Here is a 71,663-nt window from a genome sequence, read left to right as displayed (position 1 = left end):
TTAGCTGGCTGAAATCTGGGGGAATCAAACCTCCAGCAGCCTCTCCTCTGTGTGCGTGATTTCCTGTGTAACACAGTGCTACCAGATGAATGCAAAATGCCACATGAACATTTGTTCCAGCATTTGACAATCTGTGCAAACCTTTTCATGCGGCACACAAAGTGCATTGGTATAGCTTAGAGCAGGATTTGTGCTGACTTGTTTATGTCAAACAGGGTGGCGGTAAGTATTTAGCTTGAGTGAATTTTAATGACACCCTTATCTTTCACAGCGGTGCTACTTATTTATTTTTTAATAGAAAGACATTCATAAAGAAAAGACACCAAGGGAAGAGAGGTCTTCAATTTTCAGGATTTCTCTCTGGTTTTAGATTGATTGCCAATTAGATAGGCAGACTCTTGGTTCAAGTTTAGGGACAGGTATTGAAGATATTGACGCCCCAGGCCCTCTCCCTTTGCTTTTGTCTGGTATTTTTGATAGGGTGCATTTGTGTTACAACAGGGGCATAGAAATGAACCGATCTCTTATTTGCACTCCTCTGTTCTCTCGGAGGGAGCTGCTTTTTGAATGCTAAACAGTGTTGCTATATCTTCAAAAGGCGACAGTGGATTGATACCCCTGAGCTACAGAGGACTTTTCCATCAAATCTGGGATCAATTTACCTCTGTGCCCCACCCAGCATCCTCTATCTGAAAGTGAAAAAGCAGACCTAATTTCAGATCAGGATCCAGGCTTGAAATTTACTGAGAAATTTACTTTTGTTCAGTTCTTCGGAGGTCGTTGATTGCCTATTCAGAGCATACTATGCATGAAGAAAATAGGAAATTGCAAAATGTGTTTTCATTTAAAATGTATGTATTAAAATGAACACCAATTCAAACAAGCTAAATTCTTTCTCTGATGTATTTCACAGTCTGTAGAAAAAATGTAATGTAATAAATAACTGTGGCTTTTTAATTACAGTATTATACTAATAAGGACTATAATATTGTAAGTTTATGCAAATGATGATTAGTGAATATTTGAACATCAGCATTGAAGTATCCATAGAGGCCACTTATGCTGTGTGAAGTACCACCGCACACAAGATACAAATTGATAAGATTATTGCATTTTGATTAATTTGTCTATACATTTTGGTCATAATTCTTTCTTTCCAACTATCTCATACAGGACGTTAGGTACAGTAAAAACAAATACATGCAAATATATTCAAAATCTGTCAGAAACTTGTTGAAAGCTAAAAAATATATTGAGACAGAGAGAGGGAGAGAGAGAGAGAGAGAGAAAGAGAGAGAGAAAGAGAGAAAGAAAGAGAGAGATAGAATTGTACTGTTTTACAAAAAAGCAGAAGAAAGTAAAGAAATAAAGACATTACAGTCTCTGCTGTGTGATTAAATGTTGCTGAATATATGCTAGAGGTATTTCTGGTCTTTACATTCACATTTCTCCATATAATGAACTGAAACTCAATGTCTCATAGTTACTATTTAACAACATAAACCTAAAGGTTACAGCCCCACAAGTGCTCCATGTACAACACAAATCCCTATCCTAATGAGTACACATGTGATCTTTCTATTAGTATTTAGGTATGAACACTAAGTTGACAGCACGAATCAAAGGTGAAAACCAGCACAATAAAACTTTAAAGCGATTGTCACAGTGATTCTACTGTAGAAACATGAGCAGATAGAAACAGAGGCTGCACCCTGACTGCTCATAACTTTGTTACCTGTTGAAGTTCAGGGTCTGGCAGCTGGGCTGGCGTCGGTATTCACTCAGCTTTAACATTACTCTGGGTGCTTGGCTAGCTTAGCATTGGCATGCTGTCTGTGCAGATGCTTGCAAAGTGCCAAAGTTGTGTTAGCAGCATAATGCGATTGTTTCCATCCTGCATGCAGTTTGCAGTTTACCATCACACGCTTGCCTTAGGATTAGAATTGAACTTTATTGTCATTACACATGTATAAATACAGGAAAACAAAATGCAGTTTGCATCTAATCATAAGTACAATGTAAGTGCAATAGGAGCATAATATATACAGATAAAGGTAGCATAAAAGGTGGGAATAGTTATGAACAGAGCAATGAAAATAAAAACAATGTCATATCAACACGGTAGACTGTGTCACTATTTTCCTACATTGGCACATGAACTGATATCATCTGATTGTAACACAAGTGGAAGTGGAATGGATAAGTAGAATCGATGACAGGTCACTCTCGTCCATCATTTTCTCCACTCCACCCCTATAGCACACTGAACATCTATAGTAACACAATATCTGCTGTCATGTGTTTCCTGAAACCTTTCCTACAAAGTCGGGTGGCTAGGTGTATTTTCAGTGCCACACCTGCTACTAAACAATCATAGAAATATTAAAAAATAAAGCTATATGAATATCATGGGAATGTGAAGGCAGCGATCCTACGTCAGCACCATGGACAGCGTCACGGGTTCCAGACATCTAGCTAAGGCACTGATTGCCTTAGCACTGACTGCATCTTAGCCTAACAGCAGAGCGATGAGTGATAAATGCAGTTTATTTTATAGCTCGGTAATTTAGATTAGTGATAGTCATGGCTTAAGGGAGACTGCACCCTCATGCGCATTCATAGGCATGTTTGAGATGTGTGTGAGCGAGAGTGATAGACAGGGTCAGAAAGAAGGTGGAGTAGTAATTACAGCCTCGCTTTTTACAGGCATCTTGTGTTTTTAATTATCTGAACTCTGCTTTGTCAGTTTTTCTCCTCCTGGACCCATGGGCTATTGGTCCACCCACACATCACTAACATGTTTCACACTCAGACTGGAGGACAGCAAAAGACAGATGGTTTTGAATTCACCTTAGGAGTCTTGATCCAGGGAGTTCAAAACCATGAATATCTTTTAAATCAGTGCTTCAGGGAGTAAGGCTTGTCTGTTTGGCTGTCTTTATCCAGCAAAGCATGCCCACAAATCAACCCAAGCGCACTCACAAATTAATCAAACACGTTAAAAGATTGTATCTCACGCAAGTGCTCCGTGTACAAATTTGCCATAAAATATAGAGTGTTTTCTCCTCTGTGGCAACATCTGGGCTCTATACTGGACTTGAAATATTTTTTTAAAGAAGAATAAATCACATCTGTAACTCAACTAACGAATTAAGCAGGGTAGAATATTCAAGTATCTCTTGAATTTGCGTACCACTTTTAGGAGGTTGATGAACTTTAGAGGTTTTCTAAACCTCTTCTGAAGGAGTGGGTTCAAGTGGGTTTTGGAGAGGCCACTGAGTAAAATAGTTTTTAGAGTAAACATCAAACTTTTAGAGACAGGACAACAGCAGAAGGTGTGTTTTGCATAATCAAACACTTGAAGGAAGGAAGAGACAGAACAAAGAAAGAAGAGATGACTAAAAGAGATAATGACCAGAACAGGAAGTAAATCCAGGCTTTATTTCTCAGGGACAGCTTAGTGCACATCTTAAATATTTAGATGTATATGAATATAAGCTGAAAAGGCACAAAAATATGCATGGACAGGCTGGAGATCCTGGTTTTCTTACTTTATTATCACCAGATGGGTTTTATAAACACACTGAAAATGGTATTTCGTTTTTACAAATGCCAATGATGCTGATGTTTACAACCAATCATATTCAACTGTAACACAATGGTATCCTAGAACAACAGAAAGTATAACTAGACCTTCTCAATATTTCTTATTTTTTGCTATGAGAAGAAAGACGTGTGCTTTGTGGAAGGGAAATTCCTGCGTATCTTTCACAGGCTTTTCTTTTCATAGAGGTTGTTCAGTTTACTCATGAGAAGCCATTGTGACAGTCAGTATTGTAGCTCAGACAGTAACAATAAAACTCCTTTACCATTTTTGCACTCTTCTGCTCTTTTGATGTTCTCTGCATCGCTGTATTTATCTCATCTCACCCTCCTCAGTGACATTTGGAAAATGCTACTCACAGCAATGGTGCATTTCTTAGTTCAGAGACTCAAATCTGATCTGTTCTTTGAAGTTCAGTCTTTGGAAAGATTGAAAGGAGAAAAAAATTTAGGACTCATTTGACAGTCTGCAAAGTAATTATGTTTTTTTTTTCTCTCTTTTTATTTGGGTGTATCTCAAGCCACTTCTTTGTTTTTCCTTGCTGCTGTTTGGAAGCTGTTGATGCCTTGGTGGATATGCTGCACAAATAAATCATACTTTCATAGAGTAAACAAAAGCCGAGTCATGAGACAAAAAACAGGCTGGATGAAAGGAAACTTTACCCTGTTTATGCTTGAAATTCCTGAGAGCACTTGACGGAAAACATTTTCTAGACTTTGACTGTTTATTTATTTATGTTCAACAGGTAAGAGACAAGACAAGATGACAATGAATGTTCAGTGTTTCTTAGGGGAAATGAGACTATAGATATAGGCAATGGATGTATTACATTTGTCTGGTCTTCATTAAGAGCTGAATAAATGGATTGCATGAATTACTTTTCAAAGACAGAGGAAAGTTTGGAAGACATTGCTGAAAAGTATTCAGCGTTAGAGTCCAAGGAGGCTCTTAGGAGGAGACAGTTTCATATCTAGTGCTTTAAACAGACTTTGATCATAAATAATGATAAATCATAACCTTCATTGCCAAGAGTTGGAAAGTTCCATAGCCTACAGTAGGCTAATTAAATGGCTATAACAGGGAGTTAGCTTAGCCCACAGCAAGTGGATAACTAGATACCATCTGCCTCTCTCCCATGGTAACAAAATCCACTTTTTAAAAAAAGTACACATTAGTTTGCTATCGAGGTGCCATCAGACAAGTGTTGTTAGTTCACATTCAGACAGAGGGTGGCATGGTGGTACAGTGTTTAGTGCTGTCGCCTCACAGCAAGAAGAGCCTGTGTTCGAATCAGTGATAGAAAATTCTACATGGGAGGGCAAAGGAGGGGCAACAGGTCTGGGCAGGGTGGCACATACCTCTTCAGCGAAGCATGTGAGAATCCCCTATATGGAAATGGAGTCAAGAAAACATCCACAAAAACACTTTAAGAAAACAAATCTTTTGAACAAACAAGCAATTTTACAAGTATTTTAAGGACATGAAAGTTGGGGGGCCACGGCTCTCAGTTGCTCCCCTTTGCCCCCCTGCAGATCCGACCCTGGTTTGAATCCATTCTGGGACCTTTCTAAGTGGAATTTTTGTGTTCTTCCCATGTATATGTGGGGCTTTTCTAGGTACTCTGGCTTCCTCCCAGAGTCAAAAGACATGCATAGCATTAATTGGCAACTCCTCCCAGTCTCAAACCAGAAATCTTTTTCATGTTAGGAGAATCTGTAAACTACTATATATCTAAATGTCTAAATCTTGGCTAGAAAGCCAATGCTATTTGTTACAGTTTTACTGTTATTGGGGTCTTTGTTCAAAAGTGCATTACTCAGAACATTACCTCCTGGCCCATCGATGCTAAATGATTTCTTGCCTTAAATGTATATTACACTTGATTGGAGTGTTTATTATTTTTCTTACTCAGAGTCATCTTTATTTATATAGAATGAGAAATTGGTTTCTGAAGCGTCTGAAGTTGATGTCATCGTCTTGTTTTCCCTTCTCCCTCTAGAAGAACACGGATTGGTGATGAGAAGAGCTGATTAAAAAGCTATAAAGCTACAGAGGAAGAGGGAGAAAAAGCGACAGATTATTTATGACAACGAAATAGAGACGGTGAGGGATATTGCACTGGGATCATCTCCTTGTGGGCGGACTTCCTCTTGAGTATTGGTTTTGATAGCTGAGTGAGAGTTTACTTGGAGAGACACTCGTGGCTGATAATGAGTAATGCAGTCAATATTCTCGTGACAGATTAGACCTGGATACATAGCAATGCAGCACTGCTCCAGCTGCATGCTTCAAATGAAAGATCTGGCCCAGGGGATCAGTTGGTCATCTGTTGCACGGCTCCCAGAGTTTGTTTCCAAAGCTAATCAGTCAAGACAGATTGAAGTTCCAGCCGACAGGGAAAAATGCCATTAAATTCAGAGTTAATGAAAACAAAGCAACTCCCTCTCCTTACGTTCTGTCCTCTTTGCTTGCTGTATTTATAGAGAAAACACATAATTAATTTTTAACCAACTGACAGGCCAGCCAGATTGCTTTTGGATCATAAAAGCAGATACAAGTATATCAGGTGAAATATAATATCATCTGGATGAACGTCTTTCTCTTACAAAGAGTAAAGGGAAAAACTCAGCAAAAACTGGAAAACAAAATGTAACATAAGCCGACACTTGAAGAGAAATTTTGGGTGAGATTTTAATTGATTCAATTTCAATTACGGTCATGAGTGCCTTAGCCCATCCTGTGCTTTCAACCTTCTGATATCTTCTTAAACGTCACATGCCTAATATCTAGTAAGTTGGTACAGATGACCAGTCTAGAGCGTGTTCTGTGCATTTCCACCATAACAGACTGGCGGCAAAAAAATAGCATCATCGCAAGAGCATAAAATTGGAACAGTGGATGTTTGTGGGTGTGAGAGAGATTATTGCATTCCAACAATTAGCAGATGTAGCCCATGATTTTCTTCTCATTGAAATCACCATAAATCCTGCTATGTAATGCTAAACTACATGCAATTGTTTCTGAAATGACACCCAGACTAAACTGTGCATGCTTGTACAGGGTCTAAATTCTCCACATCATCTAGGCCAATTAAAGTTTTTATGTTTTCTGTCATTAACAAAGCAACTTCCCATCAAGGGTAAATGACCCGCAGTTACAATTTGAATAGTATCTGAATTGCAAAACTGTATCCTTCCCATTGTATCCCAACTGTGGCTCTTAAAAGCATCAATGAGCTGTTATTTAATTATAATTATTATATAAACAATCATGCAAAACTTATTATTACTTATTATTTATGCTAAGCCTTTCCAATCTCACATGGGTCATACACTATATTGCCAAAAGTATTTGCTCATCTGCCTTCAACTTGAGTGACATCCCATTCTTAATCCATAAGATTTAATGTGATGCTGGGCCTGCCTATGCTGCCATAACAGCTTCAGCACTCCTGAGAGGGCTTTCCACAGGGTTTAAGAGTGTTTATGGGAATTTTTGAGCATTCTTCCAGAAGTGCATTTGTGAGGTCAGACACTGATGTTCAATGAGAAGGTCTGGTTCGCAGTCTCCGCTCTAATTTGTCCCAACGATTGTTTATCGAGTTGAGTTCAGGACTCTTTGCAGCCAAGTCAAGATCTTCCACACCAAACTATCTCATCAATGTCTCATCGGTGGCACTTTTAAAGATTCAAGATTTAAAGTGTTTAGAGTACGGGGCTTAGAGTACGCTTGGGGAGTGTGATCGTGTGTACAGCGTCTCTTTATGTCTGTCTCCACGTTGGTTGAGTGTGGAGTAAGTGTATATGAGAGCATGAGGGTGGGAATGGATGTTTGTATATGTGTGTGCCTGTATTTCTGTGTCTATATGTCAGGTTGGGTGTCAGGCACCACCTCTCTGGGGACATCTTAGGCCCTCCAAGGTATGGAGGCCTATCTCCCCCTACCACCACTTCCCCTGCCAGTGGCGGACTCCCTCAGACATCGGTGCGTTGGTGGTTCTTTGTGTCCGGGGATGGGCGTCCAGGAGCACACCGGCTCACTCCTTGGCGGCCGCTTATCGGGGCCTGGAGCCTGGGGCTTGCTCGGGCCACTTCGGAGGTGGGGTGCCCCCGGCCTCTCGGCCTGGGGCTCGGTCACTCAGGCGCGTCACTGCAACTCCCCCTGGCTTCTGCTCCGCGGCTGCTGAGTGAGCCCTCATCTGGGACTCTCCTCAGCTCTTTCTGGGACAGTGGGGCGGCTGCCCCTCTGTTGGTCTTCCTTGGTCTCTTGTGTTCTGGGGGCCTCTGGATGTCTGGAGTTTTGATCTCCTCCATACCTGCTTCACGCCCTGGAGGACGGGGCTGTGGCCCCCCCCACACCCTCTAGCAGATTATTACATGAAGGAACCTTTTAAAAAACAAAAAACAAGCGCGTCCATGCTCACAGGTGTACACACGGGTGATCACACCCACAAACTACACCCTTTTTGGCTCCTACCTCAAAGCACACTGTGTTCTGTTGATCTTATGTGCTGCACAATAATGTTTAATATTTAGTATTTACTGTCATATTCCCATATATCATTGTGATGTTGTTTATTCTATTACTCTTGTTCTCTTCTGCTTGTTTTCTTTTTTCTTTCTCAGCAGGTGACCCAGGTGATTGATATATGCATTTTTTTTCTTTTTTTCTTCTTTTTTTTCTTTTTCTGCTCATTCTGTTGGTTTTTGGTTTTTGCCCTTCTCCCCCGTCCCTCTTCTCAGCTGTTTCTCTTTCCCTCTTTCTTTCTCCCCTTCTTTCCCCCAATCAAGTCTGTCCCATATTCAGTAAGTGAAAATAAAATAAACAATAAAAGGTGAATCAAATGGACCATTATGGCAAGGCTGGGATGGTCAATTTGGTAAAGTAAATCCGTTGGGCATCTTTCTTTGCCTTTAGACAACAATTCTGATGGCAAAAGAGCCAAACGGGACAGGCAAAAAGAAAAAAAAAAGATTTAAAGTGTTTATTGTCATGTGTCACAAGAGAAAAGGCATTTCTCTGTGCAATGAGAGTCTTTCTTTGCTGTCCACCCACAGATGCCGATGCCCAAAGCCGACCTTGCTTTGGGCACTGGTGCACAGTCATGTTGGAACAGAAAGGGACCATCCCCAAACTGTTCCCACAAAGTTTTGAGCATGAAATTGTCCAAAATGTATTGGTATTCTGACAGAGGAAAATTTAGCAGCATGGAAATTTCATAACTGGACATGTTGCACAGGTGACATTCTATCGTGGAATGCGCTGAGCTTCTGAAAGCAATCCAAATCTTTTACAAATAGTACAAATGGTGCTTGTTTACACCTGTAGCCATGGAAGTGCTTGAAAGACCTGAGTCCAATGATTTGGATGGGTGAGTGAACATTTTTGGCAATATGGTGTGCACACTTTACAAAGAAAACAAAGGGTCTTCAAATTTTAAGACACTGAATTGTGCACCAAGCCAATGAGAGTAATGCTGGCAGCTCTTAATTCTGAAATGGCTCAAATAACAACTGCTCAAGATTGTAACAAATCTTAATTTCACAAGTTGGCTGAATAAAAATGAACTTTTTGTTTAATTTAGTGAAAAATATTAAATTAGAGACAAAAGAGACAAACAAAAATGAACTGAACTGAGCAGAAAATTATCTGTATGACCACGTTTTCTGCTGCTTCAGACCAAACTTATATAAACACCAAGTAAAAAGCATCAAGAGCAAAATAAGCATTCCTTGAATCTTCAAAAGAAAAGGAGAGAGGGAGCTGTGTTTTAGTGCACAACAGGATTAAAGTCGGCATTAATGCTGAGCATATTTCAGGCTTTGATATGAGAGGTGAATTAAAACTTCAAGAGTACGAAAGTGGAAGCAAAACTCTCACCCTACTACTGTGGGTAGCTTTTCATGTTTGTTCCTGTATTTGAGGTTTTGCTGAGACTAAAAAGAAAAGTTTGCCAACCTTCCAAATCATTTTTCATAGCTGCCCTCTACAGACCTCTGAAAACAGCTTCAGCATCTGAAGATTACAGTAAACACACCCTCCCTTTGAACACCTCAAAATATTACCCAAAATATTTTCTAAAATATTTGCTGATGCAGCAAACCCAGAGCAGCTCCGCACTCCACCTTTTCTTACTCTTCGTCTTTGCCTCCCATTAAAGTAACATGATGAAATCACAATATCTTGATCTCTGTATAAATGAGAACATGGTGTGCTCAGCAAGCGTCCTTCCCAACATGAATCCAGACTTTTATCTTTAAAAAACTTTTGTGTTGTTCGCCCACACCCCTCCCAGCACCCACATCTTTTATACAAACCAGCAGAGTCCTCTATCCCAAAGCACATTTTTAATACATCAAAAACATCAGAAGCACTCCTGTGGGTGACATTATATCCATAACTACCTGTGCAACATAGGAAAAAGTTTTTAAAGTCTTCTTCCTCCTTAGTGGGTATAAGAAACAATGTGGTCCAATTCTCTAGATACAATCAAAGAGTTCTGCTTTTAGAGCAGGCAGATGAACAAATGCACTCAGACAGAGGATTTGGGACTCCTCTGCCTTTGTGTGAAATATTACAGACCTGATTGGAAGTGACACAGCTATAATTCAGCAGTGTGAGAGGAACCATAATTCAGTGAGAAGAACACACACACACACATGCATGCACGCACACACACACTCACAGAGACCATATGGGCACTTCTAAGGTACAGATAATTTTCTCCTGTTTTACTCAGTATATCTTTATACAGCAAAATCACTTAGAATTTTACAGCCTTCTGGCAGGATGATAAAGAATGGAAATAAGAAATAATAAACAGCAAATGTAAAAGGCAAACAAAAACATTAGATGATGGATGGATACTTACACAACATTTGGTGATGAATTAGACTAAAGCGAAACAGGACTAGTGTGTTTTACCCTTTAAGCTCATTTAGATTCTTTTTTCTTTTTTTTTTGCTTTGTTTTTTTTTTTGTTAGAGCTATGAAATACACAGTTGATCTTAAAGTACATTGTTATTAAGCTAGAATATATGGAAAAAAATCTTTTGTGGCTGATGCTAATGTCAGAATCCAAAATGCATACTGTTAAATCCCAAAGGCATCAAACCACAAGGGGTAGTGAAGACACACAAATGAACTACACATAAAGGAACCGACACAGGAAGATGAGGCAGGATACAGTGCAGGAACTTTCTATAACTAGAACTGAAAATGCTAGAAATAACTGAGAATTCAACACCAAACATCAGATACAGGAATGAAAGACTCACAATAATATCAATAACCTAAAACTTAAAAAGAATAACTCACAAAAGCAGAACAAAGCCCACAGCTATGCAGTCTGCCTTTATAAATGTTTGTGAAAGAATGGCTTGTTCTAAAGGGCTCACTGTGTCCAGGTTTGGTAGTGTAACAGGACACCACCATCTCACCAAGAAGTTCTGAAATTCTTTTCCTCAGTGATATTCTACGATCAGCTGTAAGTGGTATTATAGCAAAGTGGAAGCATTTGGGAACCATGGCAACTCAACCATGAATAGGAAGACCACATAATGATAAGGTGCATATTGGGTAAAAGTTGCCACTCTGCTGACACACTAATGCAGAGTCCCAAAAGTTCCTCTGACATCATGATCAGCACAAAAACCGTGTACCAGGAACTTCGTGGCAAGGGTTTCCATGACCCTTGCCACAAAGGCTCTAGTGTATGTTGTGATTCAGGACATTTTTACAACCTTTTAGATGGACTTGCTATTATGAAACAAAGGCACTTTATGTGCATTCAGGGATCTACTTTTTCTTCATTATAGTAATACAGAAAAAGACAGACACCATGCTAATGTTCTTCTAATCTCCTTGGATTAATTAGCTTGTGAAATAGGCCAGGCCGTACTGAGTTTCTGGATTATGTTGAAAGGAACATAAAATAATGATTTCCTGTGAGTATAAATAATACATAGCCCTGTGTTGAAATTCCTGAACACAAACACATGTATACTTGCAAGTGCAAACACACACACACACAGTGGACTAAAGCGCTCACGGAAGCCGCTCTGTAGAACATTTAGTTTGTGAGTGAAATGGATTTCCCCAGAGTGTACATTTTAGATGTAGTTGGGGGAAATTTCTTTAATTACTGCAACCCTGAAGCAGTCTAACCAAAGCTTGAGAGGTTGTATGACTAAAGCAGGAGCAATAATTCAACGTAATATACTCTGCAAAGGAGTTAAATTCACACAGGGGATGATTTGTTTCATCCAGCTTGAGCTAGATTTGCCTGTAATTTTATTAAACTTGAATCTTGCTTCCAAATTTCGGTAGTGTCAAGGTTTAATTTTGCTGCATTGTGATGTAATATCCTGATCCCAGAACAGCACATGTCACTATCAAGTTCCCGAAAACACCTGTAACCCTCTGTTCCGGGTTTGTTCTTTCCTCTAATCACTGTCTGAAGATGGAAACTTAAAAGCACAAGTTGCAAAGCTTGGTCATTTTAAATCACATATGGAGGCAGTTAAATCATATTATAATAATGAATCCTTTTATCTCGATATACCGTAGCTATTCGGTAGAGTAGGAAGTAAAGCGGTGATGATTGAGAACAATTAGACTCTCACTGAGCATGTTCTTCCTTGTCATAAAAGAGAATGACTTTATTATTCTGGGTTCTTTTTCATTCTCACTTAACATTTGAAATAAAACTCACAATTGTCACAAATGCTAAAGTTTTCACTTAAAGTGTTTGCCTCTACTTTGTAAACCATCCAGCCAGTTATTACTCAGACTCTAATTTCCTGCCCCTTCTTCATACTTATTCCCCTGTACGTCACTCTTCTTTTCTTGTGCTGAAACAAAATCTAGCTATTAGCTCTTATCGTCTCATTCTGCAGACAATAGCTGCACTGAAATGAGTTCATGGTTCATGGTCGCTGTGCTTTTAATCACAACCCTGGACATTAGCCATTAGAGGAACCAACAGCTGTGCTTACACCCACCAAGCTCACAATAAAACCCAGATGGCTATTATGGGAGGTTCATTTGGCGAGGCTGAGGTTACTAATAAGGCTCTCTTATTAACATGGGGGATCAAAACAGGGCATTAGCCAGGATATGGAAGATAGTTTCCCTATCATTTTGACAAGCAGGATTATCCGGCCTTCAGCAGACACCCAAGAAGACACACAGGCGCTGAGTGTTGTAATTATCTTAGGGCTTTTGCCTGTCACATGTTCTCCTTATAGCAAAGACAACAGTGAAAACATGGTATTACATACAGATGAGGACTGAATTATTAGGTGTCCTATGACAATTTCATTTTTGTAAGTATTTCTCAAGCAAACTTTTATTTTGGATGCTTACATTATTTTTACTTTGCACACATAAACAAAGTTATTTCATAAAACCTAAAAAAAAAACCAGGGTCAAAATTGTTAGCCCCTCTGATGCTAATAGTAAATTGTGTATCCTTTTTGCTGGATAACAGCCTGTAGTTGTTTGTTATAGTTCACAGTCATCTCCTGATCGATCCCAGCCCATTCTTCTTCTGTGAATCTATCAAGTTCCTCCAGATTTGATGGCCTTTTGGCATTGACCTTGGTCTTTAGTTCAACACACAGATTTTTAATTGGATATAATTCATCATTGGGGTTACTGTCGTACTGGAAGATGAACCGATGGCTGAGACCCAGTTTTGCTGCTGACTACTTGAGGTTTTCTTTCATAATCTTTATAAGATTCTCAGTTCCAGACACACTGATGCATCCCCACAGTGTAATCCTCCCACCACTGTGGGTGTGGGTTGTCACCTCTCCCTTCTTTCTTTAAACATAAACAGCAGCTCCAAAGAGCTCCAGTTTCATCTGATCTAACCAAAGGACATAGTTCCAGTACGCATAATCTCACTCCAGGTTGACCTTAGTTTACTTCAGTCTGGCTTGGATGTGTCCCTTCTCCAAAAAGTGTTTTTCTTGGTCTACAACCTTTTAGTTTGTTCCTGTTCAGCGTTCCAGTGATTGTCTGCTTTGAGACAACAATTCCCAACATGGCTAAGTCATTCACTGGTGTCCTGGCAGTTATTTTGGGAGTGTTTAAACACGTGTCTCAGGCTACGTCCACACTAATGCGTTTTCATTTGAAAACACATAATTTTCTCTCCGTTTTGGCCTCCCGTCCACATTGAGATGGCGTTTTCCTCTAAGGAAAATGCACTGTTTTTCAAAACGCTCTCGAAAACGAATACATTTAAAGACTGTGCTTATGCGTCGCAGTGTGGACAGTGAAAACTGAGACTTTGGAAAACGATGAGGCACGTTAGTCATATGATGCAGTCATGTGACCAATTAAACAAAGATAGCGGAGGGCAGTTGTTTGTTCTCAATTTTGACAGCCCTATTAAAGATTATTAATATCACTTTGTACATGCTTCAGATGGCTTTTCTTCGAATTCTTTAATTCGTCCGTTTCAATGTGGACGTGGAGTGTTTTCAGACGAAAACTCAGTTTTCAAATCTATCCAGGCTAGTGTGGACGTAGCCTCAGTAGTTTCTGTCCACTGTCTTTGCAGTCTTACACTTCCTATGTGTGCCAGGTTTGTCCTCATCTGGAATATTCCTACCTGGAATACTCCAGTACTTTAGGTCACGTCACATTCTGGATACCTTGAAAGTCATATGTCAGAATGAGTGAGGAAAAACGGGATTTGTTTTTTTGTTCTTAACAATGAATAGCCATTCAGGTATCCCTGGCAATACAGCATGATACTTATTTTGTTGCACTTAAAACAGCACTGCAGCACCTTCATGGATAGAGCCTGGTCAGTGCTCTGCATGTGGCTTATTTAATTAGTCACAAACACACAACAGTGACAGTACAGATTGAAAGTTTTACAGTTTTACTAGTGTTTATGTTCAGTGCCACCATCTTGGATTGTTAGCTTGGAGTTGTTGGCCTTTTTAAATGTGAAATTTGAGTTGAGGGAGTCTTCCAGATTCAAACTGACTGCAAACTCTGAAATTCCGACTTAGACTTTACAATTTTTCCCTAGTCAAAGGTGTGTAGACTCTTAAGCTGCATGTATTTCAACTGTTGACTCATGCCACTGCAGCAAAATAAGGTTTTTCACTTCACCTGCAAAAGGTTGTTGATTCCAGCTAGAGACACAAAGGAAGAGCATCTGTTGTGCAGCTCCAAATGAAAACATGCAAAGCTGACTCCCGTGGCAAAGGAATACCTGAAAGCAGCTTTCTTGTCTCGTTTTATTGTTGTGGCCAACTATCACCTGACCACCCGATTGTTACAAATTCCATCCAATGTTTTATAGAAATGAAATATATTTATCTTAAAACTATGCTAGAAAAGTGCTGTCTCAGTTTTGGTTTGGAATACAGTTATGCTAGTTGTTCTTTCTTTTCCAGTTTTTATGCTAACCTCAAGAGCTGCTGATATTGAACCAAGAGTGATATTGATCTCTCATTTTGCCAAGGGAGCAAAGCAACCTTTTTTCTCGCCGAAACTGACAGTTGTAGCCAGGAGAGGTTTTAGTCAAAACATATAAAAAAAAGTTTAAAGAAAAGTGTAGTATAGCTAATTATTGCTTTCCTTGCACTTTTAACTGAAAATTGATTTTCAAAACGGAACTAAGACTTGTGATGGAGGGCTGGATGCCCAAGAAGATAAAAAAGATTTTCCCTTTCACCTTCTTATCTCCAGATCCAACTTTATTGAACTTTGCAGTTCTGCTCTCTGGCTCTCAGGAGTTGCATTGCAGTATCAAGCCTCTCGCTTTTTATCAGCTTATGTTGAAACTGAACAAGTGTTAGAAGTTACAAGACCACAAAGCAAACATACACAAAGGATTACTTGAACACAAACAGGGATTACCCATCGAGGTCTTTATGTATCTGACCTTTGACCCTGATTATCATCTGTCAACATGTGGGAGAGTGCACTAGGAGAAATTGTGATGGAGTAGTTGTTGACTGCATTGCACTAACAATTCGTCGTTGCATGGACAGACTCACTGTCTCTCACTCTCCTTTCAGAGAGCCCCAAAAAAAGAATGATTATTGATTCAGTGCAAACAAACAATATAAAAATTGATGTGTGTGTGTGTGTGTGTGTGTGTGTGTGTGTGTGTGTGTGGAAATGAAACAGGAGGTGCTGGACAAACAACAACAACTAGAAGACTGCTGTAAATCACTAAAATAAATATGAGAGGAAATTGATCAAAGCCATGAGGCAGCAGTAAGTAAATACAATTCCTACTGTATTAACTGATGCTTTCCTCCTCAAGTTTGTATTTTTTTTTTTTTTTAAAGTCCTTCTTGCCATGCCCTCAAGATCTGAGAAATCTCAGACAGAGCACGATGCATAATTAAGCATAAAAATGGCACATTACTCATGGAAAATTCACAAAAAGCTTTTTTTCTTCTCGCCTGATGTGAGCGCTTCAAAACTTCATCTCACATCAGCCTCATTTTCAAGTCAAATGTAACGCCTCATTGTTCCTTTGTGAGCATCTTGGTTTAAACTCTGCAAACCCACTTTGGTTTTTCTGCCATCGAGTATTGAAAATTTAAAAAAAAAAAAAAAGCGTGTTCTAGTGCTCATTAAAAAAGTAAACTTCAGATATACTTTTTTTTTAGCACCTAACGTGACAAGGTGCTGATTCTAATTATGCTGGGCCAGCTCAAAATGACCAAAAATTGGATCTTTTTTCTGAGGAGTGAAGGACTTAAAATTGGGAGCCTTAGTTCACAAATAAGCCATCAAAGCTCAACAGGTAATTCTGCCATTAAAATAAAACAAAGACCAAATGTAAATGTCGCACATGAGGGTGAGGTGGCACAGATGTGCTATATGTACTTAAATTAAAAATACTGCAAAAAAATAAACTTAATGATGTTACCTCCATTCGGGTGGTCTTTCAAATCTTTATCTTTATTTCGGAGATTGGAAACAAAATGTACCGGGGTGATGTGAGCCATTGTGATTTAGTGAATCCCGGACCCATTAGCTGATCTAAAATCTTACCTTTAGCTCTCTTGGGGGGCCCTAACGTTTGAGGCAAAGTGTTTATTCAAATGTTATTTTATTTTGGGGGTTGAATTTCCATGCCGGAAATAGAAACAACCAATCAAGTGTTCATGCATAAAAATAATCCCTGACTGGGTCTCTTAGGTGTTCTTGTCTCTCCATGTTTTCCTTCTTTCTTCTTGCACTGTTTAATCTGGCATTAAACAATTTGTTTCCCAGATGTTATCTGGTTTCAGCATTAGTTGGCTGCACTGTAGGATTATGTTTATTAATGGAGATATCACAGGAGAAATCTGCACTGAGCACCCTGAGCGGTGCAGTAACATATTGATTTTTGTGTCCAAACCAAAATGTGTGTGCCTGAAACCTTTTCACAAAGGGAACCAAACCGAGGAAATTTTCTTATGAAGCAAACCACTGCCACCAAGTGGGCAAACGTTTTAAATGCATGCTTTGGTGGATGTAGATCAGAGCTGTTGTTAAATGAAGGTGGCAGAAAACACATGATTATCCTGTGTGGCACGGCTCAGTTTTGAGTAAGGAAATGAGATCATAATGACTATCTGGTAATTTCTAAAAGTCATCAGGGTTGCAACATTTTCAGTAATAACTCACTTTCTTTACTTCCTTTCTTGTAGGGTCAAATGTCAGATTGCGTCTGCATCACCATTCTTGTCAGAGAATAATTGGCAGAAAACTGAAAGCCTAAAGAGTCTCACAGGCCTGTTTTGTTTACTGATAAACCTGGCATCCTTGAGATGCCTCTCTGCTTTATCGCTCTGTCTTTCTGAGGCAACTGCAGTATGCTAATCCTTGAAGACTTCAGCTCCCACCTGCCAGACCTCATTATTTTCATGCTATTTTTGAGATAAACAATGCAGAGTAGCTTAGTGCCAGCGAGATTTCCCTCCATCATACAGTAATGAAGATAGAGATGGCAAACAGGCCCAAAGGCAAAGAAAGAGACTTCATCAAATATTTGCTTATATCAAGGTCAGTTACTTTGAGACTGCACGATGCCGATCACATTACTATTTAAAATGAAAAACTTTTCAAATTTTTATGTTTAAGCTGAATTGCACATGTATTATATTCACCAGCTTTTGATTAGTGCTACATTGCATTCCGAATCATTTATTACAGATGCAGAATATGGTTTGGAATCCACAGGCCCAGACGTCATCACCCACATCACTAAGGCTGTAAACAGCAACAATGGCAAGAACAGTTTTTTGTTTAGATTTCATGTAGGGGAGACCGGGGATAGTTGTAACGTGGGTCAGTTGTAACACTTCCAATTTCTCCAATCAGGGCTAAGTTTCAAATGATGTGATTCATCCTGTACGTGCCCAATTCAGTTCTGCTATCACATGTGAAAAATCAGCACATTTTGTCAAACACAGACAATTTAACATGAAAAAAATAGTAATTTGTATGCCAAAAAGTAAGTTTTTCTACTTTATTTCAAACAGCATTATCTGCTTTGCAGTTAAACTCATCAAACTTAAATTGTGTTATTTGTATGCCTATGGGGATATATTCTGTGTAGGTCTTTAGTGCTAATGTTAGCTAGTTCATGGCTATAGGAGTCTGGGTCAGTTGCAACAGCAACAGTCTGGGTTAGTTGTAACAATAATGCAGATGTTACAACTTACCACACTATTACTTTAACTTATATTAAACAAGTTGTGGATATGACATCAGCAGAGAGAGGTTCACTGGTCACCTTTGTATATGCGGTTAATGCCATGGCAACACAATTCCTCCACTGTTTGTGTTCCCATACATACATTATGCAGACCACTGTGTCAGAGATGGACCAGTAGGACTTACTGGTAGTGGAAATAAATCAGGATGGGTGCAAGAAACAGATTTCCTCATCTTTCTGAAGCACTTTGCAAACCACACCAAGGTAAGCCATGATAAAAAGTAATGGAATTGCGATGCTGGTGCACAACTACATTTTTTCAGCTTCATTGTTATGTTCAAAATTGGTGCAAGAGTTGTAGGTTATAATGCCCACTGAGCCAATGAGGCCAAACTCAAGGAAGACCAACCAAAATGAATGAAATATTCAGTTGCAGAAAATTCCATAATTTGTCTTTTTTGGGGGGGGTTGGAATATGTTCAAAGGCTAGATTTCTGCATTCTGTCACACACACACACAGCTACATAAATGGCTCTAAGTGCATTCGTGTGTTGAATAAAAAAAGATTACATGTTAATGTTTTGTTAGTACCCTTATTTCATTGTGTTACATTTCACCCCAGGATATGTTACAACTAACCCAGACTATGGGGTTAATTGTAACATTTCACTCTTTGTGTTTGAGACCATACCATGCAATGGGTAATTGCGCTGCAGAGAAAATAGCTGCACTATTTAATAGCAGAGACATGTAAATACTTTGCATTACATTTTGAATCCACTACCTTAAAAGAGCTCCAATTTACAGACAGAAATGTCAAAAATGTTACAACTATCCCCGGTTTTTATAAAGCCTTCTTAAGTTAACAAATTGTTTTGCTTCCAGACTTGATGTCCAACCACAGGGCAAGTAAAATCACTGAAGAGTATGTAAGAAACATTGCGCTGGAAACTACCTATTTATAATAACTTGTGAATTTCTACTTGTAGTAAAATTCCAGTGTGGCATCAGCTATTCATTACAAGGGGTTAAATGCTGATTTTTAAACACAAAAAGCTACACAGAGCCCTTCTTCCTTTTCATTACCTCCATCCCTCCCCCAAACTCTTGGATCTCTTGGTCTGATCTCCAACACTTTTATCCGCATGCATACAATTACCCCCTTCCCCCCTTTCGCCCTCACACTTATGACCATTAACATGAGCACAATAGCTAAAACAGAGAGGAGGCGGCAAGCAGAAACCACAAAACCAGTCTCAAAGCTCATTGTTATTCTTTAGCCACTGGCTCGGTTTGACCTGCTCGTCTGCGGTTATATAAAGGGATTTTGTTCTTTATTTTTGCCTTGCTTATGTTTTGCACAGCATGGAATTTGTTAATATGAATATACTGCCTATGCCTCACTTCCTCTGGGTCATGACGCACTGTGGAATGAACAATTTCACCTGTTAAGTAGTCCAATTCATTCTACCAGACAATCAAATCAGGATTCAGTTGATGGAGTACAAGATTAGATATGCTCAGAAAGGGGTTGTTGGTATCCATCCAAAAACTTGGAAGGATGACCAAGTTATTTAGAAAAAGTAGAGGTATTCAACTATTTCCCCAATCTTCCATATGTTTGCAGTAAACAAGGGGTGGTTTTAATGCTTTGCACCAGGTAACCCGTGTTCATGAGCTGACATAAAGCACTGCACTTCTTAGGTTCATATGCAGTTAAAAGAAGCAAAACCTGTGCTGAGAAGAAAAACAAAACATGCCAGCATTCTTAACTGTACACTTTTCAGACGTAACAAAAAACAAATGCTCAGGTCAAATTTAGACTAAATTTATTATGGGGAATCCATAGGGTGCACAATACAAAAGAGTAGCTTATGAAAAGAAATCTTCACAGATATTTTACTGATGTAGGTAGTTCTAAAATTGTGTGCACAACGGCACGTCTTCATACATTCAATTTTTAGCTTGTTTGGTTTTTTTTTCTTTTTTTTTTTTTCACAAAATTAGATTCAGTTAAAAACAAAAAAAACAACAACAATAAAATAATAAAATACTCTGAAGTACATACTCAGAGTGTGTATCACATTCTCATTGCTATGGATGTCAGATACTGCCACAAATCACTGGTGTGCCAAAAATATGCACAAGATGTCAAGAGAAAAGTGTCACCCTAAATGGAAACCTCCTCCGATTTGGTCTGTTAAACATGATTTTTTAGCATACAGGAACCTTTTTAAGGTGGCCATTTAATCCAAGAATGTCAAGATCATTTCCTCTAAATCTAACCCAGTAGTTAAATGGAGTGGAAAAGGAGTCAAGGTCTTCTGGTTGACAAACCAGTGCTGATTTACACCACTGTAACTCCTGCCTCCAATGATGCATGGAGGCACGAGGTGAAAAGGACACCATGTGGATGTTTCTGCAGTATCACTGGCCTATTGATAACATGGCAGTAACTGACATGCTGGGAGATGGAACTAGATGGTGTAATGACTCAAGTAATACATCCAACAGTGTACTGGTACTATTAACTACTAAGTTCCTAAACAAAAGTCAAGCCAGCATGTCAAAATCTTAAGATCATTTAAAAACTACCTAAATTGTCAGCTCACCAATTCGCTCGCTAATTTGTAGTACAAAAAAATAAAAATAAAAATACACAACAACAACAACAACCTGAAAGGAAAATGCAACCCTGTTTTTTTATAACGAAAAGTAATCTTATCTGAAAACTAACACTGTTGTTTACATTCAAAGAAATAAAAAAAAATTTAAATTTTTTTTAAAAAAAAAATCATTAAATCCCCAGGCCAATTACAACGAAAAACTTACACTTAAGCATTAAGAATTAAAGAAAATAAAAAAGTTAAAGAAAAATAAGGACACCCGAATTATATAGTGGGGATGGGGATTAAAGGAGAATGTAGGAGATGCAGGTTCAAACAAAATGACACAAAACAAAAGCTTTGAACTGCCTTTTGCCTGGAGGGTAACATGCATGGTTTGAATGGACCCACAGCTCAGTTTCTTTTCACACATGTGCATGTGCAAATGTCCAGGAGGGAGGAATGACCTACTGGGGTGGTACTGGGGGGAGGAAAGGACAGAATGCATTTAAATGCTAAGCCCATGTATACAATCTTTTAGAACATTAGAACATAAGGCAACAATGTGTAGGTAGTTTGTTTAGAACAAAACGCTGCGGTATGAACGTGACATAGACTAGCAGAGCTTTCATTTTGCTCCTGAATGCCAATTTTTAAGTGGCACAAAAGCTTTTAAGCGTGAATTAGTGACACCCCGTGATGCAAGGCTCGCTTCCACATGTAGTAGGTCGAGCGAGGGGTGAACGGGAAGTAGGACCTGAATTCTTTAAATGTGGGGAAGGATTTCTCCTCAAAGCGCTGCTGTAGGAAGAGCTTGGCCTTTGCCTTAAAGTTGGCCAGAGTCACAACATCCATCGGAAACATCGACTCACCTACAGGTGCCTTTCTGTGAAGGATGTGGGTGGGGACAAAGGGGGGCATGGTGGGCCTTTCTAGAAATTTAGGGGTCTCAACAAATGGGGCTACATGCTGACTCTCCACCCTGCTTTCAGTGGTCTGGTTTTCTGTACCTGTGCTCTCCAGCGTCTTGAGGACATTGGCCTCTGTGTTCTGGGTGACCATTTTCTTTTTGTGGTTCTGGCTACTACGCCACAGCCAGTAGAGGCAAGTTGACATGGAGGGGAATTTCATCTTAAACTTTGCCAGGGACCATTTGGCCTTCTGGACGTGCAACTTTGCAGCTTCTCTGAGCTGTTTTTTGCTCATATATGCAAGCCTGTAGCTTCTGTGTTTTTGTCTGTAGATCCTCATCCTTGCCAAAACAGGCTGGCTGACATTGCGCAGCTCTGGTGACAGACTTTTGGGGCTTTGACTCTTGTCTGAGCTATCCTCACTGCTGCCAGTGCTGCCTTTGTACCCTCTGTTGAACAGCATGGCTTCTCTTCTCCAGTTGTAGTAGGTTGATCTTGAGATTCCTGGAAAATTTCTTTTAAAGATTCTGAAGGGCAAGGATGCGTTCATGGCAATGCAATTTTGCAGGCAGCGCTTAGCTTCCTGCATATGTGCAACATTGTGAGCACGTTCTGCATCCAGCTTGCCAAGGTTGAGGCCAAACATACCGGCAACGCTATCATTAGGATCCAGCTCATCCTGCTTTGCATCAGGTGATGACCAGGCTTCCTGCTCTGTGCTATCTCCTGAACTCGTCTCCCCAGTGGAAGAGGTGGTGGAGAATTTTCCTCCAGATTTCATGAGCTCATGCTTCCAGTTGTAATAAGATGACCTAGAGATCTCAGGGAAGAACTGTTTAAACAGGTGCAAAGGGATGAGCTTGCCTGATAAGTAGCAAGCTTGCAAGAAATGTTTAGCCTCATACCTGGCGGCTGACTTTTTGCAGTGTTCCTGCGTCTGCCTCTTCCAACGATAGAAGGTTCTCTTGGTGATGTTGTACTTGTCTTTCAGACTGGGATAAGAAAGCTGGGGGTCCTGAATTTGCTCGTCACTCTTAATGGCTGACACACTCTGTGTGTTGTTAGGGCTTTCAAATGTAAGGTCATTTGTGCGGACTAATGCCACAAAATGATTGGGTCTGAATGATGATTCGGACTGCAACTCACCAGACCACATAATGTGGATGGTTTGGGGCTCAAAGTCTTTGGGGCAGGTCCTCGGGCGTATGATTCTGTTATAATAGGGCCTGATTTTCAGATTGAACATGGGGTAGATTGAGTAGATGTTGAACTGAAGAACTGATGACAGGGCGTACACATGCCACATGTTAGCATAGGTGCCAGGGAAGCAGGAAGCTTTAACATCTGCATCAAAGATGGCCTCCAATACTGTTCCAGGCAGTTTTACCATGTCCTCAGACTCTTCAGCACACAGACTGAAGCGAACAGCCTGCAACATCATTTTAGAATCTATCATCCCAGACAAGTAGTATCTCTTCCACAGCGCCATTTCCACTGTGGTTCGTACCTGTGAGGGACAACAACAGGGACAAAGAAAATTTTTGTTGTTGTGCTTCTGTTCACCAATTTTAAAATTCAAGTGTAGACTTTCAACTTTAATTCATGGGGCCATTTTGCATTAACTGCTGATGAATTGCAATTTTTATACGTAGTCCCCATTTTCACAGGCTCAAAACTATTTGGATAATGAACTGACAAGTACTTCGATGGCCATGTGAGTTTTTTTGCTTGTTATTTCATGACAAATGGCAGATATAATTTTGGAAGTATTTTTCATTTTGACTGTAATTTTAAATATGACACACAAAAGACATGTCAGTACAAGTGAGAGAGGCTAGTTTTGGGCTGAAGGAAAATAAAAGGAGTGACCAAATCAACAATCTGGTCTATTCTTTACAAGAATAAATGTACTGCTTGGCTCAGAAATACCAAAAGGCTTCTAAAGCCTGTATTATACACAGTTACGGACATTGTTAGCTGGCGACCCAGCAACCAACCAGTCATTCACGTTATACTTCTTTGAAGTCCTGGGTTCATGCATAGTTGGTAGACTGTTATGTAAATTCTCCACTGACGAGTCTGTGCAATCACAAAAAATAGGCAGGCACGCAGACATCCACATAGACCATTGCTCTAACTGTCTGATGACAAAATGAAAATGAATGTATGAATGAGAAGTATGATCCCCACCTAAAAGACCCTGCATAGCGTCAACTTGCTAACGGAGATTTGATTTGTTAATCCTGATATTAGAGAACTTCCCTTTTTTTGCATGAAGCAAGCCTTAAGGTTTGGTCACATATCTATGGGGCGCCGTTTGTAAAGTGAAATATGCTGAAATTAACGGCAACATTTTTCCACATTTAGCTCAAAACAAGTCATTTTTTACAACATTTAGTAAAATATTTGTAACTTTTCATATTTAAAACAGGATTTTAAATGTTAAATATTCAATCTAAATGTTAAATGTTAAATCTAAATGTTAAATGTTAAATGTAAATATTATATTTAAATCTAAATCTAAATGTTAAATCTAAATGCTAAATGTTAATAATAATAATAATAATAATAATGGATTGGATTTATATAGCGCTTTTCAAGGCACCCAAAGCGCTTTACAATGCCACTATTCATTCACTCTCACATTCACACACTGGTGGAGGCAAGCTATGGTTGTAGCCACAGCTGCCCTGGGGCAGACTGACAGAAGCGAGGCTGCCATATCGCGCCATCGGCCTAAATGTTTAGGCTAACATGCAAATTTATTGCACGGATCAGCGGAAATACCAAAATAAAAGCTTTCCGAAAACCACCGGTGCAAAAGTGTGCCGGTAGTGGTCAGACACGTTCTCACTCCCAAAGCATAATAATTTTCGCTAGGTGACAAATTGTCAACATTTTATGCTTTCGGGTACCCAACACGTTCCTAAATTACGGCATCGGAAAAAGGAGAGCACATGAGAACCGTTTGGACTCAATCTACACGTTTGTTCATTTTCTAAAAATCGCTTTGGGAAACACTATTTTACGTCATTTAACTGCTAGTAAAGGTTAAGAATAAGGTTATAGTTAGGGATAAGGTTATGTTTAGGGCTGGAACGTCTATTATGGCGAGACCGTCATTCCACTGGAATTCAGCCATAACCCGGCACGGATCAATGACTGTATAAAAGTCATTTATACATTTATACAGTCATTGGCACGGACCATGAGAAAGCACGTCCGGCGATTTAGCTGAAAACATCGGAAGATCCGTTTCGTCGGCCATCCAAAGGTTCAGCAGTAGTGCACTCTTAGCAGCTGCAGTCTCCACTTCACAATCGCTGCAGCACATGTCCAGCAAAATCGCTGGACATGCTCGTAGGCAAGAAGTGAAGCAGCACATGGCGGGGAGAAGTGAGGAGGAGAACAGACACAATTTTGCACCGGAGGTTTTCGGGAAGCTTTTATTTTGGTATTTCCGTTGATTCGTACAATAAATTTGCATATTAGCCTAAACATTTAGGTTTAACATTTAACATTTAGATTTAATATTTAACATTTGATGAAAGGTTACAAATATTTTACTAAATGTTGTAAAAAATTACTCGAAAAAACATGTTTTTGTAAGGTTTTGAGCTAAATGTGGAAAAATGTTGCCGTTAATTTCAGCATGTTTCACTTTACAAACGGCGCCCCATACATATCCTGGTCACTCACTCTGAACCTTAACCGAAACCCCAAACTGCTTAGCTTATATCCTTTAAAAAAAAATGACAAGACATTTAAGGACCACTCGTTTCTTATGAAGCTTCTGATATGATCCATGCCACATGAACTCATCCTCAGTTTGGAATAAAAGCTATACTTCTTTAGAGTTCTCTCACTGCGTGGACATTAGGACTGCTAGCAGTCAATACCCTTACACTGAAGCACAAGAGACACTGATTAACAGTCATTCCTCCTGCTGCACAGATTAAATATTCTTTTCACAGTTGGCATCATATGATTGAGATGATTGAGAGCATTTCTGAGTGAGGATGATTGTGGTTCTTACTCCAGGATGTTTAAGAATTTAAGAAGTGGTCTTTTAAATACAGACTGCATTCACAGTCGATTTGTTCTGACAGCATCATATATTGAAATGATTTCACAATGAAAATTAGTTGCTAAATGCAGACGAGACTAAAGTTTGAGAGTACAAAAGATCTGAAAATGTTGTGCTGACATTGATGCAATGCTGACACCTTTGCAGGTGCAACATCCAAAGACATGTCAGGGCAAGTGAACAAGCACACCAGTCAGCTCTGCAACACACACACAAAAAAAATATCCCAAAGATCACAGAAGGCAACTAAAAGTACAAAATGAGAGAATTATTTGAGTGTTAAGAAAAACCAGGTTGAGCATTTCTAATGAAATCAAGAACACTCTTAAGGAGCTTGCCACATCATTTTAAAAGTATATAAAAGAGATACATTAATGTCAATATGAAAGGTTTACAGTGAGGTGCAAAGCACTGGTTACACTGAAGAACAAAGGGTCCATATTAGACTAAAACAATCTATCAAACCCTGCACCTAGTTGAGATGAACGTGTATCAATATGATGGGAAAAAAAAAACAACCTCCCATTATATGTCAGACACAGCGTTATGGCCTGGGAGTGTACAGCTGCTAGTGTAACAGAGTCCCTACAGGATCACCTCTGAAGTGAAGCTGATCAGAGTGCTTCAAAGTGCAAAAAAATGATGACCCCCCCCAAAAAATTCCAAAAGTAACACAAAAGTGTATCAAGGAAAGGAAGAAATTAGATATTTTTCCACCGGTCAAGTCAGTCACCAGGTCACAGAACATGTGTTTCAGTGATGGAAGATAAAACAAAAGACAGATAAACCCACAAAAAAGGCCTAGCAGCACATCTCAAGGGAGGAACTCCAGCACTTGGTGGTCCATGTGTTCTAGACTTCAGGAAGTCACAGCAAATTATTTTTATCCAGTGATTAAAGACAATCCTTATATTTAACATTACATAGCTTTGCTAATTAAATTAAATGAATGAAATGAGGCTGTGTATAGAAATGACTGTAGTTCTTAAATGTTTTCCCTTCCACGAAAACCAGGGGTAACCTTTTTGAACCAAGGCAGTAGATTTAGACCATTAGCGCACACGATCCTGCTTACCTGTAGCTCCAAGCTCAGTCCAGTGTTGCCCACTAACAGCAAGCTGATTGCATCAAACAGTAAGTTGCCTTCTCCATCACAGTTTAGAGGCAGGAGGCCCCTGGGTGCATCAGCTGGGTACAAACCATGAGCGGCATCGTCAACTCCTGCCCACTCAGGGAAATCCTGACAGGTGGTCTTGGGCAGCTGAAAGGCAGCGAGGACTTGCTCCACCTTCTGGGCCACTTTGGTCACTGCATCTAGGCCAGGGCTCTCTGTGGCCTCCTGGAGCTCTCCCAGAGCAGACAGCATGACCTCGTCCCTCTGAACCATACCTGTGGATCACACCAGAGATGCAAGGAAGGAGGAGGAGATAAGACCTAAAGGAAGAACAGTGGGGGGAGAGAACAATTCCAGATCCCAGGAAAACTGAAGATTATTTGAGATTTAATTATTTAAACTGTTAAATAAAATATGACCGGTAAATCTTATCCCAATGCCTTTATCACAAGTAAACTACATTACTGAGATTACTGTGGCTGAAACATGTAAAAGCAACAACTACAACAACTTTAATCCTGAATTACCAAATGCTGTTAGTAACAAATAACTCCACACCACCTCCTCCTTAATTAAGGAAAGGCTAACCTGGAAATTAAAGCATGTCTCTACTACTCATCTGAGCGAGTGTTATTTAAATGTAAAATTATTGTGTTTTCAGCAGAAGCGCAGCGTATTCACGTGATAAAATGTTGATTATCAATTATAAAATTAAAGCGAGCCCAAAACATTGCTAGAAGCTCTCACCTGCAGCTAACAGGCCTGACCCCTCCTACACTGAAGCGAGGGGGTCAGCACAGGTACGATACAGTTACATTACAAACACTAAAATCTCCTAATGCGTCAAAGCTAAACCAAAATAAAACTGGATTAAACTAAGCAGGTCCTATGCATCTGTGAAATAACACCTTTTAATTATTGAAAGTTTCATAAAACGTTATGTTTAAAATTTAGATATAGTCCCGTTAATTGAAAGAAGAACAACAAAAAAAACCCCACTTTGTTTTAACTCAAATGAGTGCATCACACTTCCGTAAATTTACAGGTCGCCTAATAAAAATGCAATTACAAAAAGTCTGTAAAATTGGCCTGGGTCATAGTGGCCCGTGATGAATATTATTTTTGTTTTTATTAAAATAGAGAAATTGTTAGCTACATTATTTAAAGGACAAAAAGAAAGAAAGAAAAGAAATCTGAACAATTTCAAAGTCATTACCTAGTATATGGCTCAATTTGCGCTGCGTCATGGCCTGTTTGTTTTGGGGGTTTTATTTACCCGTGTTTTTGTTTTCTGCCAACGCTTATTGATTACTTAAAAAAAAAAAAACACATACCACTGACGCCTTCTTAGTCACCAAAAAAAACCCCAAAACCCCCCCCCCCCCCAAAAAAAAAAAAAAACCCTGAACGAACGCCCGAACAGTAACTCCACATCACAACCCAAAACAATGATGGAAGCCATTATCTTTCTTACCTGGGCGCCTAGTGACCTAAGATGAGTATCAATGAAAACCACGTACTCTTACTGGTATCTTACTGGAGGGTTTCACAGATCATAGATTGCTTTCACGCTGCGAGTGTTTTAGTCCATTGCGTCCGTTTAACCTCTGGGAGTCCTGTTCTCCGGTGTGCAGTTGAGATGTGGACATCGATTAACGACACCTCCCTTCAGGAAACAGTCCACGGACGACCCTGGACGCCTCTCGCCGTCCCTCCCCGCGAAACACCTCCTCCTTTTCTCGTCTTCCCCGCCTGCTCCTCCTTACGTCGTGCCAGGGTCAATTTCAAAGTGAAGTGTTAACAGGAGCAAATGTGTTAGGGGCCATAAGAAGAAGGTACTTGTAGTTTTTTTTTCCTCAACGCGTTTTGGCTTGTTTTTGTTCACACTGAAAAGTTCATTTTCAAGGTTATTTGTCAAGTGCTTTCGGGTTAAGAGAGCAGCAGGGCCCCATTTTTGCTTCATTAACTGACCAACCTTACGTTTATGCTGCATAAAAATACACGTTGTCAGTTTATTTTTTTATTATATTTTTTTCCACTCAGAAGACTACAAATCAGTTTTAGGTTGTCCAGGGTAGACAGTAGTGTAAGTGCTACTTAGTTATTGAAGTGGATATGTGTAGACAGGGTGTTGACATGAGAGGAGAAAAAGGCTCCAGAAGCCCAGGTCAACTTGTTTCTATACTGTATCACTTCTAACACCTCCTCTCCTGCCTTTTGCAGGATTTCAGGGATCAAGGCCTTTTGTTCCACACACACAGAGACCCCCCCCCCACACACACACACACACAATCCCAGTGACTCTACCCTAACCCCCCACAGCTGGAGGACACCCTCTCTGGAGGACTTTTTTTTAAACCTCCAAAACTCCCCCATTGCATCCACACACCAGGGGACAAGAGCATTTGTCCCCTGGTGTGTGGATGCACACACCAGGGGACACACCAAAGATCTGTGCACTCCAAGTTCTGAGCAGACTCACTGGTGCCTGAGTTCACCGGGGTTCAAGGCTTTGGTCTGAAGCTTATCAGCTAATTGGTCAATGTGTGAATGTGGTTGCTTGTGTGGGGGGTTTACAGTAGAATGGGTACATTTTACACTTTGGTTTGTATAGTTAACACTGCAAATAATGCATACAAACACCCACTTGTTAAAAAGTGCAGCTCTAGGTGTGTGGACAATTTCTTTTCCTTTAGATTTGCATCCATTGTCTTAGTTTAAAGTCTAAAAACATGTGGACATCCACAGAAAGGGTTCACTAAAATGTAGATTTTGAAAGATGATCACTATGGTGATGCAGAAATCACAAAGTGAAACAGGCAAAGAAGCTTTTAAATACGCCGCCATATTTATTTATTTTTTTGGCCTGAATAATCTATAGAAGGAACTGAAACTGTCAGATCTGGATACTACAAGGAAGTTTACCCATATGGAAAAGAAATAGTAAAAACTTATAAAAGACTTGCATAAGATGTGGGCTACTTCATATAGTGAATCATATCAGGCTTATATGATTTACTCATGAAAGTGGCCACTTTCTCATTACTTTTATATATTGTTTTAGTAAGTATCCAAAACATACACGTTTCATTTATATAATTTTTCAAGGGATCTTACATCTGTTTTCACTCTTGTATGCTATCATACAAGTTTCACACAAGACAGATACAAACTTTGTAAGATTTATATATACCTTTTCCATATGGGTAGGTTGGTTTCAAAAGCTTGAGAACATAGTTCTTTTGGCCAATAAAGCTACTCTGACATTCATTTGAAACTGAATCTTGTTTTTCCATAAGATTGCATATGAGTTGGATTTTGTCTTCCCTAGGTTGTACAGTGTGGCAGTGCCATTTTGGCAAGGTCCATCTGGAAATGGTGATTTTTGATCTCAGGAAGGCTCCACTTGGATGAATAGAGTGTGAGAGACCACACACCACACACATCATTACAAATTTGACTGAAAAGTACATTTTATGTAGTTCTAGTTCAGTAACATTTTAAAACATCTTCATGTCTGCTCTTAAATTTCATCTGTACTTTAGTGGCTTTCAGGCAATTGGCAGAAAAGGTACTCTATCCATCTTCACTTCTTGCATTCCTATGTTTGACATTAAAATAATCGTACGTCTTCAGAATCTGATAAAGATATTTGCTTCTACTTAACATTGTATGGAATAAGTGCCTTTAGCCAATTCCAGTGAGGCTCCTCATGTGTATTCATGCCACCTTTCTTGTCAGTGTTTGTCTTCACCATCTCCTCAACCCCCGCAGACTCCTGGCTTTAGCCTTAGGTGTGTAGATTAGCTGTGCTGCGTTGCACTGTGAACACAGTAGTGGGCTGGCTGCAAGTATTTAAAATGTAAATAGGGCAGCACCAGGACCGGCTCCAGGAATTTCTTACCTGCTGTGGATGCATGTCTGTGTGTAAGTGCGAGAAAGAAGGGACAGAGCTTTAGATTGCATCTAACATTGCACTCTATACAAATTTAATTAACATTCATGGCACAAATTGCTGAATGGTCAGTTTCTTGTACTCCATCACTTGCATGAACATGCGACTCTGCTAAACGATTCAGTTAGACTTGTTGTGCTTGTTGTGCTTTTTATGTGTTATCAATCCAGTGTTTTGTTTGTGTACATGTGCTTCAGTTTCTTCCCAGTTACTCCACCTGGTTTGCAGAGCAATTAATTCAATTTAACAAGTACTACAATTTGCATAGGAGTGGCCAAGCATGGAACTGATTTGCCTAAATCTAAATATTTTAAAATATTTAAAAAATTCAGTTTTCAGTGTTTTTGAACTTGAGATTGTACAGCCAGATAATTCTGGAACTTAACATATAAAGCATACAGTGATTAACAAGTTATTTGACCACCACAAAATGTATCGTTTACATGTTGGAACAGCTCAGTACTGTGTTTTATGTGTTATGCTTCTGTAATGGTTAATCCACCAATATGCCCAGGCTCTTTAACCAAATTGTTGTTCTTATTGTTAAAATATAATTACTGTTGCTATCAATGAATTTTTAAAAAAAATATTGTTTAAAAAGCACATTATTATCTTTGATTAAGTTTTTTACTTGCATTCCTAAACATAAAAATTAGTTTTAGAGGTTGAATGTGTTGAATGTGCTGGTTTAAAAACATCTACTTACATCTCTTCAACTTTCTTCTTTTTCTTATCTCACTTCTTGCTTCATTTTCTTATCACTGATCCTACTGCCCAGCTGAAAGTTGCAAAAATTTCTTATTCCGGGTGTCTTTCTTTTGTTGCACTACCTAAATACCCTTGCCATTGTTTAACATTAACATGTGTATTTCCTATGCTGACTGACCTGTTTGGAGCTTGTCTACTGTCCCATTTCAAGGGATTCTTGTGTGGTAGTACACAGTAGTTGATATATTAAATCTTGGTGATTTCTCACTGCTCATCATTTAAGAGCTCAGCCCCTACAAATGAACTCAGTGGATTTTTTACTAGCTTTTCTTTTCTTTTCTAATAATCACCCAAGGGTTTTTATAACATCCAGACTTGCTCCAGACTGGCTGTTATAATACTGTAGGACAAAGTTAAATTTGATTTGTTCTGCTAGCTGCGTCCTTTTTTAACTGATACTTTTTTCAACAAACCTACCTTTTTGCTGGATAGCTTTCTTTACCTGACCGTTTGTTGTTCCCTACGGAGCCACAGTGGCATTTCTAATGCCTCAAGCATATACTGGTGTTGTTTTCATTGCCCCTAAGCAAATCCTCAGAGACAAGCCTGAATAATATTTAGGTGTGACGATGCCGACTTGGCTGCTGAACCATACCCCACACATTGATTTCCTTTTTGCCCAGACAATCTATGCATGCACATATATTTTAATATTGCAGTATCAGCTTCTCGTTCTTGCCCCACCACATAACCCATGACATTACTGCCGTTCTAACTGTATTACTCATATGCAGTGCATGCCGACTTTTATTAGTGATTTTTTTTTCACATTTAGAATCTAATTCAGTTCCCCATGTTTCCACTTTCCACCAATTTGTCCACTTTCCTATCATTTTTAAAAAAATGATATCTTCAGTATATTATTCCATTATATAAAGTATTAACCTCATTCAGTGCAGTTTGATCATCAACCTCTTATTTCTCACCACTGCACACGGTTTCCACATCAGATAACACTGTAGCTGCTGCCTGTTAATTAACCTGGGCAGAAGAGGTGGTCCAGGGTGGAGCCTGCTTTGAAGAAGAGGCCCAAGAAAAGAACTAAAGCATGAGACTTGACAAACAGCATTTGGGGGTGGGGAGGTCTTTTTGTAATGAATTCTAGTCATTGTCTGTAGTTTTCCCCTTTTTGCTTGTAGACCAGTGCATTTCCTATATGCTGTTTTTGTTAAGTCAGTTAGACGTGGGTAGGCAGAAAATCTCTTTGTCCAGAGGAAACCAAAATTTGCAATTGCCACTGTCACTTCCTATACTGCGAACCAGGTGTCATCACCAAATCTCTCAAGTTAATAGCGACCATCCATGTCAGAGTATGACTCTGACCTAAAGCACAATTATCATCCATCTGAACCATGTTTGTAATCTTATCATCTGTGTATTTTAGATTTAAACACACTTTTGCACCTTAAATTTTAAACCTTAAATTACATTTACATGTTTAGTAAATACACAGAAGAAAAATCACTGGATTAAAACTTCAATCTCAAAAGGAAGCAGATCTTTTTTAATATATCAAACACATCAATGCTGAGAATATAGTGATATATAAAGGGAGTGCAAAAATATTAGTCAAGTTGTATTTTTGAGGAATAATTTTATTATTGAACAACAACGATGTTCTCAATGAACCCAAAAAACTCATTAATATCAAAGCTGAATGTTTTTGGAAGTAGTTTTTAGTTTGTTTTTAGTTTTAGCTATTTTAGGGGGATATCTGTGTGTGCAGGTGACTATTACTGTGCACAATTATTAGGCAACTTAACCATAACACAAATATATACCCATTTCAATTATTTATTTTTACCAGTGAAACCAATATAACATCTCCACATTCACAAATATACATTTCTGACATTCAAAAACAAAACAAAAACAAATCAGCGACCAATATAGCCACCTTTCTTTGCAAGGACACTCAAAAGCCTGCCATCCATGGATCCTGTCAGTGTTTTGATCTGTTCACCATCAACATTGCGTGCAGCAGCAACCACAGCCTCCCAGACACTGTTCAGAGAGGTGTACTGTTTTCCCTCCTTGTAAATCTCACATTTGATGATGGACCACAGGTTCTCAATGGGGTTCAGATCAGGTGAACAAGGAGGCCATGTCATTAGTTTTTCTTCTTTTATACCCTTTCTTGCCAGCCACGCTGTGGAGTACTCGGACGCGTGTGATGGAGCATTGTCCTGCATGAAAATCATGTTTTTCTAGTGATGGGACGTTCTGTATCGAGGCTTCGGAGCGTGTGTCGAGTAATGGAGGGGGCGTTTCCGCGAAGCGCGTATCGAGGCTTGCTTCATTTATGGGAGGAGCTGAAAATGATGACGTCCGAAGCCTCGCTGCCCGGCTGTACCACGTGACTGGTTCATGAAGTGGTTCGAACTTTGCCGCGAGATATGACAGCGATATAAACCCCTCAGACTTCATTCAAAAATGTGGGTGTTTGATGGAGAGTTGCGGTTAGTGAGAGTTTGGAGACCGTTTGGAGGTTTATGAGAGTGAGGAAAGTCAGGAGAGAATGGAGCCAGCTAAGAAGAGGAGCATGTCCTCCCCTGTGTGGGAACATTTTGATCTTATTCCTCCCAACAAGGTATGTAAATTTCTACAGAAGATGTATTTTCATGATACTGATGGTGCAATACAATTTATGTTGAGCTGTCTTGACTTTTGTACAAGGTGAAGTGTTTTCTATGTGCCAGGGAGCTGGGATATAACAACAACAACACCTTATCCATGCTTAGGCACTACAGAGCTTTGCATGAGAATAAGGGGGACACCGATTGTGGAGCAAGACCAGGTGAGCCATCAAATGCAATGATAATATAGGATGCAGTAATGTTACTAAATGATATAACAATATTATACAACTGTTATAAGTTACGTATGTGATATTTATATTTGTGCTTTATCTTTATTGTCTTTCCTCAGGAGAAAAATCTCAAATAGATGAAGACCTGGTCAGCATGGTGATTGAGGACTCCCAGCCATTTAGCATTGTGGAGGACAAAGGATTCAAAAGATTTGTTAAATCATTAAATCCTAGCTATGTTCTCCCCACTAAAAAGGTCATAAAAGCAGTGAAAATTTAGTTTTTACAGAATAAAATGTGAACAGGCAGTGTGTAGCTGTCCATACCTCAACGTTACAAAAGCACAACCACTGTCCACACCCCAACCACACCTCACCTCACAGTAAATGATCATTTCCATTTCAAGCATTTCCAAATAATCATTTCCCATACTGCCACTATAAATATACACAGTATACTGCCATCACTACAATATACATGTTTTACACACTCCTTTTGTTGTTGACATTTACAGGCTGTGTGCAAAATGCCACACTCTTCAAATTCATGCCAGCTATTATTTTTACGTCCTGCTAGAGCAAATGAAGCTTCATGAAGCTTCGCGTTGGGGTGAACCAATTGGATGAAAAGCTTCAGTGCTTCATGGGGCTTCATCTGCCCATCACTATGTTTTTCTTGAAGGATGCAGACTTCTTCCTGTACCACTGCTTGAAGAAGGTGTCTTCCAGAAACTGGCAGTAGGACTGGGAGTTGAGCTTGACTCCATCCTCAACCCGAAAAGGCCCCACAAGCTCATCTTTATGATACCAGCCCAAACCAGTACTCCACCTCCACCCTGCTGGCGTCTGAGTGGGACTGGAGCTCTCTGCCCTTTACCAATCCAGCCACGGGCCCATCCATCTGGCCCATCAAGACTCACTCTCATTTCATCAGTCCATAAAACCTTAGAAAAACCAGTCTTGAGATATTTCTTGGCCCAGTCTTGACGTTTCAGCTTGTGTGTCTTGTTCAGTGGTGGTCGTCTTTCAGCCTTTCTTACCTTGGCCATGTCTCTGAGTATTGCACACCTTGTGCTTTTGGGCACTCCAGTGATGTTGCAGCTCTGAAATATGGCCAAACTGGTGGCAAGTGGCATCTTGGCAGCTGCACGCTTGACTTTTCTCAGTTCATGGGCAGTTATTTTGCGCCTTGGTTTTTCCACATGCTTCTTGCGACCCTGTTGACTATTTTGAATGAAACGCTTGATTGTTCGATGATCACGCTTCAGAAGCTTTGCAATTTTGAGACTGCTGCATCCCTCTGCAAGATATCTCACTATTTTTGACTTTTCTGAGCCTGTCAAGTCCTTCTTTTGACCCATTTTGCCAAAGGAAAGGACGTTGCCTAATAATTATGCACACCTGATATAGGGTGTTGATGTCATTAGACCACACCCCTTCTCATTACAGAGATGCACATCACCTAATATGCTTAATTGGTTGTAGGCTTTCGAGTCTATACAGCTTGGAGTAAGACAACATGCATGAAGAAGATGATGTGGACAAAATACTAATTTGCCTAATAATTCTGCACTCCCTGTAGTGATATTAAACACATGGCAAAGGTTTTCTTTTGTTTTGTACAGCATGCTTTTTGTGTTTGACACAGGTGTATTGTGTGGATTCGCACTCTTGAACCCACAGTGTGTCTTAGACTGCAGAGAGATTATTGTCTGCATGCATCACATCATCTACATTCATCACCTAAACAAATAGACAAATAGACAAATAGACATATTTATTCACTTTAAAAGCAGGTTAGCAGTTTACATTCTTTGAAGACCTACATTGATGGAAGTAATTGCGTTAGATGGGTCATTAAGTAACTGAATTCCTACAAAAATAAATAAATAAAAAACACATGCATTCATATTATTGATATGATTGCATGTATTGTGTCCTTTGAGGTCTGAAAATAGAGATTAGGTACTTTTTAAATGTTGAAATAATGTTCTGCAATGATGAGACATGTTCTTTAACACCACATCTAATCTTAAAGAATAAGAGTTAGAAAATAAGCAATGCTGATATAGTGTCTTGGTCTATTTCAGCTTTACTATGTTTTATCATCACTATTATAATCGGACCACTTCTAACTAGCTCTCTTTAATTGGGTCTCTTTAAGCGAAGTATGAAAAATAATTTAAACAGATTTCTGCCAAAAAATAAATAAATAAAAGTGAAATACACTGGTTGTCTTTTGCTGTACTTGGGATGATGCTCACAGGTGTCTGAGCTGGTAAAAGCAATGTTTACAATGCCCAAATGGTGGTTTTAGAAAAAAAAACAACTTCAAAATAATATATAGATCTTGCTGGATTATCTGAAATATGTAAATGAGGATTATAAATTCACCTATGCAAAACAAACCTTTTTTTTATTGTATATGAATAAGAATAAATCTGTACTTAGAGGTTCAGGTTCTTGATCCACGATGAAGCCTCTTTCTCTCCCTTTCAGTGCTACAAAAATACATTTGTTATTATCTTTTCTTTTACTTTCAGTATGTCAGAGTCTACTGCAGGGTTAACAGTTAAACAAACCTGACACCCTGACCCACAGCTCCACTGACATTTTGGCTTGCTCATCCACAATCATCCAGCACCTGAATTTCTTGTTTTGGGGACTTTGAAGAGTGACAGTCAGAGTTATATCACAAGCAGTCTGCTGCTTAATCTGATACTGAGCGTCCTCTTGTATTTGAGCACCAGTTTCATGCACCCACGTCTGAATGATCAGCTTTTGTTGCTGTTTATATCAATGTTTTTGCTTTGGGTAGGTGAACAGAATATTCTGTAGTGACAATGTTTCATCGGGCATGAGGTTATGAGAGAAACAAGAAAATGTGTTAATTGCATAGATTCGTTACTCAGGGCTTTCTTGTTATTATCCTACAAAAAGGCTTTCATGTTGCTAGTGGATTGGATTAACGGAGATGTTCGCGCGGCACGGAACACCGCCTTTGCCTCCGCGAACACATCGGACTACAAACACGCACATTACCAACTCCGGAAGACGATCAAAGCAGCCAAACGTGAGTACAGGGACAGGGTGGAGCAACAGTTTGACAACCCTCAGAGTATGTGGCAGGGACTAAACACGATCACAGACTTTAGAGGGAAAACCAGCACACCGCAGACCACGGCCTCTCTGTGTGAGGATCTAAACGTATTCTACGCTAGATTCGACACAGCGAACACCATGAGACCGGACAGTGTGCGCACCGCGGATGACGTCAGTGCGCACACTGTGTCTGAGGAGGATGTGCGGAAGTGCTTCAGGAAGGTGAACGCACACAAAGCTACTGGTCCGGACGGGATTCCCGGCCGCGTCCTCAAGTCATGCGCGGCTCAGCTGGCTGGAGTGTTCACGCACATCTTCAACCTTTCCCTCTCTCTGTCTGTAGTCCCAGCCTGCTTCAAAATGGCCACCATCGTCCCTGTACCCAAATCCTCCACCATCTCCTCATTGAACGACTGGCGACCTGTAGCCCTGACCCCCATCGTAAGCAAATGCTTCGAGAAGCTGGTCAGGGACTTCATCTGCTCTGCACTACCCGACTCACTGGACCCTCTACAGTTTGCATACCGCCACAACAGGTCCACTGATGATGCCATAGCCCTGACACTACACACTGCCCTGTCACACCTGGAGAAGAGAGACACGTATGTGAGGATGCTGTTTGTAGATTACAGCTCAGCATTCAATACCATCGTTCCCTCGAAGCTGGACAGGAAACTGCAGGATCTAGGACTGAGCAGCTCCCTCTGCAGCTGGATCCTTAGCTTCCTGTCTGACAGACGCCAGGTGGTCAGACTGGGCAGCATCACCTCATCCCCCATCACACTGAACACTGGTGCTCCACAGGGGTGTGTACTGAGCCCTCTCCTGTACTCACTCTACACCTACGACTGCACAGCCACTAACAGCTCCAACATCATTGTGAAGTTTGCGGACGACACTACAGTGGTGGGTCTTATCACCAACGGTGATGAGACGGCTTACAGGGAGGAGGTCAGCGCCCTGACCCACTGGTGTCAAGACAACCATCTCACCCTCAACGTCGCAAAGACAAAGGAGTTGATAGTGGACTTCCGGAGGTGCAGAGAAGTACACACCCCCATCACCATCAACGGCGCTGCTGTGGAGAGAGTGAGCAGCTTCCGGTTCCTTGGAGTACATCTGGCTGAGGATCTTACGTGGTCAGTACACACAAACAAAACAGTGAAGAAGGCGCAGCAGCGCCTCTTCTTTCTCAGGAGACTGAAAAGATTCGGCATGAGCCCCCGCATCCTCAGGACCTTCTATCACTGTGCCATTGAGAGCATCCTCACTGGATGCATCACCACCTGGTATGGCAACAGCACCGCCTACAACTGCAAAGCTCTCCAGCGAGTAGTGCGGTGCTCTGAACGGATAATTGGAGGTGAGCTTCCCTCCCTCCAAGACATCTACAGGAAGCGCTGCCTGAGGAAAGCGGGGAGGATCATCAAGGACTCCAGTCACCCCAGCCATAAACTGTTCAGACTGCTTCCATCAGGAAGGAGGTTCTGCAGCATCCGGTCCCGTACCAGCAGACTGAGAGACAGCTTTTTCCATCAGGCCATCAGACTGCTGAACACGTCATAGACACCTCAGCTTCACTACTGGAACTTCAACATTATGCACTCCACACTGTATATAAATGCCACTTGTTTTGCACATATTCAACTCTGTATATTTTATATATTATTATTATTTTTTTTTTTTTTTTTTTTTTTTTTTTACTATTTAATTTGTAAAAATGTGTATACACACACACACACACACACACACACACACACACACACGTAGGAAAATATTTAGTATACACATCCAGAAATGCATACACTATTATATATTGTACATATATTTATTAGTTTCAGGTTGGCCATTCTTGTATTTTGCTCGTTTGTGTTGTTGTGTTTGCACATCTCTGTTGCTTGTGGGGCTCGCACACAAGAATTTCACTCGCATGTGCTGTGCCAGTGTGCCTGCACATGTGATGTGACAATAAAAGTGATTTGATTGATTTGATTGATTAGTGCTTGCTGATGTGAGGAGAGTGACAGTGGTGATGTCCAGCATCTTTCACAGTGAGATCTTTGATTCTCAGAATGCATTTTGACTCATCATCCTATGATATAGATGCCTGGATGACTCCGTTTGGTAGTACAGCATTGTAATCAGTTTCTATTTTTGTGCCAAGATTTTATACAGTGAGGAAGCAGATAAAATCTTTTGCACATGGAAATGTAATATTATAAACTCGTTCTTAAAATATTGAACAATCTTTCCCAGTTACACCTGTGGAAAGAGGAACAAGAGGCTCTAAGATCCTGGAAATAAAAGATTAGATTATCAGACTGAGATAGCATGATGAGACTGGGTTCATTTGTCTCTCATTCTACAGTGGGGCAAAAAAGTATTTAGTCAGCCACCGATTGTGCAAGTTCCCCCACCTAAAATGATGACAGAGGTCAGTAATTTGCACCAGAGGTACACTTCAACTGTGAGAGACAGAATGTGAAAAAAAAATCCATGAATTCACATGGTAGGATTTGTAAAGAATTTATTCATAAATCAGGGTGGAAAATAAGTATTTGGTCACCTCAAACAAGGAAAATCTCTGGCTCTCACAGACCTGTAACGTCTCTGTAAGAAGCTTTTCTGTCCCCCACTCGTTACCTGTATGAATGGCACCTGTTTGAACTCATCATCTGTATAAGACACCTGTCCACAGCCTCAAACAGTCAGACTCCAAACTCCGCCATGGCCAAGACCAAAGAGCTTTCGAAGGACACCAGGAAAAGTATTGTAGACCTGCACCAGACTGGGAAGAGTGAATCTACAATAGGCAAGCAGCTTGGTGTGAAAAAATCAACCGTGGGAGCAATCATCAGAAAATGGAAGACATACAAGACCACTGATAATCTCCCTCGATCTGGGGCTCCACGCAAGATCTCATCCCGTGGGGTCAAAATGATCATGAGAACGGTGAGCAAAGATCCCAGAACCACACGGGGGGACCTGGTGAATGACCTGCAGAGAGCTGGGACCAAAGTAACAAAGGTCACCATCAGTAACACACTACAACGGCAGGGAATCAAATCCCGCAGTGCCAGACGTGTTCCGCTGCTGAAGCCAGTGCATGTCCAGGCCCGTCTGAAGTTTGCCAGAGAGCACATGGATGATACAGCAGAGGATTGGGAGAATGTCATGTGGTCAGATGAAACCAAAGTAGAACTTTTTGGTATAAACTCAACTCGTCGTGTTTGGAGGATGAAGAATACTGAGTTGCATCCCAAGAACACCATACCTACTGTGAAGCATGGGGGTGGAAACATCATGCTATGGGGCTGTTTTTCTGCCAAGGGGACAGGACGACTGATCCGTGTTAAGGACAGAATGAATGGGGCCATGTATCGTGAGATTTTGAGCCAAAACCTCCTTCCATCAGTGAGAACTTTGAAGATGAAACGAGGCTGGGTCTTCCAACATGACAATGATCCAAAACACACCGCCCGGGCAACAAAGGAGTGGCTCCGTAAGAAGCATTTGAAAGTCCTGGAGTGGCCTAGCCAGTCTCCAGACCTCAACCCCATAGAAAATCTGTGGCGGGAGTTGAAAGTCCGTGTTGCTCGGCGACAGCCCCAAAACATCACTGCTCTCGAGAAGATCTGCATGGAGGAATGGGCCAAAATACCAGCTACTGTGTGTGCAAACCTGGTAAAGACCTATAGTAAACGTTTGACCTCTGTTATTGCCAACAAAGGTTATGTTACAAAGTATTGAGTTGTATTTTTGTTATTATTATTATTATTATTATTATTATTATTATTTATTGTCATTGTCAAAGAACAATGAAATTGCGTTTGGGGCTTCCGTACAACCCGTAAAAAAAAAAAAAAAACAGCAGCAGGTGGAAAAGGTGGCGCGCAGGGTGATGTTGGTCCCGCAGGATACTGTGCACCCTCCTCAGACAGCAAGTGGGGAAGATATTACTAATCTCTGGCAGAATTGTTCCAATAATTCTGCCAGCTTCTTTCACCACCCGCTGGAGTGCTTGCTGGTCGGCCTTGGTGCAGCTGGGGAACCACACTAGAAATCCATGCGTCAGGACACTGCTGATGGCACAGTTATAGAAGTTCAACATCAGAGGTCTGGGAATGTGTGCGCTCCGTAGTCTCCTCAGGTAGTAGAGGCGCTGTTGGGCCTTCCGTGCAACTAAGGTGATATGGTTGCCCCAGGACAGGTCCTCGGTCACAGTTACCCCCAAGAATTTAAAACTGCTCACCCTCTCCACCGCCTCACTGCCAATGAAGAGAGGCAGATGGTTGTTATGACCCTTCCTCCGGAAATCTACAATGATCTCTTTGGTCTTTTTGGTGTTTAAGACCAAGTTATTGTCGTGGCACCATGACTCTAGTTGTTGCACCTCTGTCCTGTAGTTTGTCTCATCGTTGTTGGATATAAGTCCGAGCACTGTGGTGTCATCGGCAAACTTAACAATGAGATTGGACGCGCAGGAGGAAATACAGTCATGGGTGAAGAGAGTGTATAGCAGAGGGCTCAGAACACACCCCTGAGGGGCACCGGTGTTCACCACAAGGGTGGAAGAGGTGTTCTTACCCACTCTGACACTCTGTCTGCGGTTAGTGAGGAAGTCCACAATCCAGTTGCACAGAGAGGAGTTGAGTCCCAGTTGGTGGAGTTTGGGACGGAGTTTATATGGCCGGATGGTATTAAAAGCCGAGCTGTAGTCTACAAAGAGGAGCCGTGCATAGGTGTTCCTGTGTTCCAAGTGCTTCAATAATGTGTGCAGCACTATGGCGATCGCATCCTCAGTTGACCGGTTCTCCCTGTATGCAAACTGGTGCGGGTCCAGAGATGGTGGAAAAGCAGCTCTGATGTGTTATTGACCAAATACTTATTTTCCACCCTAATTTATGAATAAATTCTTTACAAATCCTACCATGTGGATTCATGGATTTTTTTTTTTTTCACATTCTGTCTCTCACAGTTGAAGTGTACCTCTGGTGCAAATTACTGACCTCTGTCATCATTTTAGGTGGGGGAACTTGCACAATCGGTGGCTGACTAAATACTTTTTTGCCCCACTGTATGTGTTCTGATCAAAGATAAAAGCAGCAGCCACATAATAATATGACATTACCAACCATCCCGTGTGTGAATCTATTCACGAAAAATTCAGGTTTACTGTCATTGCGCTTCAACTGAAATTGAATTCAGTAGAACGCTGTAATACAGCCTTTTTTCTAATTTCTGAACATTTACATTTAATTTAGTGTGTTCAGTACCTATATAGTATATAAATACTTTATGAGTACAGGAGAAGAATGGATTAACAGGTGGAGATAAAAGAAATAAAATTATACTCTGCACAATTTGGCTTTCCTTGGTAATGGATGTAATCCATGCAGTTGGATTATCTAAGCACTAAGATTCTCTTATCCTAACTTTTTATGAATTCTGGTTCACACTTGAACTCATGACAGTGTCGACTGAGGTCAATAAAAATGAAAACATCCAAGGTTTTTGTTTTGTTTTGTGTTTTTAACTATAACATCACAAGTGTGCATTTTGTGTGTTTTATTTTGTATTCAATTTTGTGTCTTTAGTTGTTTTGCTTCCCTTGTTACTCTTAAACTGTGGCTTTCATTTAGTTTTATGTATTTGTTTATTGTTTTTATGTCCATGGTGTAAGTAGATCTGTTCTGGATAAAAAAAATATGCAAATACCTTTAATATGAAATTATATATTTCTACCACATTCTACTTAACTATCAAGTAAATAAATATACAGATGTTATTCTGTAATGCTGTATTAGTGCTAGTTTTTATCAGCCATTGGTTTGGTTTTGTTAAACAGATGTGACAAAACTGTTTATGATGGTTTACTACAGTGTAACTATTTGCACACATGCCTTGTTCAAGTTTTAGCTCCTCATCCACAACCTTGTGTCGCCCTCAGTGTCAGACAGTTAGTTCAACTTCTCTTCTTGTTGTTATCCTAAGATGTAATTTTCCCTGCATTTGGTAATCGGTTAGAGTTTAGATATAGTTTGAAAAACAATGTGAAAGTTTAAATGAAAATATCCATCACTGCATGATTTATGTGTCATTTATAGTGTAACACTCGGGCATTAAAGTGGACTGGAGGGATTTGAAACAGCGTTTTAAGTGCTGATGTCGATAAGTTGTGGTCGTGGCACTTCAGCATCCAACTACCACTGCAGAAGAGGAGCGAGTGCAAGCAGAGCAACAAATATCAGGAAAACACACAAACTTTCTGCAGAGTTTATTGCACAATGTGTCTGCCAGCTAAAGGAACAGATGCTGGATTTATAGAGGTGCAAAGTAATGAAGTACAAATACTTCATTACTATACCTAAGGAGAATTTCCAGGTATCTGTACTTTACTTGAGTATTTAATTTTAATTTTACTCCCTATATTTTTACACAAATATCTGTAGCTTCTACTCTTTACACTTTAGGTTTAACACATTTTCAGGATGTTTTTATTGAAGGATTGAGCCTTGGTGGTTCCTGTGTAGTTCCTGAACATCTTAATCAGTTTCCTCATAAAAGGATGAAAGTCTGGCCCTATAACCTTGGCAAAGTTACATCCAAATAACTTCTAATTGCAATTGTTTAAACTGATGATCTTGGAATTTACAGTTGTTTAGAAATGAAAGGGACCTTTTCTAACTTGTTTGCCTTAGATCTTCACAGAGTTCCTTGCACTTTCTTATTGTTCTGGTCAAACCAGTCCTTTTTCATGCTAGCAAAGAGACGCTACAACTTGTACTCAATCACGATCACTAAAAAGTTAATATGCATCAGCCCTGTCAACTTTATTGACTTTGTTGAACCTTCAGCAGGGCTGGAATGCCACAAAAATTGGCCCTGGCATTTTGACTAGAGACCGGCCCACCAGGCATTATAGGAAAAACAATAAAAAGGCTTTGAATGAAAAAAACAAAACAAAAAAAACCAGTCTTGTTGGCATATATGTATGATTTCTATACATTTTACATCAGATAATTATTTAATAAAAGCTAGACATTTTAAATAAGAATAAGAAAGAAAAGTATTTCTTTGTGCCCCACTTTCCCTGTTAATGCCCTACCTGCCCCCCTGGCAAAACTCTGCTAGACCCGCCCCTGCACAGTTACTAGCTGTCAGCTACTTAAGAAGGACAAACAACACCTTAAGAAGGTGTTGTTTGTCTCTCAGAAACAGTTCATAACTTCCCTTCAACTCATTCATGTCACCTAAAAGATAAACCTGTTTCTCCATCACCTGCTCAGCTCAGTAAGGACATCTCCTGGTACTAGGACCAGCAGCGTTTACAGACATGGCTCCAGCAAACATCAGCTGATACTAGAAAGTAATATAAAATAAATTCTAACAACAGCTTATCAAACTTAAACGTGTTGTTTAGCGCGATATCCGCTGGTTTCCTCTTTCTGACGCAAAGTGGGCGATAAACAAACAAAACACGGGACTTGCGTCAGAAAAGCCGATCAGCTGATCATTGATCAGTAGCAACAGGAGAGGGAGGGGAAAGACTGAGAGAAGAAGACACAGAATAATTCAAGCACTGTCTTTTTTTCATTCTAGCTGAAGTACGGGACAAATCACGTTCCTTTTCACCTCCACACTATTTTCTTCTGTTTGACTGTGATAAGACTGCTTTCAGCGCCCTTGCCCAAGCAAGGGGGAGGGTGTATCCGACCTCCTTGCCCAATCAACCACATTTCATTGTTTATACCGCTACAAAAAAAATCACCATCGGCCCATCGGGCAATTGCCCGGAATTTTCCACGGCCAGTCTAGCTGTGACCTTCAGCATCACTTATTAAAGATTTAGGGGAGGATTTGTATATATTTGAGCCCGCATGTATACTCTTGATCTATTGTGGATTAGAGAAATCCCAAAATAAATTTGTGCACCCAATTCTCGTTTTTTAGTTTTTCTGGAAAAAAGAACAATTCAAAGAAATTTAAAAAGAAAACATTCACGCACAGATGAGTGGATGTAAACTTCTCAAAACAAAGGTAGGTTGTCATCTAGTGACGAGTCAGTGTAAATGCAGGTTGTTGTCATTGTTTTTTAATTCAACACTGAAGCCTGAAAGAATGTGTAATGTATTTGTTGTTGTATTTAATGTAGTAGTATTTCAACTACACTTTGATCAAATCGGGTTTGGCCCTTGAAATCTATATCTCCAACTCAAGTAAAGAAGAGGTGTGATTATTACTGTTCAGAAAATGCATATGTGCTAATCGCAGAGCTACAGACACACAAGCAGTATTGTCTGATTGTCAGGAATCTATTATTGTAGGGTCTTTACCTTACAGTATAAAGTATCTTGAGGTGACTGTTGGTGTGAAGTAAAGATGAAAAACTGCATTGACTAAGAAGACTGAGATAAAAGAAACAAGCAACTATTGAAATTATTTTTATTTACCCAGTTGTACAGATCTTTATTGCCAAAATAGACAAATAGGTTCTGCATGGCAAAAATATCACGTCTCAGCTTTTTTGTGAAAATACACCAGGTACCTTAAACTGATTAAAGACAGTTTAAACTTAAACGTGGTCATTCAAGGCATTGCACTGCATTATTACTTTAGAATAAAAAATATATAATATATATTTAACCAGTCACTTCAAAACAATCCTGCATTATCAGAATTATATCCTGTAAGTATTGTATCTTTTAAAGAGCTGGATTAAATAAATTAAATATTTGTCATGTAATATGCTTCAGATGTACTTTATAGCCACAGATACCAGTCGCTGTTTGAGAAGTTGAATATAGAGTTAAACAAAAGCAACTTTTGCATACATGGCAATCATGCTTTCATTCATCACCGCCACCACAACACAACTCTGTTTAAGTGAAGCATCATTGAAAGACTCCCCCAAAATACTTAACTCTTAAACTCTTAAAATAAAAGACCTCCACATCAAAACAGGTGTGTTACATTCAACAAACGTGGAATTAGTGCAGCTGCAGGTAAGTAGATTGTTTTAATGCAAAACATGTTGGGTTTAATTTGCTGCCAGTGTGAGAACTTAAAAGCTCGAAAAAGCTTTGATTGGAGTCTGACAGGACTGACAGAAAAGTATCCCCTTATTGAGAAGAAAACCTCAAGGTCATAGCAACATTTACATTTAAACATGAACACTGATCCAAAATTTCTTCTTTTAAATTTGTTTGCTGTTCTTCATTCAGCAAAGGATGTTACACCACCAGAGCTTAAAGGCAGTTATGGTTAAAGAAATCTGGATCTGTTTTCCCTGAAACAAGACAAAGTCAGAAGAACACCAAAGTGCAATGAATCACCTAGAGCAGGGGTGTCAAACATAAGGCCCAGGGCCTAAAATTGGCCCAGCAAAGACAGCTGGTCTCTGGATGACTTTAGAAACTATCACGAAGGGCACACATTTTTGGATTAACTTTATTTTTTTATACGTTTTAAGCCTTTCCTGCTGATAAAGACCTCCCCCACAGTCATTCATACTATACCAAAGTAGTTAAGTAATAGCTAAACAATTAAATAACAGAGAGGTTCCTGTTATAGAAATTTCAGTTAAAACAAAAAGACTTTCATTAATCAATGAAAGCTTTAGGTTTTATAAATACAGTACAGTGTGTTCAGTGAGCTACCAGAATGTTTTCTGTAATTTTGCACATTTACAACTTAGAAAAACAGAGGTTCTGTTGAAATTGCACTTCTTTACTTCATATTAATATATCTCATAGATTAAATGCGCAGTTAAACAGAAAGTGGAGTGTCACTTGTCCGGCCCATTTAAGATGAAAGTGGACTGCGTGTGGCCCTCAATGTAAAATGACTTTGAGATCCCTGACCTAGAGTAAAAACAAGAAGCCGCATGCCTGCAGTAACACATTCACACGTTAAACATGAATGGTCAAGAAAATAAGGAACATCCTCAATCTTGTGTTATTTGTTGGTTTCAGAAATGCAATTCTAGCAGATTTCTTTAAAGTGCCCCAGCATGAATATCTGGCCTTGAATATCAGGCACACACTTAAAATCACCTTTAAAAAGAAGATAATGACAAACAAAATAGCAAGGTTTTATACTAGACCTTTAACGCAGCAGTGAGTAACAATAATAAAACTTGATATTATTTGGAAGAACACAACACCCACAGGCAAAACAATAAAACAAAAACGGCAACCGCAACCTCGATTCACACCCATACGTTTTTCATTCGATCCCTGAAGAGCTGTTAGACCTGATGCTTTTTGCTTGCATCCATACTGGCATGTGCTGCACGGGCTAATCGTGCAATGGATGAGACTGAAGCTGTGATGGTTTTTGGTTTGAAAGCAGTTTAAATGTGAAAAGTTGTGCACCCTTATCACACGCTACATTGGTTCCCTGTTACTCACCCAAATCTTCAGAGGATACACTTCAGGTGCTTTAGCTTCCTTACACAAAGAAAAAAACATTTTATAAGGCAGGAGAAATTCTTTAGATATACATTAAAAAACGATTCTCTGGAATATTTAAATCCAAATAAACCCTGCAAATTTGAAGATATATGTAAATAGAGATATTAATTTCCAGTGCCTATACCATACACACAATCTAGCCATACTGTCAGGTTTGAGGCTAAGTAACAAATCCTTTTCTTTTATACAAAATAATCCAAAGGATGAGGTCATTTCAAAAGCTGTAGAATCTGTCAGCTTCTATTTCCCCCACCTTATTAGAGGTATATCAACTTCTGCATCTACAGAAGCAAACACTAAACTTAAATTATTGCTAAAAGTAAAGATGTTTTGCTCTCCTTTTTGCTCCATAGAAAATAAAAAGTGCTGATATAAAGTATAAGTATATTTGGATTCAAAACAAGGAATGGCTGATGTGATGCGAAACCAAGTCAGAGTAACAAAAAGTTTGAATATATATTTTGTTTTGCTGTATTCTTCTAAAGTGCCTGGGTTGAGGATGAGCACTGTATGCTGTCACAGGTTGGTGGGCCGGGTCTGCTCCTCTGTCTGTGTCGGGGCCGGCTCACAGTCTTTAGGCCCTCTGTCCTCACCTTGTACGTACATGAGGAAGAGGGTGACGGTAGCAAAAGTGGCAGCATTCACAGGGAAGGCTCTTAGCAGTGTGGAAGTGAGGCCTCGAGTAAACACCATGTAACCCTCTTTTCTGACACTCTGCCGGATACAGTCAGCAATGCTGCTGTACTGGTTCACACCACCCACCCCATCTGCTTGGAGTCGTGATTTGATCACATCTACGGGATAGTTGCAGACCCAAGACGTGACGCCTGCCATACCCCCAGCAAAGAGCAGTTTGGGAATCAAAAAGCGGGCATCTGGCTCACAGCCGAGGCTGCGAGTCAGCAAATCATACGACAGGAAGTAAACCCCGAAGGCAGGTGTTTCACGGACAAGTGTAGTAACCATGCCCCTGTTTACACCTCGCAGACCCTCGTGTTTGTAAATGCGTAGCAAACAGTCAAAGGAGTTCTTGTACATCTTTTTATAGCCCGTCTTTACCCCTGTACCCTGCATTTGCATGCGGGTTTTGGCCAGCTCCATGGGGCAGCAGACCACAGTCTGGATGGCTCCTGCTGTAGCACCAGCAAGGAACTGGTTCCTTGGGGTGTCTTCCCCCAGCCATCGCATTGTATTTCCCTGAACACCAAACACTATAGCATTGATGAATGTAAGGCCCATGATGGGGGATCCAATGCCTTTATACAAGCCAAATACCTGTGGTAAGCGTGAAAGATAAGACATACAGTAACACATCACGATAAAATGAAATCAGGGTAAAAGATAAAAAGAGTTTTAATTAAACAGTTTCTGTTTTTTCCTTGTTACTTAATTTTAAATAGCATTAATATCCAATAATAATTTTAATAATCATTAAAAATAAAAAATAAAAAACAGGTTAACTCGCATTTTCTGTTTTCACAGAAGCCCATATATTTCAAGCTAACACTATAAATTAAAGCCTATATGTATTCTTGATAGCTTTTTCATATCCCAGACCTATAATATATTGTTCCTTCATCACAATGAGGAACTTATCTACACTTGTCATTACTTCCCTGATCTCAGTTTGAACAGCTTTTTCTCTTGAGAACCAGAAGGGTCAGAAAAAAACACCTACATTACATCTTATAAAGTGATGGCAAGAGCCATAAGTTGCTTTATCTTTCAAGGCAGTTAATTATTTTCTACATACCATTCCCTATGATAAAGCAGCCTGCAGTACCACAGTGAGACTGATAACATGCATTTGCATAACAAATCTTATGACCATTTTATATATATTTCCAACAGTATCCTGAATCCTAAAGAAGAAAATATGATGATTTAGGGAAAATCTGTGAAGTAATTACAGTGAAAGTAAAAACATAGCACCATTCTGATGGGAAGTGTGGTTAAAATGGCCCATAAAACCAAAGCCATTTTCAGACGTGTGTGTTACCCAATGGGGCCAATGTCTCTTGCTGTGTGTTACACGTGAGAAAGTGCACCTTTGGACAATGACCCACTCTGATTCTCCTAACACTGCCTGGTGTTAGTGTAGGGATGGGTATTGATAAGATTTTCACGATTCCAATTCCATTTTCGATTCTGTTTAACGATTCGATTCTTTATCGATTCTTTTTAAAAAAGGAGAACACTAAGGTCGATTAGCTCAGAACTTTGTTTTTTATCTTCTCTTTGAATAAGATAGAAATTTAGGAGTAACATGGCCTTACAAACCCAACAGTGAGATCTTAAGAGATCCACAGCCTACGGCTCTTTAACGGGGTGTCACAGGGTCCCCAGGAAAAAAGACTGCAGCGAGAACTGCCAGCATCTGAGCCAGACTCTGTCTGTCTCTCTCATCATGGTCACCTAAATGCACAGTAATGGCAGGTTTTGTAATAAGGCAGATCGCGCTAACATAATATACACTGTTAGTTGATTATTTACCTGCTGCATTAACGGGAGAGGACGTGCAAACGTTACCGCTGCTGCTGGTTGAGATTCACGAGTCCGGAGCGGAATTAAAAACACGACATTCATTTAAGGTTATCACGTGTTTTGTGAACAAATGGCTTTTGCATATTCGTAGTGTTTCCTCCCTTAAATGAAGTATCTACTTTGCAAGTATTGCAAGTTGCCCTGTTGTTATCCGTTCTCGTAAAGTATAACCAAACTTTTGAGCGTTTGAGCCGCTTAGGCACCGTGTTTCCTGCTAGGTAAATGACGCTCCGCAATGTGGTGACGTCATTCGTGGCGACTGAATTCGATAAGGGAATCGTTTGCAAAAATGGCAAACGATTCCAGGGAATTGAAACAGTGGGAACCGGTTCTCAACAAGAACCGGTTTTCGATACCCATCCCTATGTTAGTGTGTGAAAAAGAATCAAGCATCACTTAAGTCTACACGTCACTTTGACTTTATTGACTTTAATCTAACAAGCAAGTTATATATATTATATAAGCTATAATATATAACTATGATCTCTGTAATCATATTATAATGCATACTAGCATTAGATTGATCTGTGAAAGCAATCTGCACGCCCTGCGATAGATTGGTAACCTGTCCAGCATGTTCCCCGCCTCTTTCCCTATGAGAGCTCAGGTAGGCTCCAACCCTGCACTGGATAATATGAAGAAAATGAACGACTAAAGAAATCCACATACCGACTCCTGACGTATGATGGACTGGAAGCAGTGGAAAGTCCCACGATAGAGAGGTTTATCAGCATTCTGGACCTGCAGTCTAACCTGAAAGACAAGATGTTTGGAATGATCACCTCAACACTGGAAGACTAGAATCATGCATGTTTTACACATTATAAGCAACTGATTTCACTTTTAAAACATGCAAGGAGAGAGAGTGGGGGGGAAGAAAAAAAAAAACGGGAAAAAATGGCAATAACGTTGTTATTACCTACCTTTACTGTGTCAAATGGGTGTCCAACCAACACTCCAGCCGCACCTACAGACAATGAAACAATACTGGAATAATCATTTGGTTTTAATCTGGAGCAAACTGAAGCAAAAATAGGAAACCCTGAGAGAGGCACTCTCTGATTACACATGAGATATCCTGCAATTCATATGTAGCTATTCATTTATTATTCATATGTTTCTATTTAAAGCAGTCTTTATAACCCATATGGCCCACTTGACCAGTCTTTGAAGCTCAAAAACTCTTGCTGCAGTTGTGTCATTTTAGAGTCTACTGCCATCGCCTCTTCAGAGCCACCTCTCTGAGCATCAACACTCTCTAAAACTCTCTTCAGCATGCCTTTGAATGTTGCGTAATCTGGGCCTGTAAAGCACATACCAATGTTGTGATGCCAGCTTGAACTTTTCACCTGAGCCTATGTTGTAACACGTGCTGATTATATCTCTTGAACTGGTGACAAACATCATTAAGTTTTAATATCGAAACCTTCACTAGATAACGTACCTGTACAGCAATCCAAGACGGTATCAGTAAAAACAAAATCTTTTATTTTTTTTTATTTTTTTTGGGGGGGGGGGCCTTCACAAAATATAAATAAAAACATATACTACTACATGTTCATCTATGTTTACATATATACGTTTTAAGTCAAATAACAAATGACATATCCCATCACATTTTTGCAAATACTTGCTTATTCTATGGTTTGAGGTTAAAAAAATGCAATTGAGAACCAGTTTAGCAAACATAATACTATAATGACTGTTTAGAAAACACACATGTATGTTAATCAACCATTTGTAGCACCGTGGTAAACAAACAGAGTGTACTAATCCTGCATAATCACATGCTTTGTCACTTGACCTGTTTGTAAAATGAGCCCCAGTTGTAAGCTGGGAAACACACCAAATCAGACATAACACAATGATGAGCAGTCACTGACCTCAATGCAACAAGGATATTAGAAAACAAAAAAACAGTAGGAATGTGTTCATAGTTTTAGCTTTTCTTTCCAAGCTCTTTAGACTACGATGACCTGGATGACTGAGAACCTTCACAGACATGCAGATATGATCTTTTTTTTTCCAGATAAACTTGAACACAGACATTCTGAAACTGCAGTAGCCAACTTCCAAATTTGTTTTTAGACGGTTCACTAAACATGGAAAAGCACATGATTTTCCACGTGACTCACTTTAAACACAACAAAAAATAGAATTGGACTGTAAAAGGTTGTGTATGGGTTGGAATGAGCCAAGCCCTTTACAGCAGGAAAAACTGGTGGTGCTTGTGTCACTGCTTGGATGCTTTCACTTCTCACTGAGCTAAACAAGTGACACAAGGGAGCCGTAAAGAAAGTTGGCATACATTTATAACTAGAATTTACTTGCAGCAAAACGACAAATGTTTCTCTGTGTTTCAAGCCTCGAAAGGTTCTGCCACACATTAATTAGTACAGAATAAGTTAATTTAAGCTACTGAATAATAATTCTGGAACACAGTGAAGTGAGTTAACCACATCTACATCCATAAATGAACCCAATCAATCGGTGGAAGAGGCATTAATAAAATGAGGCTCAGTAATGCAGTTTCTTAGAAGCGAAAGCAAACTTCAGTGTCATACCATTAGTGAAAGTGAAACTACAATATTTCGTGCGTCATATAATCACACATTATGTGTGTGCATGCAAACAAACAAAAACATCATAGTAAGTTAGTTTTTTTAAATGTATATATACATTTTTTACACACGCACACACATCACAGTAGTCGTTTCTAAATACACACACACAGATAGATAGATAGATAGATAGATAGATAGATAGATAGATAGATAGATAGATGTGTGAGTGTGTGTGAGAGAGTGAGAGTATATAATCATATTTTTTAAATACGTTTTACATACACATGTTTTTATGTATGATAGTTTTTTTAAGCTGCTCAGTGTTTTGATGGTTTGCTACCATGACAAATATCAGGAACCGCAGTGGGTATCTGACACGGTAAAAACGAACAGAAGTGATGAGTGACTTACCTCCTAAGCATCCAGCAATGAAGTCCATCAATAATATCTAAAGCACACCAAAAGGTTCTCGATGTCTTTCTGTCTTTCTCAGCTTTTCCCCAAACAACCTTTACTTTAACGTTTCCGAAACGTGTACCTAAGCGTTTTATCTAGCTGATGGATCACTGCTAAATGATAATATCAGATAACGTTTGTCTTAGCTACCATTAGCTAGCTTGTAACGTGCCTCTCTCTGTTACAGTCACGAATCCTGCTAATAGTATTTTCTCTCTTTGTGCTGGTAAACCTCTCCTGTTGACCTACGCGCTTTATATGAACCTTTGCGATGTTTACAGTCAATGCAGACTTCCTCCACACTGTCTGTAATTCAGAAGTTCATTACATATGTATGTCAAAGGAGCTTGCGTCACAGGAAGTTGCAGGTAACGGTAGGACGGCCCGCATAGAATTGCTATCCAATCAGGGGAACAGACACCACCGCGTATCTTAACATTTAGAAAACAATAAATAAATAAATACACACTACAGCTTGATGCTACGGGTGATATGAAACTATATGTTTTTACTCATGTGGTATATATCGCATTTTGCACATTTTGAATGCTCTCTCGTTGAATAAAACAGAATTTCTTCTTTTAAAATGTGATAAACACGTTAAAGCGCGGTTTCCCGCATGGTAAGTTGCATCCACAGAAACTGGCAGGCGTAATCCGAGTTGGTACTAGTCAGCAAGATTTTGATTTACAGTCAATGCAGACCTCCTCCTGAATTTTGGCTAACTGGGTTTTCTGTACTACGAACGTGGTTCGCTTCTTACCGAGGTATATGGTAACTTGTGACCCAACCTGCTCCGGAGATGTTCTCCAGAAAATAGCGTCACCTGTCCTGGAAGGTCCCTCGGACCTCTCCGAGGACCAAAAAATTTTTTTGCTTGTGTTTCTTTTTTCTGTTTGTTTGTTTTTTAATCGCATACAAATACACATATTTGTCGCATATTTGTCTTTGTGTTTCCCCTTTGCGTTTTAGTCACAAATAATATCGATATTTAGACGCAACTTTATTCCTTATTTCGTTCTATTTGCAGCAAAACAACTTCACAACAGTAGTTGCTCTTAATATTTCATAGAACAGGACTCCTACACTGTTCTTGCTGATCTGAAGTTTCATTTCTGCTCTTATGTTTCATTTTTACTCTCTAAGCCTTAAATACCGCAGTCTGCAGCGAGAAGAATAAAGCTGTCAAGTTATTTTCCGTTTCGCTTTCAAATCAGCCGCAAGCGCTACGTCATTTCTTCAAATAAAGCATGTTTATTATAGTCTTTGCTCTGCGAATACTTTTACATGTGCAATTTGTGAAGCTGTACCTTATTAAAACTGTTGTCACGGGAATGTGCCCGTATTAATATGATTATTCAATCACATTGATTTCACGTTGTTCTGCGACAAACAGAAGGGATTTCCGCGTCTTCCTTATCAGACTCTGGGACAGTAAGCTTCAATGTTAAAATAAATCCAGTAAAAAAAAAAGCTTCAAAGCTCTAATGTGCAGCCCAGGGGCGTTTTTAGCCCATTCCTTGTTGACACTGGATTGCCCAATTATATTTCTAGAAGATCTTGTTTTCTTAGAAGATTTAAATAGTTATAAAGTTTTTATGTGGATATTTTGTTGGCTCCATGCGGAGTTTCACATACTATACTGCAGTGATTCCTGAGATTAGGGACAAAACAGGTTTCAATTTTCTAAAATATATTTTTTGATTTTTCAAAAACATATTTACATATAATTGTTACACAAAGTTTTGGCTGTCTCACCATGTTTTGGTACAATCTCCCAGGTGTAAAATTTTTTTAATAATTTATGTTTTTGCTGGAGAAGTGCAAGGTTTTTGTCAACACCGTCAGACACAAAGAAATGCAAAAATATATATTTTAAATTAAGTTGTTTCAGCTATTTTGACTATTAGCAGATTCTCTATTCTATTGTTTATGCACATATGTTTTCAAAGCAAGTATACCACATTTAAAAGTAAGATTGTTTTGGCTTTTTATTATTAGAGTTACAGTCATACATATTTTGGGACTTTGTGAAAGAAAATCACAACAAGATGACATTCAGGAGTATAAATTGGTGTTTTGAAGATAAGAGTACAATGACATTGTGATTGAGCTTTAAAACAATTTTAAAAGCATACCAAGAAGGCCTCGACATCAGACTCTGCATGCTGGGGAGATCGCAAAGCTGTGTCGTTTTGTGTGTTCTGCCGGAGTGGCGAAAGGTGCCGAAGCGGGGGCATTATGATGCCTGCTGTCAGTGGGCTGGGGGAAAGACTGTGGAGTGGTGAGGGCTGTTTTAAAAAAGACCTTGCTCCCCCTTGTAAAATGTTGTAGATCCGCCACTGAGGTGGGGTAAAACGCTGAGAGAAAACAATAAAACGAAACTAAAAATAGATGCGGCACAATGTGACAAATTAACCATCATGTTAGATGCTGTTATAGCTGCTGCACCGTGACAACAGTATCAGCAACAACTAGTAACCAGGTCTTACACTCAGAGGAGGGAAGATGAAGTTAACGTGGTAAAGAAATGGATGGAGGGACATCATTAGGAAGGGTGAGATTCGAGGATTCAGATAAAATGAATGGCAACTTCTACACTGAAAAAAATATGTTGTTGGATTTACTTAATTCAATGGTGGACATTTGTTGCACACAGATGTTTTGCTTTGGCAGCAACTTAAACAATTGAGTTAAATTAACACAATTTATTCATGTTCAATAAACCTGTGCAATTTGTGTTGATAAAATGTGACTTAAACATGTTTTGATGAAGTAATTTGAGCTCTTGAAATATTTTAATCCTTCACAATTTTCTCACTTTATCCCAACACCATTCAATAACTTTTACCCAATACTACTTGGTCACTTAAATGCTACATGTTATCTTCAAATTACATTTTGCTATTATATTCTAGTATCAAATACACAATTTTCAAATGGAGGCCTTATAACAGATTGTATTGTTCTCTTCCAAGATGGTTGCTGGCATCCACCAGTAACCTTTCAAAACAAAATGTCTAATTTCACTGCATTGACAGTAGGTAAAGAATTAAACTGACATTACTCCTCCACTGAATCTACATAAATCAACAGTTAAATAATGTCAGTTCTTCCGTGTTCTCTGGAATCAATCACAGCAAAGAAATTAGACTCTTTCTTTTGAAAAATGTTGGGAAAGAACAAATCAAAACATTCTATTTAAGGCCTCTGACGTCAAGATTCAGTTAAACAACAATTATAACTAAACAATTTGAGGTAATGTTAGTTTCCATTAACATTAAATTAGGTTACTGAATTGGCAAACACCTTCCTATTAACATTACCCATTTTACCCCAATAACTAAAGAAATTAGCACCTGCAGGTCAAAACCTTTATTCAAGAGATGCAAAAATAACATTGATACAGTGACTGTCAAAAATTACAGCACTGATCATACTGTGACATCTTGGTTCAAAACAGCACACTTAGAAATATTCAACGTTCTTTACTTCAAATGAATGAAACTGAAAATACCATTTCACACGACCCATATGGGATATTTAGACTGTATAACTGTTCATGCTACATCTCTTCACTAGTAAAAGAAAGAAAAAATACAAAGAGAAATTTAAAAATGCTGCCAAAATGCTGTACAGAGCAAAAGGAAAAACAAACAACAACAACAAAAACAGCTCGTCCTCATGGCAGTTGCAGAGTTTATAAAAATGAACCCTGCGATCCGTTTCTGGAATTGAGCTTCAAAATGCAGCAGAACAAGTGTGAGATTTAAATGTCCTCTCACCTAGAGCTGATCAGCTTGCATGCATAACAGTGAGCTTCGTTACAGGAGCAGTTTTGTCTTAGTTGTGAGCTTTTCTTGAGAGCTGAGTTGCATCCAACTCCATTACCACCCTTTGAATCACCTCAAAAGTGTAGCAGAGTTGTGATGGGTAACTCATATTGAAGGAATAAAAAAGGTCCAAACAGCATGGCTACTGCAAAGGTCACGTTATCCAGATCTTGAAGAACTACTATACCCTCGATGATGATGCCAACATCAGAAAAGTCATTGCCTGGTGCATCCTCTGGAGACAGATGTTCATGTGGTTTTCTCAATCTGTGCAGTGGCCTCAGTCAAGTCCTGGTTAAACACAAAACATTTCTTTAAGATTCCTTTTTAAACTCATCTCTTTTGAATCTACCAGTTCTAATGTTAGAGTAATTTAAACCAATGCAAGCAACATAGTAAATAGCTATAGCCAAAGAGTTGCCTGCCATGCTGCCATTCATGGTCTAACAGAGTTTCTAAGACAGAGTGAAAAACATAATAATTTCAAATGCTTTACATTAGTTTTTGTTAGAAAGACACCGGCCCATCAGAAATCCAGGTTTTGTCACTCAGAAGATGTTAGAATTTAGACTTTCAGCCCCACAATTTGGTTAGCTGTTGGTCTTTTTTTTTTTTCAAACAAAAGCTAATGTAAATACTGGTGGGATTTTCCTTTGTTCACTAGAATGACAAATTTAAAGTTTTTTCACACTGATGTGACCCCTAATATAGGGGGGTGGGGCCTCAAGGGGGGGTGGCCGAGTTCACTACCAGGCCTCATGTGAACTTCAAATTATTAAAGAGGACTACTGGTCCTAACTGGTCCAATGAGGATCAAGTGGATAACTAAATGCATTTTTAAATGTTGCAAAGCCACAATCTACTCATAAAACACTCACCATGAACTCCTGCGTGGAGAAGATGTTGCAATTGTCTTTCACACGGATGCGGAGCACTTTGATGAGACTCCCTTCGAGCATTAACGTCATCCTAAAGTATTATAACAAAGAAAACAGAGATTTGTGAACTTTTCAGTAGCACAGAAGAAAATGATCCCAGACAAAAACTTAAACCAGTCAACATGCAACACCAGCATCTACAAAGAAATATCAAATGTTTCTGTTTGACATCAACTTTATGGATATATAGTTTCCAGAACATTTATTTTTTTAAAAAGATAAATTTTTCTCAGTGGGCCAGTAAATGCATAACGAAAATTATGGCATCCTTTCAGTGGAATCAGTACTCACGGGTAATAGTTGACTGTTTCAATGGATGCAGCATAAAAATCTTTTACTGACCTAATGCAATACATATACACTTTGTAGTTAAAGAATTTTAAAGTTCTTACTGTCATCATGGCAGCTACATCCTTTAGCTTTGTGCCCTGTTCCCCCGATCACTTTGCAAACACTTTCAGCAGACTGTCAGAGAGAAACTCAGCTCCGTCAGAAACCTTGACTGTAAAGGCATGGTTGGGATGCACTGGAATGCTGCATTTCATCTAAAATGACATAAAATTATTTTGAAATAACAGCAGGCACTGTGCTTGGTTAATCAGTAATGTTTTGTTGAATAAAAACTGTGTTTCCAGATCTTATGGGATTAAAAAAATCCAAAGATGTTTGTTTCTGATTTGCAACCCAAGAACCCACAAGTTACAACCTCATTTTAGTTCAAGTGTGCATTAATGTGAGTCCAGTAATCACCTTTCTGACAATACATACAGGTTAAACCTATGGCAGATTTTGGATTTCTCAGTTGTATTAATAGGGTGGTCTATTTGAGTATGCATGCACCTAATAATTATAAAAAACCTATTATAATTAAGTTACAGAAACCTTAAGCGAAAATAGAATATACTTTCTTACCATAACACCTTGAACCCACAATCCATCAGCTGACTCCTGGTGAAATGCAGAATAGAGGTCATCTCTCAATGTGTAGCAAAAAAAAACAAAAACAAAAGGACAGCAGGTGAGGGCAGGAGGGGTAGGGATGTAAGCTAGCATAATACCGCTGATGATATTAGCTAAAGCTGTTCAATGTCCAAAATCTCACTAACACCACGGTGCAGTAAATACACAATGTAACTGAAGAGTCAGTTGGCAAATCTATTCACACAGAAAACCAAATTATGTTATGAGTGCCTCGTAATTAGGTTTAATGTGATATTACGGCTCAAGACATACCAAAAAACGTAGAGTTGGCTGCTCGACTTGACTGAGATGGATGCATTTTTTAAACCACGATCCAAAGCCCGCGAGATGAAATCACGCGTGGTTTCACGAGATTTAACGTTGCTATCTTATTGACTTACTTCACCTGAACATGATATGAACAATTTAATACACCCTTTCTGCATATCATGTAGTTTTTACACTATATAGTTACATTTATCTTTAAAACATGAGGCAATTGCGTTAAATACATGCAAGATGCTTACATATATCCAAGAGATGGCCAGTCCCTTTTTTTCAGTGTACCATGAGTCACTAATAGCTAAAGTGTAGCTTTTAATTGTTGTCACATGTGCACTGTACAACTAAGAACTAACCCAACAACAGCTTTACCAATCTGAAGATATTTACCTGTGTATGTTGAGCGAGCTTCACAGTATAGCGCCCCACTCTTTTTTAAAGAGTTTTGGATCTCATAAAACCGAGCAGGACTGCTCCTCCGTGTGTTTTTGTCATTGTTTATCTCAGACAAAGTCATACTTAAAACACTCTCTTATTTCTCTGACTAACCAACCCTAATCGCAAGAATCAATCACAGCCAAGATTCCATCCATTTCAGGAAGAGAGTGACATAGAAAGAGAGTTTAGAACTTAAAATCAGTTTCAGCTGGTAAGACTGAATTTGAAAGTTCATTTTGAAAACTTCTTCCTGTGGTATATGATGACAACTACACAGATTATTCAGTTCAATTGAAATCAATTTTATTTAAGGTAAGCTAAAGACCCTGCAATAATACAACAAAATTCCCAACAATCAAACAGCCCTCTATGAGCAAGCACTTGGCAACAGTGGGAAGGAAAAACTCCCTTTAAACAGGAAGAAAACTCCAGTAGAACCAGGCTCAAGGAGGGGCGGGCATCTGCCGGGAGGGGAGTAAGATGGGGCAAAATGCACACTGTGCAAGAGAGCCAAAGATCAATAATACCTAACAATTAAATGTAAAGTGGTGTATAAAAGCAAAGATTGAAAATGCTAATTAAAGTAGGATTCAGGATCACTGGATCCAGCCCTAACTATATGACTTATCAAAAAGGAAAGTTTTGAGCCTAATTTTAGAGAGTAGAGGGGGTGTCTCTATCACAAATCCAAACTGGGAGCCGCAGTCACAAAAGAGGGGCCTAAAAGCTGGAGGCTCTGCCTTCCATTCTAGTTTTACATATCCTAGAAACCACAAGATATGCCTTCAGTCTGAGAGCGAAGTGCTCTGTTTGGGTGATATGGTGCTATGAGGTCTTTAATACAAGACGGAGCCTGATTATTCAAGACCTTGTAAGTGAGGATTTTAAATTTTATTCTGAATTTTAAAGGGAGCCAATGAAGAGAAGCCAGTATAGGTAAAATGAACTCCAGCAATGAATATTAAAACAATAGTCCATCCTACAAGTAACGAATGCATGAACTATTTTCAGCATCACTCTGAGACACAATTGTTCTACTTTTAGAGATACAGTGCAATAGCAAGAAATCAGTCCTACATATTAGGTTAATATGCACATTGAAGGACACATCTTAGCCAAAAATAAGACATGAGTCAGAGACCATACAAAGATCATTCACTAATGCGGTTTCGAAACTGTGATGAATTATGAATTCTGAGTGAAACTCTTCCTCTGCAGATGATCAGTTAGCTGTTTGACAGCTTCTCTGTTTTTGAGGTAAAAGGAAGGAGTCCTTGAAATTTAAAATGAAGTTGAAATGTAAATGAACTTATAAAGACATGTACCCTGTGTTGAAGGGTTTCAGTTCTATTCAGTCAGAAAAACTCCAATCATTTCACGGTCACCAATTAATTCTGTCAAGTCTGCTGTGGCAGACGTGTGGAGGGGAGAGAGAGTGTGGACCCAAATGCAGACACGAGCAATGGACTGAAACTGAAAACGTGCCTTTTACTGAGGCAAAACAAAAAAACACAAAAAAATCTCAGGAAGACTGACAAAACCTAAACAGGGAGGAAACTCCAAACAAGTATAAAGAAACTAAAAAACCTGAGATGTGAAAACTGGACCATGGGAAATGCAGTGGGTGAAATACAGAAAATCCAGGAACAAACAGAAGAAGACAATGGGCTTAAATACACAGAGAGATAAAGAGGGAATGAGATACAGGAGGAGAGCTGGGGATAATCACACACAACAAGTCCGGGAGGAAGCAAAACTGCAAACACTAACATAGGACGTAAAACTGTCAAAGTAAAACAGGTAACAAGAGACATTCACAAAGGCAAAGACTTGACACTGAGACCTGGAGATATGACTGGGGAGGCACAGGAGATGCACAAACATAGAGACCGGGGTGACTAGACATGAAACATGAGGGTGTCCAGGACGGATGGGGTGCCCACAAATAACACCAAATCAAATAATATAAATTAAACAACAAACACAAAACACTGGGTCATAGACCCAGTATTGTGACAGATACTAATTGTTAACATCTGAACTATCTGTCTACTGAAGAGAAATCCACTCAGTCCAGTCAGAAAGAACCTCAAAGTAAAATCTGCCAATGACATGATTTATCTCTAATACAAATCTATTTGAAATTACCAACTGAAAATAACTATCAGAATAGAATCACAGATGAGTTGAACTGCAGTTATTGTTCCCACGGTGTTATCTCCACTCACTGTCATGCTGAAAACTGAAAGGTTTTGCTGTAGCTTAAAATTGCTAAACCTCCTGTAAGCCAGTTTTTACAATAAATGAAAGCTGATGTTTGTTTTTAAATGTAAGACCCTTTGTAATGTCTACTTTTAGAAAAAAGAAAGAAATATGGAAGTGTCAGTTAAATTCACCTAAAATAACCAGCTGGAATTGTTTCTAACCTTTAGCTGTGTTGTTGTTTTCATTTTAAAAACCCACAGTGGGGACTTGGTAATCAGCTGTTTGTATGTTATAACTTCTGTGTTTTTTGCATGGCTGGATAATGGACCAAGTACAGAACAAGCAAAAGCGTTGCAGTCTGCTGGTAGTCCAGGAAGGAGCCATCTGCCAGATTATAACTGTTGTTGATGGAGGCAGTGTACAAAGTATATGGCGCTCCTAGTCTGTGGAACATTCTTGTCTGTGCTGTTTTGTGGGCCGTGCAGAAGAAGGAAGTTGAAGAGCTGAAGTGAAACCGAATGTTAAAAACAAAGAAATTTTTCTACTGCAGCCATGGGTACTCTTAATGCTGTACTTCTTTTGTGGTTTTCTCGTTGACCTCCACTTTTGCTCCTTTCCCATTTCTGGCCCACATATCAGATGACTAACATTCGATCAGAATTCATGGTTCAGAACAGATGGTGCGTTGGCAGTCTGCTGAACAGTCTAGTTGGACCTGCTCAGATGAATCTGTTCTTACCATTATGGTAGATTGGTAACACAGATATGGGAGTGTTTTAAATGTGACTTTGCAAATGATAAACGGTGACAAAAAAAAACACCTGGATAGTCTTCTCCTTAAATAAACATTTGTTTTATGACATCCGTGATTATTTAAAGAAACATCCGTGTCCCCACCCAGGGATGCACACATGGTGAAAATAAAAATGAAAGCAAAACTAAAAGGAAAAAACCTGCAAAAACATTCATTAGGCTGCAAAGGCACACAAATCCAGTAGGATTAAAATGCAAAATAATCTGATTGATGTACATTCTCTATTCTTATTATCATCATTTTTATTTATCTATTTGTCTGTATATCTATCTATTTATATCTCTAGATGGATCTGCCTACATTCACACATACACAAAGTACACAGCATGTACTTGGATATGCAAGGTATTGTACACATACTCTAATTACATAATATGTAATTATGTATGTTGTTTTGTTTGTTTCAGTCTGTGCCTTGTTCCTGCCATTTGTTTTGTTGTAAGTTTGGTGTCATGTTTACTATAAAATAAAAAAAAAATAAACAAAAGATGTAATAAAAGAAAAGAAGTGCTTTCTGTTTATTCGTTTCAAGCAGTCAAAGCAACATATTCTCAAGAGGTGGGGTATAGGTAAAATAAGTATTGAACATATCAACAATTTTCCAAAGTGCTATTGACATGAAATTTTCACCAGATGCTGATAAAAATCCATATGATCCACACATACAAATAAATCAAACAACAGATGTCCATAAATTGATTATGTCTAATAATGAGTCACAGGGAAAAGGTATTGAACACGCTTAAAATAATTAATTTAATACTTTGTCACAAAGCCTTTGTTGGTGATGACAGCTTAAAGACACCTCCTTATGCCTCCTTATGGAGGAACTAGTCATATGCTCCAGTGTGATTTTGGCCCATTCTTCCACACAGTCTTCAGATCTTGAAGGTTATTTGTGCCCCTTTCATAAACTCTGAGCTTTAGTTCTTTCCATAGATTTTTAGTTGGATTCAGGTGATTGGTTGGGCCATTATGGCAGCTTTAATTTCTTTCTCCCAAACCAACTGAGAGTTTCCTTGGTTGTGTGTTTGGGATCATTTTTTGCTGAAACGTGCACCCTCATTTCATCCTTATCCTCCTTGTAGACGGCAGCAGATTTTTATCAAGAATGTCTCGGCACATTTTTCCATTCATCCTTCCTTCAGTGATATGACACATGCCAGTGCTGCATATTGAAACACAGCCACACACCATGATATTTCTGCCTCTAGACTTCACTGCTGGTATGGTGCTTTTGGTATGACATGCAGTTCCCTTTCTTCAGCACACTTTAAACATTATTCAACATGGTTTTTCTTTAGCAATGGAGTCTTGCATTGTGAGCGTGGCACTTAAATAATTTGAAGTAATTGTACCTGCTGATTTGAGGTCTTTCTGTAGCTCTCCACATGTTGTCCTTGACTCCTCGACAACCCCACGTACACTTCTAGACATGCACTAAAGAACATGCTGGGGGAAAAAATATGAGGAGGAGAACAAGGCCAAGACTAAGCTGGAAAACTTAGAAGGAGTAGCCTGACTATGGACACATATCTTGGAGTTATTTGCAATTATGTGCTTGACAATGCAAACGTGGCTACAGTAGTTTCAGTAGTGTTGCCCCTCCCACAAGATGACACTGCTGAAAACATTGCAGCTGCTAATGATAATCACACCCTGCCCTAGTTACACAAACACCCCCTTTCTTTACTGCATTACATAAGTTTACAGAATCAACAGTCTGAATTACCAGTCAGTGCACCTTTCCAAGAATGTATTTATATAATTCATACAAACCCTATTTACACTCAGCGCATGATTATTGAGACACCATTTTGATGTCTTGTGTTTGGCCACTAGATGTCATTGAAACAAAGCTTTCAATGATAAGATAAGATAACTCTTCATTGCACAGGTCCTTCAGGGAGTGAAGAGGATGTCCCTTGACCCTTTGAAGTGCCTTTTTGTGTGCCACGTCGCAGCTGAGAACCGTACAGAGATGCAGCATGTCAGCACACTTTCAATGAAGCAACGGTAGAAGATGATCAGCAGCTCCATCTTCAGGTACATTATTCTGAGGATTCTCAGAAAATGTAGATGCTGTTTGGCCTTCTTTAAAACCGCTGAAGTGTTTGAGATCCATTGGAGGTCTGTGTCTATGTGCACACCCAGGAATTTAAGGCTGGAAACCCTTTCCGCGCACTCTGTGTTGATGCTGATGGGCTGCAGCACGATCGTCCTCCATCTGAAGTCGACTCAGTTTTTTTTTGTCTTGGTGGTATTGAGGTCCAAGTTGTTGTCTGCACACCAATCCGACAGCCTCTGAACCTCAACTCTGCATGCTGCCATTGTCTGGGTTGGTACTGATGCAGTCATGTGTGTACAGATTGTACAGTAGGGGACCTGGTACTTAGCCTTGTGGAGAGCTGGTGTTAAGACTGAGGGCTGAGGACCCACTCTAATTCTCTGTACTGAGAGGAAATCTGTGATCTTGCGGCAGGTGGTAGAAGGAAGTCAGAGTCCGAAGTTTTACTAGCAGTCTATCCAAGAGTATCATATTAAAAGCAAAGCTAAAGTCAGCAAAGAGCAGCCTGGCGTAGCGCCCCTGTTGTTCCATGTGGGAGATGGTGGTGTGGAGAATAGAATAGAATAGAATAGAATAGAATAGAATAGAATAGCCTTTATTGTCATTGTACAGAGTACAACGAAATTGGAGTGCCACTCCCTTGGTGCAAGTTTCAATAATAAATATAAATGTAAAATATAAAAAGTACAAAAAAAAAATCGTAAGTACTCAAACAATAGTATGTACAATATATACAGGATAGCAGCATTAATATAATGACAGTATGAATAGCAGCATAATATAATGACAGTGACGTTATGGAATAGGTTCAATTGTTTTTGTGCTTATTTACTACGGTGATAGCTCTGGGAAAGAAGCTATCCCTGAATCTGTTTGTCCTGGTTTTATGTGACCTGTACCGTCGGCCTGACGGTAATAGTTCAAACAGTTGGTTGCTGGGGTGAGAGTGGTCCTTGATGATATTGCCAGCTCTGCTGAGGTACCGAGAGTTTGCAGTGACCTCCAGGCTGGGCAGAGAGCAGCCAGTGATCTTCTGGGCTGTGTTGATGACCCTCTGCAGTACTTTCCTGTCTGCAGCTGAACACCCTGCATACCATGTTGTTATGCCATACGTTAGGATGCTCTCTATGGTGGCTCTGTAAAATGTCACCAGCAGCCTCTCCTCCAGGTTGTTCCTCCTGAGCACTCTCAGAAAGTGGAGACGCTGCTGGGCCTTTTTAACCACCGCTGTAGTATTTGCAGTCCAGGAGAGGTCATCAGATATCTGCACGCCCAGAAACCTCATGGAGTGTACCCTCTCCACACAGCTCCCGTGAATGTAAAGTGGGGCCGGGTCTGCTCTGCCCTTCCTGAAGTCCAAGATAAGTTCTTTAGTTTTCGTGGTGTTCAGTTGGAGGTTGTTAACTGAACACCACTCAGTCAGTCTGTTGACCTCATCTCTGTAGTCCGACTCATCCCCCCTTGAGATGAGTCCAACCACTGTGGTGTCATCCGCGAACTTTATGATGGTGTTTGAGAGATGGGTAGGGGAGCAGTCGGATGTGTAGAGCGTAAACAGGAGGGGACTCAAAACACATCCTTGTGGAGACCCGGTGCTGAGTGTGATGGTGCTGGACCGGTGGGGGCCGAGTCTGACAGACTGTGGTCTATTTGTCAGGAAGTCCTTGATCCAGAGGCAGATGGGGGTGGAGAGTCCCAGGTGAGACAGTTTCTGGACCAGGATCTCCGGGATGATATGATTGAATGCTGAGCTGAAGTCCAGAAAGAGCATTCTCACATAGCTTCCTCGGTGCTCCAGGTGACTCAGCGCAGTGTGGAGCGCTATGGTGATAGCGTCCTCGGTGGAACGATTTGTCCAATTGTAACAGTGGCGTCTTCAGTTGATCTGTTAGATCAAGACAGGACATGATGTGGTGTTGGACAAGTTTCTCGTAACACTTATTTACAACAGGTGTTAGAGCAACTGGTCGGTAGTTTTTAAGGCTGCTAATATTGGTCAGTTTAGGCAGGGACAATTGTGGCCAACTTCAGTGTAGTTTGCCAGGCTTGTAGTTGGTTAGGTGCTGAACTCCCTACCATACCTGTCATGAATTGTTGATGCTTAAGTGGTCTTCCATATTCCTCTTGTGTGCTGCCTTGGCATCTCTGATACCTCTTTTCAGATCAGATCTGACTGCACTGTACCATCACCAGATCTGAAAGCAGCTTCATGTTGCTTCAGCAGGACCTAAACCTCTTTAGTTATCCAAGGTTTCTGGTGGGAATACAACCAGAGACGTTAGTCCATAGTGACACTGTCAACACTGAAGATTATGTAGCAGAGCACTGATGTAGTATGCTCCTTGAGGTCCTGGTGTTCAACAGACAACAGTCCTGCAGCTAATGTGATGAACTTTCTGGACAGGTTTACAAAGTCTTTGTGGTTAAGGGGGGCTCTCCTCCTGACGGGAGTGTATGCAGGGATCAGCAGCATGGACACGTGGTCTGACAAACCTCGATGTGGTTGCTCTATAACTTTTTTGGATGTTGCTGTAGGCTTTGTCCAGTGTGTTTTTCCCTCTTGTTGCATGAATGAACCTATTTTCAATACAGCTGATGAAGTGGTTCAATACCGGTTCATTACTTCAATATGTACATCACAGATTCCAGATTATGACCATTATTAGAACTCAACAGTGCTCATGTAAACCTTCAGTAGTTTAGAAATTCTTCTATATCCAGTGCCATCAGTATATTTTGCAACAATAAAGTTGCAAAGGTCTTGAGAGGGCTCATTCATTTTACCCATCACAAAATGTTTCTTGTGTGATACCTTGGTAATGAGAGGCCTTTTTAATAGCCATCAATTGGGCATGAACCAATTTGCACTAACTGGCAGGGTTGCTTCATAATTACTGATAGATTTCAGCTAGTGGCAAGACTTTCCATGCCTTTTTGCACCCCCCTTTCTTCATACGTTTAATACTTTTTCCCTGTATCATTTCTCCTTATTACATAAAACGTGAACGTCTATGCTTTGATTTGCTTGCATGTGTGGAGTTAAATAGTTATTGAACTAGCTGTACACACACACACACACACACACACACACAGACACACACGCACACAATTTTATATATAATACATGGACAGTGTCCTACATAAAAGCGAACTGGGTTTATTAAGTTCACATGACTCTTTTTGGCATTTATAAATTTATCGAACAGTGTCGCTAAGCTGAGTTTGGTCATTTTGGCTAGGTTCAGGTAAAGTCGGAAAAAACGTTTTCCCTCGTCGGCATCGGCGGTGACGTTTCACTGTTACACAAATTGACGTAACAGAGCGACAGTCAAGGTTATGTAGCGCATTCAAGAGGAAGAATGGGCTCGCATATGGCATATATTTGTCGGTCAGTCACCAAATGACAGGATGCATTTGGCTGATTTCGTGTCTGGATCATTTGCAGGTGCCGGTTTACATTAATCTATCATTTTATAAATGAATGTAAGCTAACGTTAGCTGAGGAATTTGCTAATGAGCTAGCATGATATGAATTTGGACACCCTCTATAATAACAGCATATTAGATTAATGCTAACGCATATGATGCTTTGATCGCTATGTTTTGCCGTAAATTGTTAAAATAAATGAGTCCTGTCCTCACTAGCTAAACCGTCTTCTGTCCTGGTAAATGTTACGATCTTAATACTGATATGTTAACTAGACAATTAAAAAAAAAAAGATATAACCTGGCATTATCATTATCATCATTATCCACAACAACTTTAAACTTTCCATGTCTAGCAGTTTGATTGCCACCTATGACAGAAAATGTTTACCCTGAAAAGCCTGTCAAGGTTACTTTTTTAAATTACACAAAACATCAGATCAGTAACTTCTCATTTCTGACCTTGCTGTCACCGTCCCCCATTTTTAAGTGTAGCAGTTAAAACTTATAACCTCAAACATCTATGTGTGTGCTATGTACTTGCACTATTTTCTTGTAAACAAACAGGGGCATGTGGAGTTGCAGTGGGCTACCCTCTGGACACTGTGAAGGTACGGCGAATATGTCTCAAAGCAATACAACATACATAATTTGTTTTTGCTTTTTTTACTAGATATTCTCAATCTCTCTAGGTTCGAATACAAACACAGAAGCAGTTCACAGGTGTATATCAGTGTGTAGTGGAGACATTTTCAAAAGAAGGGGTAAGTGGAACTTCTATAGCCTAACCATAAATGCCCAGTAAAGGTGTGGGTGTGTGATCTAATTCAAGCTAATGTGACAAAATCCAGGGATTCAGGCGGACCAGCTCAGCTAATAGAATTGTGGAAAAGCAGCACATGTGACAGATCAGTTTGTTACATTAAGTGTGCACAGCTCCAGCTCCAGTGTTGGTGAAAATGGAACACTATAGTTTTCAGATCATTTAAACAACATATAAAATGTATCAAATACGGGCAGCTTGGGAGCGCAGTGGTTAGCACTGTTGCCTCACACCAAGAAGGTCCTGAGTTTGACTCCAAGGTTCAAGGTTCTTTATTTGTCACATGCATAGTTATACAAGTATAACACACAGTGAAATGTAACCTGGGGGGGGTAGAGGAAGAACTATATATATATATATATATATATATATATATATATATATATATATATATATATATATATATATATATATATATATATATATATATATATATGGGATAGAGGCTCCTCTTGAGTCTCTCTGTCCTTGCCCAGATGATGCGGAACCTTCTACCAGATTGCAGAAGTTGGAACAGTTTGTTGCCAGGATGGGACGGGTCCTTCAGTATCTGCGCTGCTCTAGTCCGGCATCTCCTGGTGTAGGTGTCCTGAAAGCGGGGGGAGAGCAATCCTGCAGCAGCGTTCTGCTGTACGGATCACTCTCTGGAGAGCTTTTTGGTCCTTCACACAGCTGTTCCCAAACCACGATGTCATGTTCTGTGTGAGGATGCTCTCCACAGCGCCTGTATAGAAAATCCTGAGGATCTTTAGAGAGACCCTGAACTTCCTCAGTTGTCGTAGGTGATACAGGCGCTGCCTAGCCTTTTTGGTCTGGACCTGAATGTGGGCAGCCCATGTCAGGTCTGAGGAGATGTGGACACCAAGATACTTGAAGGTCTGCACCCTCTCCACCTGAGTTCTGCCAGTGAGGAAGTCCAACACCCATGCACACAGATGGCTGTTGAGTCCCAGATCCCTGAGCTTTGTGAACAGTCTGCAGGGCACTATTGTGTTAAACGCTGAACTGTAATCAACAAACAGCATTCTCACATAGTTACCCTGTTTCTTGTCCACGTGGCTGAGTGTGGTGTGCAGGACGTGGGCGATGGCATCCTCTGTGGATCTGTTGGGTCAGTAGGCGACCCATTTTCAAAACGTTTATTACTCTGTAGCATCGCCTCTTCTTTTCCACGGGGTTACGTCACCTCTTCTCAATTCAAAATGGCTTAATAATAATATAGCTGTATGTGGTGAGTATATTAGACTCCACCATCTAGCCAGGGCTTTTGTGTGTGGAGTTTGCATGTTCTCCTGTGTTCGTGTGGGTTCTCTCCAGGTAATCTTCCTCCAACAGTGCAAACTTAGTTAGTGGGGTTAGGTTAATTGATGATTTTAAATTGAATTGCCTCTTGATGTTAATTGTTTACCAGCTGTAATCTTAGATCGTTCAAGATTGAAAATGTACGTTTAGCTTTCAAAACTACAACTGCTTAGTCATTTCCATTTTCTGTTTCCAAAAACGTTGCATCTGGAGAATGTAGCTTAAATATACTCACCACATACAGCTATATTATTATTAAGCCATTTTGAATTCAGAAGAGGTGACGTAACCCTGTGGGAAAGAAGAGGCGATGCTATAGAGTGATAAATGTTTTGAAAATGTGTTGCTGTGTGTAATTCAGCATTAGTTTTCTGTGTTAGCGTTTGAGCATTTGGAGTTACATGATCAGTGGTTTCTCTTTTTATTCTCTAATCTCATCAGGTGCATGGCTTCTTCAAAGGCATGTCCTTACCCATTGCCACAGTCTCTATGACGTCCTCGGTGGTGTTTGGCACATACCGGAACTGCTTGCAGTGTCTGAGCCAGGCACGAGGAGCTTGTTGTGGTCCAAACACCAAACTGGAAGTCTTCCTGTCTGGAATGGCCAGCGGTGTAGCTCAGGTAATGGAGATTTCAATAACGTTTTGCAGTTGTACAGATTGTTTACATCAATGCTAACATGCAACATTTTTTTTGCTGAAGCTCTTGTGATATGCCGACCAACAGGTATCAGTGATGTCTCCAGGTGACATCGTGAAAGTACGTCTGCAGTGTCAGACAGAGTCCAGGCGAGCATTAACCAAGACGCCCACGCTAAAGTACCACGGTCCAGTTCACTGCCTGCTAACCATCGTCAAGCAGGAGGGACTCATGGGGCTCTACAGAGGAGCT

General features: G+C 39.8%; 4 protein-coding genes, 1 long non-coding RNA gene and 1 pseudogene across 6 annotated transcripts in view; 2 read left to right on the top strand and 4 right to left on the bottom strand.

Moving 5' to 3' along the window:
- Positions 1-20,135: 20,135 nt before the first annotated feature.
- Positions 20,136-27,290, bottom strand: vrtn (vertebrae development associated). The gene is made up of 2 exons (XM_085431498.1): positions 26,973-27,290; positions 20,136-23,317 (listed from the first exon to the last, which is right to left on the bottom strand). Exons 1-2 carry the CDS (start codon positions 27,282-27,284, stop codon positions 21,572-21,574), a joined length of 2,058 nt encoding a protein of 685 aa, XP_085287624.1. The 5' UTR covers positions 27,285-27,290; the 3' UTR covers positions 20,136-21,571.
- Positions 27,291-34,031: 6,741 nt separating this feature from the next.
- LOC146691617 (uncharacterized) lies at positions 34,032-34,851 on the top strand. Its single transcript, XM_085433491.1, has 3 exons — positions 34,032-34,324; positions 34,411-34,531; positions 34,663-34,851. The coding sequence occupies exons 1-3, from the start codon at positions 34,253-34,255 to the stop codon at positions 34,821-34,823; spliced, it is 354 nt and encodes a 117-aa protein (XP_085289617.1). The 5' UTR covers positions 34,032-34,252; the 3' UTR covers positions 34,824-34,851.
- A 1,717-nt stretch (positions 34,852-36,568) lies between these two features.
- LOC146691616 (uncharacterized) lies at positions 36,569-44,982 on the bottom strand (annotated as a pseudogene).
- A 1,095-nt stretch (positions 44,983-46,077) lies between these two features.
- LOC146691615 (mitochondrial basic amino acids transporter-like) lies at positions 46,078-54,070 on the bottom strand. The gene is made up of 4 exons (XM_085431499.1): positions 53,639-54,070; positions 51,587-51,630; positions 51,333-51,416; positions 46,078-49,394 (listed from the first exon to the last, which is right to left on the bottom strand). The coding sequence occupies exons 1-4, from the start codon at positions 53,664-53,666 to the stop codon at positions 48,636-48,638; spliced, it is 915 nt and encodes a 304-aa protein (XP_085287625.1). The 5' UTR covers positions 53,667-54,070; the 3' UTR covers positions 46,078-48,635.
- Positions 54,071-56,327: 2,257 nt separating this feature from the next.
- LOC146691614 (uncharacterized) lies at positions 56,328-59,916 on the bottom strand. Its single transcript, XR_014915080.1, has 5 exons — positions 59,688-59,916; positions 59,367-59,430; positions 58,847-58,999; positions 58,395-58,485; positions 56,328-57,807 (listed from the first exon to the last, which is right to left on the bottom strand). It is a non-coding gene; the product is annotated as an uncharacterized LOC146691614 (long non-coding RNA).
- An 8,590-nt stretch (positions 59,917-68,506) lies between these two features.
- Positions 68,507-71,663, top strand: part of slc25a47a (solute carrier family 25 member 47a) — a 4,788-nt gene continuing 1,631 nt past the window's right edge. Inside the window, exons 1-5 of one of the 2 annotated variants that reach the window (XM_085431495.1) lie at positions 68,507-68,666; positions 69,215-69,258; positions 69,340-69,411; positions 71,214-71,393; positions 71,499-71,663. The exon at positions 71,499-71,663 is cut by the window's right edge and continues 100 nt beyond it. In XM_085431495.1, the coding sequence (XP_085287621.1) occupies positions 68,630-68,666; positions 69,215-69,258; positions 69,340-69,411; positions 71,214-71,393; positions 71,499-71,663 (498 nt within the window). In that variant the 5' untranslated portion in view covers positions 68,507-68,629. Of the gene's footprint in view, positions 68,667-69,214; positions 69,259-69,339; positions 69,412-69,912; positions 70,582-71,213; positions 71,394-71,498 lie in introns of those variants that run through there. The other variant, XM_085431497.1, reaches the window with a different exon arrangement.

The sequence above is a fragment of the Copadichromis virginalis genome, linkage group LG15 (assembly GCF_057382275.1).
Source record: "Copadichromis virginalis isolate Kocher_CV1m ecotype Utaka linkage group LG15, C_Virginalis_male_GT1.1, whole genome shotgun sequence".
NCBI classification, from domain to species: domain Eukaryota; kingdom Metazoa; phylum Chordata; class Actinopteri; order Cichliformes; family Cichlidae; genus Copadichromis; species Copadichromis virginalis.
This window is presented reverse-complemented; position numbering and strand designations above follow the sequence as displayed.

Excerpts from the sequence above, each read along its gene's own strand:
- vrtn (XM_085431498.1), bottom strand. The coding sequence starts at position 27,284 with ATGGTTCAGAGGGACGAGGTCATGCTGTCTGCTCTGGGAGAGCTCCAG. Across the intron at positions 23,318-26,972 it reads GACTGAGCTTGGAGCTACAG|GTACGAACCACAGTGGAAAT; the intron begins GTAAGCAGGATC and ends TGTCCCTCACAG.
- LOC146691617 (XM_085433491.1), top strand. The coding sequence starts at position 34,253 with ATGGAGCCAGCTAAGAAGAGGAGCATGTCCTCCCCTGTGTGGGAACAT. Across the intron at positions 34,325-34,410 it reads ATCTTATTCCTCCCAACAAG|GTGAAGTGTTTTCTATGTGC; the intron begins GTATGTAAATTT and ends CTTTTGTACAAG. Across the intron at positions 34,532-34,662 it reads CGATTGTGGAGCAAGACCAG|GAGAAAAATCTCAAATAGAT; the intron begins GTGAGCCATCAA and ends GTCTTTCCTCAG.
- LOC146691615 (XM_085431499.1), bottom strand. The coding sequence starts at position 53,666 with ATGGACTTCATTGCTGGATGCTTAGGAG. Across the intron at positions 51,417-51,586 it reads ACCCATTTGACACAGTAAAG|GTTAGACTGCAGGTCCAGAA; the intron begins GTAGGTAATAAC and ends CTTGTCTTTCAG. Across the intron at positions 49,395-51,332 it reads CCATCATACGTCAGGAGTCG|GTATTTGGCTTGTATAAAGG; the intron begins GTATGTGGATTT and ends CGCTTACCACAG.